General features: G+C 41.0%; 1 protein-coding gene across 1 annotated transcript; it reads right to left on the reverse strand.

The window, feature by feature from the left end:
• Positions 1–16132: 16132 nt before the first annotated feature.
• STAM2 (signal transducing adaptor molecule 2) lies at positions 16133–58452 on the reverse strand. Its single transcript, XM_080927009.1, has 14 exons — positions 58400–58452; positions 40881–40965; positions 39941–40016; positions 39734–39832; positions 38464–38610; positions 36858–36927; positions 35992–36178; positions 30774–30868; positions 28726–28808; positions 28503–28590; positions 27148–27202; positions 23671–23821; positions 21005–21171; positions 16133–18705 (listed from the first exon to the last, which is right to left on the reverse strand). The coding sequence occupies exons 1-14, from the start codon at positions 58437–58439 to the stop codon at positions 18477–18479; spliced, it is 1572 nt and encodes a 523-aa protein (XP_080783135.1). The 5' UTR covers positions 58440–58452; the 3' UTR covers positions 16133–18476.
• Between the last annotated feature and the right edge of the window lie 13637 nt (positions 58453–72089).

A 72089-nucleotide genomic window follows, 5' to 3' on the forward strand; every position in this document is an offset into this window, starting at 1 on the left:
ATACACAACCTAGCTTTCCCGCTGCAAACACATGATGTATTTAAGATCAATTCAAGGCTAGCGAGTCCTAGAAGGAAGAAATTTGAAGTAATAAAAAGAGGTGGGAAATATGTGAAAAAAAAGTCTAACTATAGTTACAGTTGCAGAGATGCATAGTTAAAATAGACATAAAAATCACTAAATCAGCCCCTTCGCCCTGCATTCTAGTATTTTACTTATAAAAACAGGTTTATTTTCCCAATGATTCTGCACTTTCTCTACAAACCCACCCCTTCACTTCTTCTAAACTTTGGGTCCTAAAACTAGTCTTGCTTCCAAGATCCCTCAGGCACACGCATATGGGCACACACACACACACACACACAAAAGCACACACACACAAGCACAGTCCATCTACACACAGGCAAAGTCACTTCTCTAAAACCACTCTCCCCAACTTGCTGTTTTCTGAGGTAAAGCCCAAGTTCTGTGATCCAAAAACCAGACTTCTTGCTTGCTTTAGACATACCCACACTGCAAAACTCCTCCCTGCAAATTGGTTTCTCTCTGCGAACCCGGAGAGCAGGCAGGTCCGTTTACTGCTTTTCCCTGGCCTGCGCTCTGCATCAGCATCCTGTCTCTGGAGTATGTCCTTGGCATCTGCCCTCCACGCCATTTAGCCACCACCTAGCACTCCGCAACCCTGCTCAGCGCACTCTTCCTCCACAGAGATCCTCCCTGGCCCTTTCTGTCTTGGATTGTCCTGTGCCTGAAAAACTGGAGCATTTATTCTCTAGATATTTGGCACAGGCTGTCTTGGTATATTAATTCTTGCTTTTGTGAAAATCTAATTTCCAAACTAGCTCCGTATCTGTGTAGCTTATGTGTAGTAGAAGCCCCTGCGGAGTTCATGGGGAAGGATCCGTCTACTAATGCAGACGCCCCTCACTACCAGCACCCACAGTGGTTGCTGTCGTCTCATTCTGGTCTTAGTTTGGAACCCTTTCCTTAGCTGACACTTTATCAATACACACAGACTAAATGGTTGTGTAGGCGCTGGCTTCTTGTTGTCCAGTTTTGCTGACTGAATAATCAAAACAGAATCCACACCAGAAAGACAGCACGAATGGCTCTGTTCACCTGCCTCTCAACAAGAGCAGTGAGAACTAGGAATGCACCTCTAGCAATGGGCCTACCAGGCACACCACGAGGCAAAAGATACCTACGGGAATCTACAGAGCCCCAGATAGAAAAGTGTGAGTCTGTGGCATTCCAGCCAAGCTTCCTGATTCCTCCTCCCTTTCTGATCAGAGAAGGAAACCCACACAGGTAAAGTCAGAAACACAAGACTCCCCCTCTTAAAATCCCACTTGAGTGGGGGAAACACTTTCCTGGGGACGATACTGCTATTCTTCCCCAACTACCTGTTGCTGAAATTAAGTTTTGGGTGAGCATGGGAGGGTAGCACAGGCTGCCTTCCGACAGCCCCATTCATGTCATGGAGACTTTATGTTGCTTACAGCCTGATGTGCAGGGGTCCTGATGGAACTTGTTGTTGACTCATGAAGAGGCAAGCTATCCCTTTCTAAAATGATGCTACGGTGGTGGCGTAGGTGAAACTGACCCCCTCCCCCGCCCCCATAGACCTATATATTTGAAATTTGGTTCCTACTTAGTGGAACCATTTGGAACGAATTCGGAGGCGTGGCTTTGCTGGAGGAGGAATGTCACTGGGGGTGGGCTTTGAAATCTCAGAAGTCCACAAAAGGCCAACACTTGCTCTCTTTCTGTCTGCAACTTTTGGGTGAGATGTGAGTTCTTGGCTACTAGTCGAGCACCCATTGGTACCACCATGGTCCTCACCATGCTGGTCATGGACTAACCCTCTGAAAATGTAAGCAAGCCTCTAAATGCTTTCTTTCATAAGTTGCCTTTTAAAAAAAGTTAACTATTTTATAAGTTTTCTAAGTATGCCTCCTTACAGCAATAGAATATCAACTAAGATAGTCGGAGAGAATATATCATTGCTCCCTAGCACCAGGGACAAATGAAGTTGGATTCTTATCAATCACAATATAAAAAAAAGATGGATCAAAAGTCTAAATGAAAAAGCTAAAAATGTAAACGCATTAAAACAGAACAGTAAATCTTTGTGATCTTGGACTCGGGAATGGGTTCTTAAACACGACATCAAAGGCCATGACAAAAGAAAAACAAACATATTGGACTTCATCAAAATAAAAGATGGTTCAGTGGTTCAAAGTCCTGGCTGCTCTTCCAGAAGACCCTGGCTCAATTTCCAGCACCCACATGACTGCTCACAACTGTCTACAACCCCAACACTCTCACACGGAGATACATGCGGGCAAAACACCAATGCACACAATGTAAAAATAAATTACATATCAGTGACCAAAAAGCATGTAGAAAGTGTGTCCTAACACATCGGGAAAGTGCAACCCAAAACTATGACAGCTTCAAAACATGGTTTTAAAGCATGTGCTGAAATTTAATTATGTCTTAACAGTAGTAACAGATTATAACTTTAAGAGACTAATTTTTGCCACAAGAGCTCTACTCTTGTGGAATTGGTGCCATTATAAACAGTTACTTTTGACTGTGGGATGGCAACCCCATCCCCCCACTTGATGCCCTGTCTTTCTGCTGGAGGTGGGCTCTACAAGTTCCTGTCTGAAAGAACTGCAGGGAGAAGAGCCTGAGGGAAAGGAGGCCCAGCAACAGGCCCAAAGTGGGATCCAGCTCAAGGGGAGGCCCCAAGGCCTGACACTGTTACTGATGCTATGGTGAGTTTATAGACAGGAGCTTAGCATGGCTGCCTTCCAAAAGGCCCAACAAGCAGGTGAAACAGTCAGGTGCAGATATTTACACTCAACCAATGGACAAAAGCTGCTGGCCCCTGTGGGTGAATTAGGGAAAAGCTGGAAGAAGGTGAGAAGGAGGGAGACCCCATGAGAAGGCCAGAAGTCTCAACTAATCTGGACCCCCAAGATCTCGCAAACACTGAGCCACCAACCAGGCAGCACACACCAACTGATATGAGGCCCTTGACACACATACAGCAGAGGACTGCTGGGTCTTCTCAGTCAGAGAAGAGATGTACCTAACCCTCGAGAGACTTGGGTACTCCAAAGAGTGAGGAGGTCTGGCAGGGTAGGGACATCTTCTTCGAGATGGGGGAGGGGAAGGTATGGGATGAAGAACAGTCAGAGGGTGGACCAGAACGGGGATAAAGATAAAAAAAAACTGTAAAAAATAAAATAAAAGAATTTTTTAAAAAGTTACTTTTGCTCCCATTTGCTGCATTTTCTGCCTTCAGCTATGCACAGGTCTTCACTAAGTGGTGACACTTTGACATTTCACCTCTAGAACAATGCAAACATTGATTATTGTCCATTATACCTTATCTAGTCTCATATATTCTGTAATAATAGCACAAGACAATGCAGTACTACCTTACCCTGACTAGAATGCCTACCACGATATTGGCCAAGGAGCTGAAGAGATGGCTCAGTGTTTAAGAGCACTTGCTGCTCTTATAGAGGACTTAAGTTCAGTCCTCAGCATCCACACGGTGGCTAATAACCACCTGTAACTCTAGTTTCAGGAGATCCAGTGTCTCTTCTGGTCTCCACCATACTGCATGCACAAATGCCAATACATATAGAATTTTAAATCCTTGAAAAAGTAATATGATGAGTGAAAGAAAATAGTCCTAAAAAATCCTAAGTGAAGTAACCCAACCACAAAAGAACACACATGGTATGCACTCACTAATAAGTGGATATTAGCCCAAAAACTCTGAATGCCCAAAATACAATTCACAGACCATAAGAAGCTCAAGAAGAAGAAAGACCAAAGTGTAGATCCTTCAGTCTTTCTTAGAATAGGGAACAAAATACAGAGAAAATATGGAGACAAAGGGTGGAGTACAGTCTATAGGGAAGGCTCTCAAGAGACTGTCTCACCTGGGGACCCATCCCATACAGTCATCAAACCCAGACAATATTGCAGATGTTAAGATGTGCTTGATGACAGGACCCTGACATAGCTGTCTCCTGAGAGGCTCTGCCAGAGCCAGACAAATACGGAGGCAGATGCTCACAGCCAAGCATTGGACTGAAAAATGGGTCCCCAATGGAGGAGTTAGAGAAAGGACTGAAGGAGATGAAGGGGTTTGCAACCCTATAGGAAAAACAACAATATCAACCAGCCAGATCCCCCAGAGCTCCCAGGGACTAAACTACCAACTAAAGTGTACACATGCAGGGACCCTTGGCTCCAGCTGCGTATGTAATAGAGGATGGCCTTATCTGGTATTAATGGAGGAGAGGTCCTTGGTCCAGTGAAGGCTTGATGCCCCAGCATAGGGGAATGCCAGGGCATGGAGGCAGGAGGGAGTGGGTAGGTGAGTGAGGGAGCACCCTCATAGAGGCAGGGGATGGGGGATGGGATAGGGGAATTCTGGAGGGGAAACCAGCAAAGGGGATAACATTTGAAATATAAGTAAAGAAAACATCCAATAAAACTATTATGCTGAGTGAAAGAAAATATTTCTAAATAGTCACAGATTAGTACGATTTCTTTTCTCTGCAATGTCCAGAATAGCAAATCTATAGACACAGAATATAGATTAGAGATTGATTAGGATAGGAGAGGCTCAAGAAATAATAGCTACAAAGTTATAAGGTGCCTCTTTTTTTTTTGGTTATTTTTCTGTGTAGGTATAGTGTGTGTGGTGTGTCTACATGTATGTGCATGTTCTCCTGTGTGGGTAAGTGCACGTGGAAGCCTGCCTTAGGTGTCTTCCTCAGATGTCCCCTCCACTTTACCTCCTGAGACAGAGCCTCTTGCTGCACCTATGGATCACAAAGCCAGCTAGTAAGCTGAAAGTCTGGCCCAGAAATCCTTCTCTTCCTCCTGAGCTCTGCTCTTATATGAGTGCTTGGGATCTCAATTCTGGTCCCCATGCATGTCCAGGAACTGTTTTAGTCACTAAGCCACACGCCTGGCACCCAAGGGCTTTGCGTTTTGGGTGAACTGAATGTGACAAAGATGAATGTGGTGATTATTGCACACATGTACATATACTGCAAACCACTGAATTATCTGAGCACCGGGGCACACTCAGGAAGCAAAAGCAAGACGATTACTTGAGTGTGTGAATTTGAGAGCCAGCCTGGGAAACATAGACTTTTTCTTGAACAAAAGTCCTGAACTGCATTCATTAAACAGCTAAGTTGCAAAGTATGTGAATTCTATGACAGTTAAGTCATTGTTTTTAATTATTTGGATCTTTTAAAAAATAACTCAGAATATATTATAGAGCTAAAAGCAAATAGAAGACAAGACACATCTAGGACAAAATATACCTGCTCTGGGTTTGATGGGGTTTTACGATACACCAGTATAAAACATGACTGATTCAAGAACATTCAAAAAACAAACAAAAAAACATTTAAAAAACACAAAAATTAAAAAACACAAAGGGGGGCTAAACCTTCTGCTTTGTGATGGCTTTGTTTAAAATTTAATTAATATTCTAAAAGAATTTGATCAATTCTTTGAGAATTCCACACAATGTGCTTTGATCATGTCCAACCCTCCTTGGCTCCTTCCAGATCGACTGCTTCCCTTTCCTGACTCACCCAACTTTTTATCTCCTTTCCTTTCTAAACCATAAGGGCCCAATATGTGTTCTTAGGTATGGGGTTTGAAACTAACTGACCTAGGAGCAACGCCCTTAAAGGAAACTAGCTCTCTCCCAACAGGTGTCCATTGCCAACAGCTCCTCGGCTAGGAGTGAGATTTCATGTCTATTTCCCTACTCAGGCTGGGACTTGGAGTAGCTTGAGTTTGCATAGATTTTGTGCACGCTTACCCAGCTCACAGCTGAGTAAGAGCGATTATCTTTCCTCTCTGGTTGTGTGCATAGCATATGCAGGCACTGTGAAGCTGGCCAGTAATGACAGGTCTATCAGAACCCATTGGCAAAAGACTCAGAAAAAAAAATAATAGTAACTCTTTCCTGGCACTGAGATTTTTAAGTGTTAGTCTATGGTGTCCAGCAAGTAACTTTGTTTAAACTTTTTATTTACATATGGATATTGTTATATTTTAGGGAGCTTCTATAGTGGTAGGTTTCTCCATGACTTTATTTATAAAGGTCTTTAGTGTTAGTTATCCCTCCTTATATTCTCTCTTCTTCCCTTCCCTCCCATCTCCCTCCCCATTTAACTCTTTGTAGTCTATAATTTCCTCCTCCCATTTTATACCACTGTGCGATATCTCCTCTCCCTTCAAAGTCTCCTGTTCCTGACTTTGGCAGACATTGCTAAGAGAATGAATATAATCTACATACTGAGAGAAAATATTTGCAAGACACAAGTCTCACTAAGAACATACAAACAATATTCTTAAATCCCAAGAATAAAGGAAACAAGCAACCCAACTAAAAACCCAGATGTGACTTTACATAGGTATTAGTGATTATATATACAAATATGTACAGTTGTGCATACATACTTATTACATACCTGTTTTTTTTTTTTAATTCCAGAAGAGGGTCTAGAGCCATGTGTTGGAATGCTTGGCTCATGGAGAGAGATACTATTAGGAGCTGTGGCCTTATTAGAGTAAATATGGCGTTACTGAGAAAGTGTCACTGGAGGCAGGCTTTGAGGTCTTATATGTGCACAAGCTCCTGCTTTAGCACCATGTCTGCCTGCACACTGCCATGCTTCCTTCTATGATGATAATGGACAAAACCTCTGAACTGTGAGTCAGCCCCAATGAAATGTTTTCCATTATAAGAGTTGCTTTGGTCATAGTGTCTCTTCCCAGCAATGAAACCCTTATAACTAAGAGACACATATAGTACAATACCTTAGTTTCTGATACTATGTACTAAGAAATGAAACCAGGGCACCTAGGAAAATTGCTGATTCCAGGACTGTGACAGGAAATACAAGTAATGAATGATCTTGGAGTATCTTGAGGTACCAGACAGTAAGGGAATGCTTTAAAAACAAAGACTCCAGAGCTACAATGATGGTAGCTTATCAAGAGGATGCAGGAGCAACCTAAGAGATCTCTCAGGAGCTAGTGGTGGTGCAATATGAGCATTAAAGTAAGATTGAATTAGACATGATGGCAGACACGTGTAATTCCATCACTCAGGAGGCTGAGGTAGGAGAATTGTCATGAATTCAATGACCAGCCCAGGGTATAGTGTGAGAACCTGTCTCAAAAAATTAAAAAAAAATATGTTAAAAATAATGTTGAAATATAATCCTGGGGCTGGAGACACGGCTCAGTGGTTAGAGCACTGACTGCTCTTCCAGAAGTCCTGAGTTCAAATCCCAGCAACCACATGGTGGCTCACAACCATCTGTAATGAGATCTGATACCCTTTTCTGGTGCATCTGAAGACAGCGACAGTGTACTCACATAAAATAAATAAATAAATAAATCTTTAAAAAGAAAAAAAATTTAAAAAAAGAAAGAAATATAATCCCAAGTGTAAAATAGTCCTTCAAGACGTGTGACAAATAAATGGTTAAATAAATGAATGCACATGTGAAGACAAGAAAAGTCTTCAGTGCTGAGCTGCAAACAGAGCAGGCTAAGGTCTGACCTAAGTACTAAGTACTGTGGGAACTAAGTACTGTGATCTTCCAAACTACCTTCACATTTCTATGACGCCTATTTAAAGACAAAACATTAAAAAGTTTAGAGTAGCAAGAGAACTTAGTAACTCATTTAGAACAAATTCCAGTTAGCAAGTTAGGAACCCGAGATAAAGAGAATGAGTTATTCAGAGTAAGGGCAGGCTAGTCCATCTGCTTTCTTGATCAGGACACCAAACCCTGCAAGAGCACACTGTCAGCTACAAGCAATTTCTTCATAAATTTCCTGTGTCCTTTCACTGATGTATTTTCCAAAGTGCTTCCTGGAGCCAAAGTAAATTCAAGGTACTTAGGGGCTAGAGATGGCTCAGCAGTTAAGAGCACTGGCTGCTTTTCCAGAGGACCAGGGTTTAATTCCCAGCACTTACATAGCAGATCACAACTGTATGTAATTCTAGTTTTCACAGGATCCAACATCCTCATACAGACATGCAAGCAGTCAAAACACCAATGCACATACAGCTTTAAAAAATAAATTTTTAAAAACAAAACAAAGGGCTGGAGAGATGGCTCAGCAGTTAAGAACTCTGACTGCTCTTCCAGAGATCCTGAGTTCAATGCCCAGCAACCACATGGTGGCTCACAACCATCTGTAATGGGATCCGATGCCCTCTTCTGGTGTGTCTGAAGACAGGGACAGTGTACTTATATATATTAAATAAACAACTCTTAAAAAAAAACTAAAACAAAGACAATGCTTGTGGGTTTATATTTAAAAGTCAATTTTCCCCGGGGCCATGCACTTAGAATATTTTTTTGCTGTGGTTTGTGTCTGAAATGACCCAGAAAGGCTCCTGGGTTCAACACTTGGACTCCAGCTGTCAGCCTTGATTGGAGATCAGGAGAACTTTTTGGATCTAGAACCCAAGTATCTAGGGCCCACCTCAGGGTAGGCACAAGTCACTAGGGGTGGATCCTTGAGGGTTATAGGGTACTCCTCAATTTTGGGCTGCCTCTCTGTTTCCTGATTCATCAGCTATAGCACGTTGTACTGCAAGCTCCTTACACCTCAGATGGAGTCCAGTTTGATGAAAATGTCCTAAATCCTGAGCACAAATAAAATTCTTTCTCCCATAAGTCGTCCTGCCCAGTAAGATTAGAGAGAAAATACACAGAGGTGGGTTTGCAGTCTTCGGCCATGTGGTCCCCAGGAAGAATGGGGAAGAATGTAGAGATAGGAAACTCAGAAATGTTGTGTGAGTCATTCGTGAGTGAGAAGCTGAGTGTGGACAGGGCTGCTGAGCTGACCCCGCTGCTAACCACGCTGCATATCATACTTTTGTGGATTTATCACCAAATGCTACAGAAACATTCTCAGCTTTTGCCTTTTTTTTTTCAAAGCAAGGCACAAAATAGGGTCTTATACCACATAGCCCAAGCTGGCCTCAAACTCAGTGCAATCCTCCTGCCTCAGCCCTCAAATTCCAAAATTATAAGGTGTGATGCACCATACCCAGCTGTCTCATTCTTTCTTGCTCAAGAATTTCTCTAGGATTATTCTGCTCCAATGCTTTGATCCACATATTGAGATTCTGTTTAGAAAGCTATGGATATTCACAGTATTAAAGATTACTGTCATGAAAAACGAGTGACATTTGCCTTTGAAGCTTTCTGTACATTTTATTAGCAAATATTCGTGTACAAAATACTTCTGACCTTTTCCAACAGGTGTTTTGATCATATTCAGCCACCTACCAAAACGCTCTATCGAACCCCCCTTCCCTTCTGTTGCTCCCTTCATCAGGCCTGAAAATCTCGCCCATGTGAAAACAATCTTCCCTGAGTAGAATCTCGAGGGGCACAAATGATTCAGAAGGCCATGGAAACACAGCTCAAAGTAAGTTGTAAGCACAGTCACTGTCAAGATAAGTAACATGTATCTCTTAAGTGGTAGCTTCTATTTAGGTACTACCTACTAGCTAATTTAATTGTTTTGTCCTGTATTTCTTTTAGCCAGCACATTCAGTGTTTTCTCAGGTAGCCACATCGTGTGTCCTAGCGTATAGTCAAGGCTTGGCTCTGATAGACCTGCCTTTACAGACTGGAACATACCGACTCTGAAGAGGACGGACACCAGAAAAGTATCATATGCAAGCAGACAAGAGGAAACAATTAATCATAATATTACTATTAACTAATAAAATACCTTTAATATACACAAGTCAGTGTATAAACATACATTTATAGTTTAAATAAAAATTCCCCATCTGTGCTGACAATATTTTTTCCAAGAGCCATTGACCATCAAACAAAATCCCAACACCAGGTACAAAGAGCCCTCTTTTGAGTTGTTGGTCAGGGCTGTCCAACAGACTCCCCAAACACTACAGGATACAGGTTGCCCCCTGACCCCTGCCCTAGTCCCTGTTGCTTAAGACACAGTGCAAACGCAGGACCCAGAGGCTCCTGAGCTGGAACTGACCTGAATGCCCTTCCCTGGACCAGCCTTTATGATACCAGAAGGCGCTGTGCAAGCTTCTAGGGGAGGAAAACAACTGTCCTACCCAGCTCTGATGCCTATAAAGCACAACAGAGACCAACACGTCACAATAACCACAGTGGCACTCAGACACTAACCAACACCTCTTTAAAGATACATTCAACAAGATAGAAATCATGCCTTGTATTGAAAACTTGGCCAAACTACTCAGGACTAGTGATGCCATGAATCTTGAAAAACCGTCATTTTACTAAACCAGCATAATCCATAACTACATTCTAAATACGTTTCCTTAGACTCACAGATAAATGCAGTCCTCACCACCCCTCAAGGAAGCTTCACCTTGTAAAAAGAAGAGCATTTCAGAAAACCAACACCAATCAAAATGTATATTATAGGAGTTGTAGAGGCCAATCCTAGTGGATACATCTACAACACAGCTCTTGTACCTCAGGGTCATTTCAGAGGAAAATGTAGAAAAATGTTAAGACCCAGAAGGACTGGGAGTTTGCTGTGAGACTGTCTTAGAAATGTCAGAAGCTATACCCATAAAGTCTTACCAGCAAGGCTGCCTAAATATGAACTGAGTAACAGTCATGCTAACATGGGTGGACATGAGCCTAGGCTTCAACCCTAGGCAAAGAACTACAAACAGCTAAGAGATGCTGAGACTGGGAGAAATAGTCCTCCCCAGGGACGATCACACCAACTAGTTCTACAACACCAAAAATCACCCTGAAAACATACATACAAGTAACATTATACAGACTTTGCAGTTTCTATTTATGTCTTTAGAAATACTAACACACACACATACACAACACACACTAATGAAAATACATGAATTAAAAGAGAGCAAGGAGGGGTATAACAAGACTTAGAGGGAGAAAAAACATTTTAACCTCAAAAAAAAAAATTCTCAAATGACTGAAAATAATACCTTTAGTAAAAGTGACTTACTTAATCTAGACAGTCCCACACATCTTCCTTCTGTCATTTTGGCTGGTTATCATAAACTATGCTGATTTCTACAATATTTATAGGAAATATACTTATTTAAAAAGTCCTAAGATACAGCAGAATGATGTAAATCTGGTTCTCTGGGGCTGGAGAGACGGCCCAGTGGTTTAGAGCACTGGCTGCTCTTCAGAGCGCCTAGATTGGATTCCCAGGATATATGTGGTAGCTCACAACTGTTATCAGTCCCAAGATATCTGATACCCTTTTCTAGCTTCTGTGGGCACCAGGCACACACATGGTGCCCATACATACATGCAGGTAACACACACACACACACACACACACACACACACACACACACACACACACACTCTAGCTCTCCTGCCACTGGTCAGAGTGTGCACTATGCTGCTTTCTGCCTTGGCTACCCACTAGAGGAGAGAAGGGCACTGTTGATGAGTACTGCAGCCAGTAAAGCGCTTTTAAAAACAGGACACTGGCTTTCTTGAGCCTTAAGTTGAAGCCTGGCCTCCTTTTGTCCTCTTAAGAAAGTATTTATTATTGTTGTGTATGCATGATGGGAGGGGTCATGTGTGCCACAGCATGGGTATGAGAGTCAGAAGTCTACACTGTAGAGTTGGTTTTCTTCTTCCACTTTAAGTGGGTTTCGGGAATTGAACTCAGGTCATTAGGCTTGTGCAGCAAGCACCTGCAGCTGCTGAGCCATCTCATTACCCCCATCCTTTTGTATCTTCATATTTAATGTCATATTTGATCAAAGCCAACCTGGATTTTTAAAAATATACTTTTTTGTGCATTGGTATTTTGCCTGCATGTATGCCTGCATGAAGGTTTCAGATCCCTTGAAACTGGAGCTATACAGTTCTGATCTTCCATGTGGATGCTGGGAATTGAACCTGACTGCTCTTAACCACCGGGCGATCTCTCCAGCCTGCCAAACTGAATTTTAAGATATATCATAGATCAAATAGCTTTAGGACAAGTAAAATTAAGTTCTACAATAAATTGTGAAATGTTAAAATGGGGGCTGGAGAGATAGCTCATAAGACCGAAGCCCTTGCTGCCAGGACTGAGGACCTGAATTCTATGTCCTGGACCCACACAGTGAAAGAATCAACTCCCCAAAGTTGTCATTTGACCTCTACATCTCCTTCCAAACACACACACAGACAAAATGCAACAAAAAGTTGTAATTAGATGCCAATAAGCAATCACATGGATAAGAAGAGACAGCCCCTGGAACATACTACACAGCTCTTGGCTAAGTTCAGCTCCAATTTTCATTTCAGATATATTATTTGTCTGTGCCAAGCCCTGGGAATCCAACTAAAATATGACCCTGAATTTTGAAGTCTTCCATAGATCTATGCAGGCTTAAACCTACCCAACAGCAAGCTGGCAGATAAATGGGTAGATAAGATCTTTAATTTTCACTCATGAAGTAATCTAGTCATTCAAAGATGTTATCTTTCTAAGCCATTGGGACTTTACCCTTCATGGTCACAAAATTATTGCTTGATATCCAGCATGGAATCTGCTAAGCCAAAGCTTCTCTTTTTAACCTTTTTCCTCTTTCCTCTTAGGAAGATCCAAGACCTCGGACCTAAATCTCACTGGGTCAAAAACAATGCACATGGTCACCTCTGGCTGCAAAGGAGTCTGGGAAAGCAAGTGCCATTATTTTGTTTACTGACTTCTATACAGAATAATGAAAACAAGGTAGCTGGTTGAAATGCATATTAAATAAAATTGTACTGTCAAGTACAGACACAAGAAGAAATCATGAGCAAATAGTAACTGCTTGAACATGATTATAAGATGCTTCAAACGCACAGCATTTTTGGGTCCAGTGACATTACGACTGACCATCTAACTCATTAAGTGAACAAAAGCATCCCAGTAAGGACAACTGAAGCACAAGGAATCTAGGGTGTGGGTCGGTCTAACATACGAAAGGGGAAAAGAGAAAGATGAATGTGTAAACTCTATGTTGGATACAGGGTTCTACGTGCTTATCTCTCATCCACAGTTCAACAAAGGCCTGAGCTGAAGTGAAGATTTCTGGTTTCTTTGGAGACTCAGTTGTGTCATGTGATGTTTATCTGGAAACAGTCTTATGAGAGGATGTTTTGCTGAGAGCAGGAAGGTAATGTTTTTCTGGAAGTTGCCTGGTGAAAGGGGATGTGCTATTTTGATGGAGCAGACATTTGAGAGGACACATGATACTTGAAGAGTAGAAGCATACATAACCCGACAGTGCTCTTGCATTGGTTCCCCTTGCAACTCTTTGCCAGTCATCATTGGTCTTCACTGAGAACACTCCTGCATTGGCTCACGTTTTCTTTGCTGATCTTCACTAGTTGTGACTTTGTAGGAAGAAATGCACAAAAAAAAAAAAAAAAAAAAAACAAAAAAACTTCTGGTGATATGCCGGCTGCCTCTTGGCTTCTTCTGAAGACACATGCCAATCAGCAGAGCCTCATGGTTTCCTCTGGATAGAGCCACTGCTATGATTCATGATAGGTGTTTGGTTAATGGACTGGACTGCAGACAACAAAGACTGGAATTGCCCTAAAGAACTATTTCTAAACAGGTCCACAGGACCTTTCTCTTCCCCTACCTCTGGTGGTTGGTGGGTGACAAGGGAGGTACAGGTTTTCAAAAATCTAAGCCTACAGGAGCTCATGCTGGATCCCCCTCCCCTCTGCTACCTTTTGTATGGGGAAACAAGATGTGAGTTCATCTGCTCCAATACCTCTTTACACAACCACGATGCTCTGACGACATCACTTCTTGGTAGAACAGTGCTGGGTACACTTTGTTGAGCTCACATTTTTAGTGTTGGATCTATTCTGTGTGGCAGAACCACACAATCTCAGAGAGCCCACCCACTGCCATCAAGCTCTGACCTCAGGACCAGGCTTAATCTCCACATTTAGAAGCTGAATAGGAATGATCTTGACTGTGAAGACAGCCTGGACTACTAAGAGAAAACCTGTTTTAGCTGTGGTGTGTTTTGAGTACTTCAGTGGACACACATGTGAGAGCATTATTTAGCTATAAAAGCGATGAAGTACTGGCATATGGTATAAGAGAAGTAAACAGCAAGAAGCATCAAGTTTAGCCCCAGTGGCAGAGCACTTGGCCTACAGGCTCAAGGCTCTGAGTGAGATCACAGTAATGCAAACAAGTAAACATCTTAAATAAAAGCTGCTACATGAAAGAGGCAAACACAAGAATGTCCCGCTCTCAAACTCAAGGTTATTTGTAAATGTGTATACTTAAACTCCATTATAAGTATTTGCTTTAAAATGGTTAGCTTTATTATGTGAAATTCACATCAATTAAAAATTTTTAAAAAATTAAAGATGTCCATGCTTCCTATACCAAATGTCAAGCATGTGGTCTCTTACTTTAAGTGTTGTTTAACTTTTTTTTTTTTTTTTTTTGAAAAACATAAATCTCCATTGTTGAATAGCCTTTGTCACTCAGTTCTGCCCGTTTGCCTTTAAATATTTATTCCACCACTAAGTTTCTACTCATGATGGGCAAAGGAGTGGACAGTAAATGAAAAACCAGGTGACCCTGTTACCTTTGAACATCCCTGGCATAAAGGAGTCAAATAGAGATGTGAGGAAACAAATCACTAAAGTGAGACTATGTGTTAGCAGGGAGGGGTTTTAGAGCCCGACACGTGCATTTTCACTGTGGTTTAGCCAGAATGAAAACAACTGCCCACTGGACTACATGCATTTTTCGAAATTCATAGGACGACATGATTTAAGCAACCTTTGAGAGTTCCAAAACTGTTGGGTATGTTTACCCGTCTGCTGATTTCCTAGGACTTTGAGAGTAATGTTGGAGGTTTAAACAGGAGAAATGAGTTTCCTCCCAGCTCTAGAGGCTGAAAGTTTCCAAGTGGGATGCTGGCAGCCATATTCCCTCAAAGGCTCAGGGAGAAGTCCTGACTGTGTCCCAGCTTCCGTGATCCCGGGCAGCCCTTCCTTTCCTCAAGGCAGTGCAGCCTGCCTCCTCCTCCACACAGCCTTGTTCTATGGGTCCCTGCCTTTCATCTTCTTATGAAGAAACCATCAGATTCAGAGTCCATCCTTCCTGGGATGGTTCTGCTCAAGACCCTGAGCTAACTTTACCTTCAGACCATTTCAAGTAAGGTCACATATGACACTCTAAACATGAGTTTGGGACACTTCATTACACTCAATCATGCAAGCTACATTAAAAACAACAACAACAAAAAACTCTCAAACTCAAATTTAGCTTCACAAATTTATAGTAATTTTTCCTCTGGGGAAAAATAAAAACCCCAAACTTCATTAAGAAAAAAAATGAAGTCAAACAAATCCACAAAATCAATCTGAGTCCTCCTTTTTATCTAAGAGCTAAAACTGAAGTAATTAAAAAAAAAATTGACCTTGTGGTGGAATCATTAAGTTGGTGCTGTTTTATGTATAATTTATCAGCCTTACAAACAACACTGGTGTTACACTAACACAATTCAACAAAGCCTGGCCTAGGAGTGGACAGGTCTAACACTTGGTCTTTCACTAAGAAAGGCTTTGAAAGAGAATCCAGAGGTGGGGAGGTGACTCAGCTGCCAGTACACAGGCGCTCACAGCCTTCTCTAATTCTATTCCCAGGGGATCAGATGCCCTCTTCTGGCCTCTGAGCGAACCAGGCAAGCATGTGGTGCATAGACACATGTGCAGAAAAAACATCTATATACCTGAAACACATAAAACTTCTTTAAAAGACTGAAAGATTTCTAAGACCATGTTCCCCCATTTTGCAATGTTTGGGGGTAAAGAACAAACTCTATCACTGAGTTATATCCCTAAACCAGCCACATTTACAATTATTTTTTCAAAATGTGGATGAAACTTTATTATCATCTTCAGTGTACAGTACAATCATTAGTCAAATATCAAGTACTTGAAATAGCATAATGGAAATACATACTTAAGTACTAGGCAAAAAGAGAATATGTAGGTAATTTCGTAAGCAAACTACCTAATAAAAAGACAACATTGACTGACGGTTGACTTTTCAAATATACTCCACTTAACACCCAAGAAAATGTTTTATACTATAAAATTCTGTATATTTTTAAGAATTTTCTAATATATCAAGATTTATATGAAAAATGAAATTAATTTAAAAATTTTTGTTAGAAAACATTAAATATGAACCCAATGTAGAAATCTGAAGGTAGACTATTCCTTTGGCAGAAAATAAATAGCTTCAAAAATCTTAAAATAAGTACAGTTCAATAAGATCATGGGAAAAAATATATCATTACATTTTGTATTAATACTGAAATCAGATCAATACAGATTTAGTATCATTTTTAGGCTATCAATAACTCTGCAACACAAATTTATGAATGGAAAAAATAAAATGTAGGAGGAAGAAATTTCTGCATATATTAAACTTCACAAACACCAATATACACTATATACAGGTCATGTGGCATGTTTTATTATTCCAGAACAGCTGAGCTTTACTGGCTGGTCCCCATTTAACGAGTACACAGTATTTACACGACTGAGTAAGGCCTTTATCATTTAGACAGTAACTAAACATGAAATGCACAAACACTAAATGAGCTTATTAAACACATTCTGGAAGGGAAGATGCATTCATCTATGCAAACGTCATCCAGAGCAGCTCTGGACTTTTACATTTATTTACTTAATTTTTAAAGAGTGGAGGGTTGTTCTCCAAACAGTAGGGTGCCAGGTTGTAACTCGTTCTTGTAAGTGCATCAGTGAGTTCAGGTGGAAGGAAAGGGCTGCAGGAAAAACAGAACATGAGGGCTAAAGACTGAAAATCTTCCAGTGTTCTGTATCTGAAAACCAGATACTCACAAAACACAGGCTTGCAGGGACGGCTTGCTCTCTCTTCAGTGCTGGCTACTTTATGCAGAAGTAGGTTCTAGAATAAGGTTTCTTTGAAAAAATAACTTACTTATAATCAAGTATCTATAAATAGGTACATGACAAAAATTTCCAAATTGTCTCCCAGTGGATTTTTAATAAAGGTTAAGGGCTTAAAAATATATATAGAAGTGCATTCATGCAAAAATTTTAAATTTAAAAAATTTTAAGTTTAGAACATTTTACCAGTGTAAATATCATGGATCTGAAGCATCTGCATCTATGTTTTCTAGTTTGTGTTGTGTAAAAAGTTGATACAATAAAGTATTGTGCAGCGTTTTAAGAGGAAATCCCTATGGGTTTCCCACCAATTCTCTTGGACTACCAACCAATAAAAGCATGAGCTTCAGAAAAGCTGCCGTCCGGTCAGCCTGTGTACACACCGCTGCCTGCTGTTTCTGCAGAGGCTCGGAATTACATCGAAGGGCATGCACAATTCCTTCTCAGTGACACGTGAGAGCTTGGCGTGATGACAGATTTCCAATGGAGTGTCAGTCACTTCTGTAACCAAGCAATGCCCTCCTTACACTTAACACCCGTGATGGTTTCTATCACACCAGATTATGGGGAGTGTCTCCTGGTGCAAATTCACTGAGAATCCCTAAGAAGGAAGTGCAGTGTCTGCGTATGTGGCAGGCAGGAAATCCAAAGGACAACACCTTCATTAGACACACGCCAAAGTCAGCAGAAAACAACACTAAACAGCAGGGACACTGGCACAAGAGCACGCCTTCCTAGGGAAGCCTCACATCTCTAACATCTGGGGCATTCCCTGGCCCTCAGCTGTCAGAGGACTGGCTAACTGCTTTGCAATATTTGCATTTACATGGTCCTCACTGATAATAACAGAAAACATTTTTTGTACCTTCCAAACTGCTCTTGCTTCTGTAGACAAGTATATGCTAATTACTACTCAGCATTACACTTAGAGCAAACCTGACAGTACTGCAAACACAACTGTAATTTAAGGAGCCAACAGGAAATATGCTGGCAAGCTACAGGCTTGCACCAAAAGATGTTCGCCTTTTAAAATAACAGGGTGTGGGAAATTTGGGGGGCGGGGTGGGGGAGAGTGCAGACAAAAATGTTTAAAGGTCTTCAGTGTTCCTCAAAATCACATCTTAGAGGAAATAACCGTTTCTTTAAAGAGAAAATTCCACACTCCTGCCTCATACCACGTAGTGTTGTAACCAGACTAATTCAGAACATCCAAGCTGCCTTTGACCAAAAGATCAGTTTGAAGCAAACTGGACTGGAAAAAATAAACCCTCTTATGGCCTTCAGGGTAAGGTGGGGTTTTGTGCTTTATTTATTCATGGTTCTGGTTGACTGAGAGGGGAAACTTAATATTTCAGATTAGAATCCCCTGGGTTGAGTGGCACACCCACGAAGACGTTCAGCAGTCCCGGTGAGTCTCTAAAGGAGTGGCTGCTGCTGGTAATTTGCTTGCGGCTGTGCAGCTGGAGGTGCAGGAACGGCCACTGGAAAGCCAGCCAGCTGAGGCAAACCGGATGCTGTGCTCTGGAAAGAAGACACATCTGCAGACATCGCCATGGGCTGTGTGTAAGCAGCTGTACCAGCAGCTGCCTGAAGATGTGCGCTCTGGTTCATGTAAGAAGGATTGGAAACAGGGTCCTGGCCAGTGCTGCAAATAAAGTTCCACAAAGAAAATCACATTTACTTTTGCTCAAGTTGCAGCAACAGATCATCATGACAAACACACCTTTTCCATTTTCTTTTCAAAAGAAAATGTGGACATCATACTAGTAACTTAATTTTTTTTGTTTGTTGGTTGCTTGGTTGGCGTTTCTCTATGCAGTCCCAATTGTCCTAGAACTTACTCACTCTGTAGACCAGGCTGGACTTGAACTCACAAAGATCTGCCTGCCTCTGCCTCCTGAGTTTTGAGATGAAAGGCATACTTTTTTAATGTCTACTCAGGACTTGAGATCTGACTCAGGGTGTGAATGAAGACACTGTTCACTGTGAAAGTATAAAGAGTAAACCTGGATCTCTAGCTAGCCCCAGGACAGGGAGACAGACACAGGCTTTGTCTGAGCAGTCTAGCCAAGCAGTGTTTCAGGTAAGTGAGAGACTACTGAAAACTAGGTGGATGACACTAGGGTGATGGCTCAGCTGCTCTTCCAGAAGAGTAAGCTTGATGCCCAGCACCCACATGGCAGTTTGCAACCATCTGTGACTATTTCCAGGGCATCTCATATCACATTTGGCCTAGAAGGCATCAGGTACATAATCAGTATACAGACTGAGACCGAAGAAGACATCCTGACCTCTGGCTGCCAAACATGCCCATATGGGCAGCAGCAAACCAGCAAGGTAAAGGTACCCACAGAAACATTCCCACACAGCACACAAAACTGAGGGAAAAGAAAGGAGAGGAGGCAAGCAGAGGCAGGCACGAGGTTAGGTCACAGAAGTGGCCAGAGAAGCACCCGAGGAGATTGGTGAGGGGGTGAGGCTTCCATAGAAGCGCAGCGAGGAAGCTCAAAGAGCTAACAATGGAGAAAGAAATCTGACAAATTCTATCCATCAATCAACCATCTATCTTTAAGGGCAGGGTCTCATTTTACAGTACTATGTAGACCAAACAGGCTTTGCATTTACAAGGATCTGCATGCCTCTGAATGCAAAGTACTAAGATTTTACATTTTTTTTAAAATTTAAACCTCAAGGTTCCATGCAGTAGTTACAATGAGATGGTATCCTGTAGTCTCTTGTACCTTAGAATAGACTTCAATAATAAGCTAAGGGAAAAGGAATGTTCACAAAGCAACAGCATGTACGATTAGACTTATTTAGCTTGCTTTCTCCAAAACCTCTCATGCAAAGAACTAAAGGGACTAAGAATGCAGACTGCATCTGCCTGCATCTCCTGTGGCCAGCTACCAAGAAAGCAGATGTGTCCCACACCACATCACTGCACCCCCAAGCTCCCCTCTGACAAGAGCTTAGCACTTTCAAAAACAGAACAGTCCCCTGCAGAGTGCTTTGGGATTGACCACATCTCTTCTTCAGACCCCTGCACAGAAAGCTTTGGGGTTGACAGACTGACTCACACTCAAGAGGGAAACCAGCCACACCACACAGAAGGACTTAACTCTCTTCCTATTTCTGCTATGTCATAAAGATATTTAAATCACACCCAATATGTTGCTTACAGTAGAGGATTAATGTTGACGATGTACCAGGTTTTCCTCCATAATACTACTGGTACCCAGAGTAACGAAACTGTAGTGTAACCCACAGATAACAGGTTGCTTACTTTTTAGGTAGTCCTTACACCTGCTTATGGACTTTAAAACTAAAAGAGGCCTTCGAGAGTAACTACATATAACACTGAATACATATTCTGTGATAAAGTAAATAGGAAGATTTAAAATATAATATTTCAGAGAATGCTTATACAGAAATATTAAACCAAAGTCCACTGTCCAATCTTACTTTTTTTTTTATGAGTGAAAGCAGTAACTTTTTTCTTTTAATACTTATGAATACATACAGTTAAGTGTGGCTAGCTATGCACAGTACTAAGCACACCATGGCGTCAATCCCTATGAGATAAAGATAAAAATTTTTGTCTAGGGTCTTAACTGTGGGTTTAAATCTTAGCAACTATCAAGGTTAAGTAAAGCAGCACCACTCTACCCAAGAGCAGCAACGGCCACTTCAGCAACCCACTGACGAGTAAGAGTGGGGGAGCCTGCTCAGCATCACCCACCTGATTCCCGTACTCTACAAGTTCAAGGCCAGACTGGTCTACACAGTGAATTCTAGAACAGATAGGGCTATGAAGAGATTCCCCATCTCAAACAAACAAGCAAGCAACTACAAAAGTAAAAATTTGAAATGTTACTGTAAGGAGAAGAGTTTGTAGGTTCTTGTCCTAAAATTAAGGAAAATTAACACAGCTCTCTAAAACTTACCTTAAATATGGAGGTTGGACAGTGTGTGCTGTTACGGAGTTGATATTTGGAGGCAGCGATCTCAGTGAGCCCATAGGATCCGGTCCTAGGTTATAGCTCTGAGCAGCAGACACTTGGTGAATGCCGACACCCACGTAGCTTCCACCATGCGGCTGGACGGAATATGTCTATTAAGTAAAGAGAAAAACCGCTTGCTCTCAATGATTTAATGAAGCGTATGGACAGCTTTAAGACATAAAAGAAATACAATGTTTAAATATTTGAGGAACAATCTGATCCTACTGGTCTTTCCACACTGGAACAAAAAGGAGAGTCTCCAACTTATGGCATCTAATCGATGAACATTTGCATTGTGTTTGACTGTCTTCTCCAGGAGTTTTGAAGACAAACATTAAAGTTGTGCTTTTAAGTAGTGACTAAGACACCTGCCTTCGGAAGATGAGAGGAGGAGCTATGAAATAAGACAAAGCGCATCCTTAGGAAACTGCAAAAAGTCACTAGATTCTTATGTAAACCTATGTAATTTTCACAGTAACAGCCCTGTAAGGACAGAGTCTATTGGCCTACTCGTAACAGCATTCAAAAGCAATCTATATGTTCAATAAATACTATACAGTAGTGATAGTTGCTTAAGTTTTATTGAAAGCAAAGATTACATTAAAATCTAGGATAATACATTAAATGCAATGATACTCTCTTTAGCAACGCCGGCCAACCACTGACAAAAGGCTGCGACATAGGCACAGTCTTCTGAAGTTCACTATCTGAAAGCGCACTCCTCATATATAACCATCCACTCTTAGTTCACATGTTCTTCAAAAACAGAACAGGAAGTTTTTGGAATTTCACACAAACTCACACGTGGGTTAATGTATTAAGAAGCTGTGTGAAAAAGTAAACATTAAAAGCCCGAAGGAGAAAAGAGCAGCTGTACAAACTGCAACCCAGAAACCTGGTACAGGAACGACCTCCTCACAGACACGAGGCAGACATTTCTAGTTTATTCCACTTTAACAGCAGCAACAACCATTTAAAGAAAAAAGAAAAAAAAAAAAAAAACGAAAAAACAAAAAAACAGAAGCAATAGTGAATAAACTTCAGGAATCTTTTTTTAACCCAGAAATCCTTTCTAAGCTCATATGTAATTTTCAAAAAGTTCAGAGCATGGCATATTTGATAAATGCTTCTTCTCTGGTGTGACAGTTACCACAGTAACCATTTAAAAAAATACTTAGCAATTACATTGTGTTACATCATCTAATTTATGCACCCACATTCTAGTTGCTCTCCTTGGTGTCCCCTTCACACACTCCACTGCACACCACTTCTCATAAATTAACATGAATTTTGCTCATCCACACTTAATTTAAATTTAATTGGCCCAAAACTTGAAAAATGCTTCAGAGTGGGGCTACTGAGAAGATGAAGTATCCTCATGTGAGCGGGAGGCACAGGAACATGGTGGGCACTGGGAAAGCGATGCTGCCAATGGGCAGCTCCTGGCAACTGCATCTCAGACTTTCAAATCATGAATCTAAGAAAGTGTAAAGCATGCTCTGAGGATAAAAGAAGCTCATTAAATACTCTTTAAATCGTTACCTAAGATGTATTTGAAAGGTTTTTAAAGGAATATTTGATCTCCTTGTTAAATAGTATCTAGAGGATTTTCACAGCAGGCCCTTCATAAAAGGATCCATACTTGGGGCTGAACAGATGGCTCAAGGTTAAGAACACTGGCTGCTCTTTCAGAGGGCCCAAGTTCAACTCCAGGCACCCACACAGCAGCTCACAACTGTATGTAACTCCTTTCCAGGGGATCCGATACCCTCATATACACATATATCCAGGCAACACATAAATGTAAATAAAAAATTATATATATATATATATGATCCATGATTGATAAAACAGCACTTACATCTATAAAAAAGATTTACACCCCATACTTACTTGCTTACAGAGGCATAAAAAGAACCAGAAACAGTCTTTTCAATGTGTTAAAAATAAACTGGAATGAACTTGTGAAATATCATATTTAATCTTTATGGCTAACACTGTTTAGACAACACTTCCTGAAACCATTACAGTGTTTCAGTCTGTACATGAAGACCCACTCCCATCCCCATACACCAGAGACAGTGTGCTGGGAAGACTGGATCTTAAGAACTTGGTGTCCAAGAGCTAACTTTACAATGACTCAACCCGTTAGTGAGTCCACAGCTAAGCGTGCTGTAGGGCTCTGAGGACTTGCTGGAGAAAACAGGTCACTGGGGTCTTCTGAAGGCTAATCTCATCCCCAGACCTACACTACTCTGCTTCCCAGCTGCCGTGAGGATAGAGTGCCTGTGTTCTAACACACTGCTGTTTCAGGCTGAGGACAATGGAGCCAGCTCGCTGTGAACTGAGACATCTGAGATCACTAGGCCAAATAAACGTCTTCCTTGACTTTTCTCAGGAACTCTGTCACAGTGAAGGGAAGAACACATAGTTCCCAGTTTTGTGCAATTTTTTTTTATTGTGAGCCTAATCTTTAACGGCTAAGCCATCTCTTCACATCTTTATAGCCCTAGTTTGATAATTATATTCGTGGGAACAGATCTTTAATATTATGCTCTTACACATTTAACTTTTTTTAACGTGAAAACTTTCTCAAGAGCAATGCTCACCTGCACTGGAGCCGCCGCTGCTGTGGCTGAGTAATGTGCTGGATGGAGCTTTGAATAGACCGAGTACACAGGTGCTTCATTCACCAGCTTGTTGTACAGTTCCACAGCCTCCAGCACCTTTACGTTCAACTCAGATAGTTCTGAATGCCTCCTGATGTACAAGACAAATATTTCCACAGTAACGCGACTGATGACCACTTAAGTTTAGCACATTTTTAGCCATACTTCAGAAGGCCCTTTTCATATGCAATGAAAGTGAGAGGAGAAACTGTTGAGTTCCATCAACAGATTGGTACATCTTCCTAATAATATGGAAAACTTAGATCTATACCTCATAAATTGCAATCAATTCATAATTTGGGTGCTAGAATTTAGCTTAATGCATTATAGATTTATGTCAAAATTTTAATTACAAAGAAAAATAGTCTGTTTCAGTAAAAGTCTATGCCTTAATTATAAATCTCACTAACAGTACAGAGATGAAGACCCAGAGCCCCTGTGAAGCATAGTGTGACTTGAATAAGAGCCCAATGGGAAAAAGACATACACATATCTCTCAGATCCATGAAAGAACCAACTAAATTTTTAAAAAATACTATCAAGAAAAACCAATATACACACAAGCTAGTCTCCACTGATCTTCACTTAGTGGTTTGGGGAAGTAAAACTAGTCACCTTACTGTATAACAACAAATCCAGGGAAACATTTCTATGTTCACCTAGGAACGCATGGTAAAAATCCTTCTGATTGGTAAAATTCTGCCTACTCCCCTGAGAATAATGTATGACAGCGTATAGCCGACGATTTGTATAAGTTAGATGGCTACTTTTGTGTGGCACAAAACATTTGTAAGTGTATACTGGATGTGACTCAATGTGTACAAGGAGAGGTGAGAAGCCAAAGAAACAGCCCAATGCACAAATGCCCGTCTCTCCTTTATTAAAATGTTATTTGAGCAAACTAACAGGTGCTATTTCTTTTCTTGCAATGATCACAAGCAGGAAAAGAAGTACTGATCTGCTGCAAAGTACCCAAATCTACAGACGTTAGGTGTGCATATTAACAAATGTGTGACTAAGCATTAACCATAAGAATCTGGTCTATATAACAGAGCTTACTGATGACACACTGAGTGCCATGCTGAAAATCATCTTTCAAGATCCCATAACCCAAAGCAAAGGCAAGCCTTTACGGAATTACACTCAGGACTGTACTAGAACAAGTAAGGACAGCTGAGTCTCTTCCTTGGAAGACAAGGTAAAGAGCACAAAAGAAAAGCCATCAAGGGCTGGAGAGATGGCTCAGCAATTAAGATCATTGGCTGTTCTTCTAGAAGTCCTGAGTTCAAATCCCAGCAACTACATGGTGGCTCACAATTATCTGTAATGAGATCTGATGCCCTCTTCTGGGGTGTCTGAAGACAGCAAAGGTGATAAATAAATAAATAAATAGATAGATAGATGGATGGATGGATGGATGGATGAATAGATAGATAGATACATAGATAAATCTTAAAACGTAAAGAAAAGAAAATCCATCAAACACACAACCAAGTACAAGCTTCTATGAAGTGGGGAGGTTAATGGGAGCTGGAGACTGCAAAGACAGGACTAGGACTTAAGCTGGTCCTGAGGAAAGATGTATAGGCAAGGTGGAAACGATGAATAGAGCAGGTCGACCAGATGTACAAAGAGAAGCAGGCAAACGGACAACCAGAATTCAACCAGAGGAGGAACCTGATGGGGAAGCCAGTAGAAAACCGGATTCCAACCGTCTGGAACAGTCAGAACGGGACAGCGGTATGAGATCTCATTGTGATGACAAAGTGAAATGCTCAGTGTAACTTTCTAACAAGACAGTTTTACTCAAGGAAAATGATTTGAGAGGAGCAAACAATCTATGAGATGATAAGCACTGTCCAGTAGGAACTGTATGTCCCCTCTGCTCTGAAACACTGACAGCAGCTAGCAGACTCACTGCTGGACAGCCAGCTTCCACTCAAAGTTAACTGACATCAGAAACAAGTACTCTGAGTTTTTATTCCTTTAGATATTCTTCTCTAGTAAAATTCTTATTTAATAAAAATGCTGTCATATCTTCCACTATATATATGACGTCATTCCGTATCAGCAAGTATTGTTCAATGGCAATGATTCCTACAATAAGATGCAGAATGTTTAGTTCTGAAAACTGGTTTCACACTGAAAGGCATTTTAGCTAGCTGCATTTTTATGGTCATAAATAGCATTGTGTTGAATACCACAACATCTGGTCATTGTATAGCTCCCCAGATTTAGTACGCACTTCAAATGGTTTGGGTAAAGAATATTTTTAGGACCAGGAAAATGCGTACTAATACTGCTAGCCACACACATTGCAAACTAGTCATTTTTTTTTCTCAACTTTTCCTCTCTGATGACTCACTAATCATTAGTAGCAGATGTATGAGTAGGTGTGTGATACTTTCTCCAAAACTATGATCAATCTACCACTGATTATTCTAGTGTTGTAAAAACACAAAGGATTTCTTTTTTTTTTTTTTTTTTTTTTTTTTTTTTTATGTTATGAAGGAGTTGGAGAGATGGCTCAGTGGTTGAGAGCACTGGCTGCTCTTCCAGAGGTCCTGAGTTCAATACCCAGCAACCACATGGTGGCTCACAACCATCTATAATGGGATCCAATGCCTTCTTCTGGTGTGTCTGAAGACAATGACACTGTACTCACATAAAACAAATAAATATTTTTTAAAAAGACATTTAAAAATGCTAAAATACATTATGGAAGAAACCATTTTTTTCTGAATGAATCATTGTTTGCTTAAAAAAATAATTTCTACTTAAAAAAAGCTATTAGAAAATTAACCTAATTCCTTTCTTCTTGTATGATTTATACAGCTGTTCAGCTATCAGGGGCTGGAAAGGGAGAAGAATGGCGAGTAATTCCCCTTGGACTTCATTTCTCAAGCTTCTCTTTCCAAGTTCAGAGACTTTGGTTGGAACAAGCCTGTCTACCAGCAGCGTTGATGCCCATTCTCAGAGCAGCAAACCCAGGGAGACAAGAGAACAGAAAGGGCAACAGAAAAGAGACATGAGAGAAGACAAGGAAAGTTGCTGCACTGCATTAGATTCCCAAACTCGTGAAGTCTCACTTATAGTCACAGATGTCAGTCCTGGGTCTGTCACAAGTCAACGCTCACTGAAAATGCCCATTTTCATGTTGTCCTTGATACACTTCATTCCTTCTTACTCAATTCCAGCCCCCAAAGCAAAGGGACTGGCGTGATTAAATGCAAGGGTCCATGGCTCTATGCACATCACATTACTGGCACTGATGAAAATAATGTTCCCAAAATAAATAGCATTACCAGAAAGCCAGCTTCAAGAGTCTGGCAAACTGAACAGTAATTGCAGTACATACGCAATCCCACAAGCAATTCCACCAGCTGTAAACCTGCTCAAAACAAAGCAAGACCTTACCTATCAATTTCTTCAAGTTTTTCATCTATCATTGGACCCATCTGTTGGCAAATATCTGTAATACAGAAATAATTACAAATACAGAAACTTATTGCAGCTTAAGTCAGTTTCAACAATCTTTAAACAAGAGAATATGCATCATCATACAAAATATAGGGGGATAAGCGAGTGCCAGGAAAGGGATGACAAGAGCAAATCTGACCCATATGCATAAAGTACGTATATGTACAAACATTAAACACTAACACCTTTCACTTATGTAAGAAGTTTTACAATGTGGGGCTGATAAGATGGCTAAGCAGATAAAGGAGTCCTATGCCCAGAAGCCCAGAGTACTGGGATTTTGTTTGTTTCTCTAATCGATTGCTGGTTGTTATTTGTTTAGAAACCCAAGAAGGATTTTTTTTAATTGCATATTTTCTTTACTTACATATCAAATGTTATCCCCTTTCCCGGTTTCCCCTCTGGAATCTCCCTATTCCATTAACCCTCCCGCTGCCTCTATGAGAGTGCTCCCCCACCCACCTACTCCCTCCCATCTCTTGGCCCTGACATTCCCCACACTGGTATTGAGCCTTCACAGGGCCAACAACCTCTCCTCTCATTGATGCCTGACAAGGCCATACTCTACTGCATAGTTGCTGGAACCATGGGTCCCTCCATGCGTACTCTTTGGTTGGTGGTTTAGTCTCTGGGAGATCTGGAAAATCTAGCTGATTAATACTGTAGTACTTCCTGTGGGGTTGTAAACCCCTTCAGCTCCTTCAGTCCTTTTTCTAACTCCGAGCCTGAGAAATACAGAGTCGGATACTCTCAACCAACCATCGGCCTGAGAACAGGGTCCCCAAAGAGGATTCTTAAACACAAAAGAGTATCTGTTTTTGCTTTAAACACTTAGAAAATAAATGACAAACAGTCAGAAGACAGTTAAACAAAAAATAAACTTTTACACTTTGATTTGATTTAATATGATGTGATTTTTTTTTTTTTTTCCCCCCAAGACGGAGTGTCTCTGTGTCGCCCTGACCGTCTTGGAACATGTTTTAAGATCTGCCTGTCTCTGCCTCGAGGGTTGGGATTAAAGGTGTGGGCCACCACCGCCTGTCCATGCTGTTATTTCTAATTCTGTCTTTTCTTTGGCCAATTTCATCATTTTTCCTTTCATGAAATGGATATAGGCTGCAACAATATCTCTTAAGTAACACTTCTATTTTTTTATTACACAGGTCTGTTCCTCACAAAAATTTCAAATCTCAAAAAAGCAAACAGGAGGCAGAAAGAAAACTTCAAGACACTATAAACTAATAATAAATATGTTAAGCAACACTAAGGTGAGTTCAATATAATCTAAATACCTTCCAAGTCCAAGAGGTCTTGGGAGTCGGGTGTTGAATCTTTTGGATCTATGCTCTGGAGAATTTGCAGGGCTCTATCCATTTTACCCTAGAAAAATAACAGCAGACACTGAGAAGTTGAAAGAGTTAACTGCAGTGAATGGAAAAGCACTGTTCCCACCTGTTCCCAAAATATAGTCTATTTTTTTAAATTGTGGTAGTTTATTAAACAGAAGGTCGATACCTCATCTATGTAAACAGGCTCAGGTTCCGATTTCTTAATTTCCTCCACATCATCATCAATAACATTCAATTTGTCCACTGTTGCTACAGAAACATAACAAGTTTTTCAACATTTATATCAACATTACAATTTAGTCACTAAATTTCTAAGTGGTCTATTATTATCCATAAGAGATAATTTATAGTCAATATATTACATATGGTTATTCATTTATGCCACAGTATTTACTCAGCACTCAGTGTGCTAAACCTTCCCAGTGCTTAGATTCACGGCAGGGAGTGAACAGACCATCGGGCGGGCGTTCACGGAGCTGACGTTCACTGGGACAGAGCAGCATTCATAGGCACTGCCACTGAGAACTGACAGTCACTGCTGGGATGAGTAAATATACATGGGGACAAACATCACTAAGCCAGCTTCACTTATAACCGAAGTTCCATCCATGTCTGACCTTCTGCATTTGTAAACAAACAAACAAACACGCCCTTAACTTGTATTTCCTATTTGAACAAAATACAGACCAGACTTAACCTAACTCTTAGAGTTAAAATAGTATAAAGCTACAACAACAAAAAGTATTTCATAAGGAGGGTATTTCAAAATAATGTATAAATATGTGTATCCTGAAAACTACCTAATACACAAGCTCCTTGGAGCACTTCTAGAATATACTCAATTTTAATTAAACTTTGATGGAAATGAAATTACTATAAAAATCAGTGTAACTAGAGGATGAGGTCCAGTAGACTCCTGCCTTAAGTATTTGGATAACTTTGAATTATTTACAAGTAAAGAGAGCTCAACAAGACACAGAGGTACAGTGAGGATCAAGATGACCTTTCATGTCAGGCATGGTGGCACATGCCTTTAATTCCAGCACTTAATTCCAGCACTGGGAGGCATAGGCAGGTGGATCTCTGTGAGTTCAAGGCCAGCCTGGTCTACAAAGAGAGTCCAGGACAGTTAGGACTCTTGCATACAGAAACTCTGTCTTAAAAAACAAAACAAAAAGAGTACCTTTTACTACTCAATAATGTTAATGACGAGAAGCTGTAACCAACCCTAGGACTTTGCACATGCTGGGAAACCATTTTACTCCCAGCTAGATATCTTACTGTTAAAACAGCAGGCCAGCCTCTTCCAACTATACCAAGAAGAAAATCACTGATCAGGATGTCTTCTATGCTTTACAGTTACCTGAATCGTTCCCAAGGCTCCTATCAACTAAGAAGGCTGGAGAGAAAGCACTGAAGTCTGCATCTGCATGAATACGTTTCCCCTTCCCCAACTTCATTTCTTCTCGTGCTCCACTCTGCACTGTGAACACTGCACATGACATTTTCACCACACGCTCTTTCTGCAGAACGGGGAGGGTCAGCTCTGCCTCAGCAATAGTCTGAGTGCACTCTGAAGCCAGACTGCAGACCTTTAGATTCTGGCTCTATCCCTTACTAGATAAGTTTCTCCACCTCCGCCTCCTTTCTCAGGGCAGCAAGCATACTGGTTCCACAGGCAGGAGAGCAAGGGAGAGCACTGACAGTTAACCGGCTGGCTGTCACTGTCATCACTACTCTTAGCTGCTTCTGTATACTTAAGACCCCCACAGCATGTCCGGACAACCAATGCCTGTGTCCTCAGTGTGGCTCACTACACGTCTATAGTTACCAGTGAGGGTCCATGATCTACAGTCATATCAAGGTGGAATAAAATATAAAATTTAAGGACTCAGCACTGTCACCTCACTCAGCATTTGCTGACTAGGGCTGATTATGTGGTCTCCACCTTCACTGTGGTTCCAAAGACATTTTGTATAGATAGATACAAACTGCTTCTCAAGTTTTCATTTAAATACTTATTTTACATAATCATCAACACCCAAAGAATCTGAAATACAGAAATCTGCCTGCCTTTGTCCACAAGTGCTGGGATTAAAAGTATGTGCTACCACGCCCAGTCCCACCTACTCTGAAACGTCAATAATAATAGATTCAAGGGAAGATAATCTCAGACTGAGTTTCTCTGAGAAACCAATACCTTTGTTGCCTTACCCGCCTCAACCTCCGTGCCTAAGTCAGTCGTTACGAAGTTGGAAGGGAAGAGTCCTGTTCCTCTGTGATTTTCTCCTTCCCACCAGTTGGCATCACTAAAAACAGCACGGAAAAGGTCATTTGCTATTCTCCATCCTGTCAAGAGAAAACTAAACACAGCTATTGGACTTTCACACTTCGCTTCCATCAAGCTCTACGCAGGTAGAACTTGTTTCTCTTAGCCAGACAGTGGGACAAACATGCAATCCTAATAAATCAAAGAAAATCTATATCCAAATACCTACATTATGAAGTGATTATCAGTGACTAAACTGCAAGCCCAAATCCATCCTTCCACACCACTGCATCTAAACCAGAGGCTCCCTTCCCCATGTACTTCCCATCCTTTCACACACAGACAACTCATCTGACACTTGTGTGGAGCCATGTGTCACTCCAGGGAGAGCGTGTTAGTTTAAAGTGTACTGGTGCCACTCATCTCCTTTAGAGTTCATCACAAGAGCACATGCACTTAGTTTAGTCATTTCTGTGAAGATCAACTTCTACAGCTCATTCCTGGTCATTCCCAGTCTCTCAATATTATAGAGTGCAGGGAGGTGGTGGGAGACACCTTGGGGAGGTAGATGGATCTCTGAGTTTGAGGCCAGCCTAGTCCACCAAGTGAGCTCCAGGACAACCAGGGCTACATAGAGATACCCTGTCTCCAGAAAATAATGATGATGATGATGATGATGATGATAATAATAATAATAATAATAGTAATAATGATGATGATGATGATGATGATAAGGCTGACTAGTAACCACTCTGGATTAAAAAGCCCATAAACAACAACTGTTCTACATTTGTTCAAAACAGTGACCTGCAAGCTAGGTATATTCATATGCCTACAGTTATTAGTACTTCCAAAGACTGCATGAGCCCCGGAGTTCAAGACCAGTCTGGATAAAAAGGCCAAAACAATGAAACTGTCTCTGAAAAATTGAGGGATGGGGGCAGGGAGAAGGATGGACACAGACAAAACCACTTGCTGGCTCATGCATGCTTAGCTTTACAGACACTGTCAAATGTTCTGTAGACTGGCAGCTCACATTCCTTCTTCCCCAGAAGCATGCGAGGCAGTCATTCATCCACACTGGATAACTATAACTGTCCATGCCAACAGGATTCCAGAAGAAAGGCCCGCTGAGCTTCATCATGCTCCCTGGCATTCTCCAGTGTCCACAAACTTCCTCTCCTCTTACTTTTTTAATTTTTCTTTTTCTTTGACAGGGTTTCTCTGTGTAGCCTTAACTACACTGGAACTCATGCTGTAAATTGCTTATTCTGGTTTTTAAAAAAAGATTTATTAATTTATTTTTTGAGTACACTATCTTCAGACACCCCAGAAGAGGGCATCAGATTCCATTATAGATGGTTGTGAGCCACCATGTGGTTGCTGGGAATCGAACTCAGGACCTCTGGAAGAGCAGCCAGTGCTCTTAACCACTGAGCCGTCCCTCCAGCCCAACTGCTTATTCTTATCTTTGCCCATTTACTTTCTCCTACTGGATCACAGATATTTTATTTTTCATGAATTTTAGTTCTTCATATACTTAGAATGGCAACTGCTTATTTAAGATCACTACTACTTTCAGGTCAATTCAGTAACCCCTTTTCTATGTCATACATGCTTATCTACCCTTTTCTACCCTAAATTACTGTCTATTCCCCCAGAGACTTGTCTAATAATTCAGATTTCCTTTTTTGTCCATCTCCCATGCTGAGGTCACTAAATTATGTGGAATCAAACTGTATGTGCTGTGTAAAACAAACTTCACTTTATTATATGAAGAGCCAACTGATGCAGGAAAAATTACTAGAAATTCACTAAAGGATGCTCCTAGCCTCACAGACTTGATTTAACAAGATGGGCGATACTTGGGGGCCCTACCTGCTCAAAGAAGAAGAGAAGGAGGGAATAGGGGTAAAGACTGTGGGAAGGAGTGACCAGGAGGTAGCCAATGAGTAAAGTGATTAAGTAAAAAATAAATTAAAAAAAAAAACAAAACAAAACAAAAACTAATATCTGCTACCCTGTCATACACAAGCTGTCTCTGTTCTTGAGCCCATCTCTGTGGCTCAGTGTGTCACTCTCTCCCAGCAGTGTAGAGGAACTGTCAGCTGCAGTCAATCTTGCTCCAAAGAGAAAAAGACTGCAGAAGTCAGCAATTCCTAGATTTCAGACTGTGTGTCATATGTCTAGAAAGTGGATCCTGGTGCAAGACGTCCCTGAAGAATGTGCACCCCTCCCCTCCCCCGTGCTGGCGGCTGAATTACTCTGCACATCATCACTTCTCCAATGTTTTCTTCAGATTCTTTGGAAAAAAAATTTCAAAAGAAGTTTAACTGGAAATGTAGTTAATATATGTGATATGAGAAAACCTAAATCTTTACAGTATTAAGGTTTACCACTATTTGTATGTTTATAAATATAAAGTATACTTTTATCTCTTAACTTTCCAAGAATTTTATAAATCCTCCATAAAGGCCTTGCATACCTTTGTAGGTTATTTATTACTAGATACTTATTTTATTTTTCATGCAAGTATGTGTGCTTGAGTGTACATATGTATACCACATGCATGCAGGTGCCTGAGTAGGTCCGAGGAGGTATTGTACCCCCTGAAACTGGAGTTACAGATGGTTGTAAGCTGCCATATTGATCCAGTGAGCCAAATCCAGATTCTTTAAGTCCTCATAACTGCTGAGGAAAATGACATCTTTTATATTACATTTTCAAAACATACCACTGACTTTTGTGCATGAAGTTTATATCTAATAACCCTAAGTTAAACTTAGCTCTTTACCAATACCACTGATTCTCTTGGGTTTTCAAAAAGGACAGTCACAGTTATCTGGGAAGAACTCCCTTTATCTGCTTCCTAGAATCTCACGTGACAACTGATTCTTAAGGATGCTTTTGGTTTTCTTTTTTTTTTGTTCTTCTTGGTAGGACTAGGAACTATATCCAAAGCTTCTTCATACTAGGTTCAAACTTGTAACACTAAGGAAGAATCCTAGGATTAATGATGAAGCTATCTCTGTGACTCTGAAGCCTTTCATTTACTGAGTTCCACAAAGCTATAAAAGAGCTATCTATCCGTCACCTAAATACTTCAGATCAGAGACATTCCGTATGTTCATTTCTACACAAGCCAGGACTCTCCCTGAAAACACGGCCTCCTCAGCTGTGCCCATCACATGGATGCTTGGCTACCGCAGAGAGAACCTCAGCTGAGACAGTAACTCCTGAAGAGTAAAGCTGATTTGTTAAGATGGAAACAAATTAGGCTGTTAAAAGTGGCATTTTCCTGCATGTATCATGGAAAACTGAGAAGGTTCTTCTATCTAGTTTTAGGTCTTAGGCCGGCAACACAACTCAGTTAAAATCGCTTCCCAAGCCCAATGACCTGAGTTTAATCCCTAGGACCCAATGGTGGAAGGAAAGAATTTTAAGTTGTCCTCCAACCATCACACATATGACACAGCACACATGTGCGCCCTCCCCATAAATAAATAAGTTTAGATCTCAGAACCAAGAAAAGCTTGAGCCTCTGTCTTCAGCTATGAGCTCTAACCAGAGCAACTCCTTCACAGCTCTTGTAACAACAGTGGCAAAGGGAAAGCAAAGCCCCTGATGAGTAAGATCATTCCATAAGAAAGCTATGGCCACCACAGGCAAAGAAGCAATAAACTCAGAAACTGTGTTGATGCTGAACCAATCACTTCCTTAAAGCTTCTTTTAAATCAGCCCTTCTGTCAGTGCTTAGACTCCTGTCAGTTTCTTACATTTTTTTTTCACAGTCAACCAAGGGGTTAGGGACATAACTCAGAGCCAAAGCACGGCCCTGAATGCACAAGGCCTGGGTTCAGTCGTTAGTAGTGAAAAACACGGAACAAAAATCACTCCACCAATATTCATCTGAAATGAAGCAACCTCTGGGCAGGCCTCCTATACCAATGTCTATTCAAAACGTAAACTGGTTCTCTGTGGCCTGAGACAGCCTTTCACAGCATCACCACGCTCTGTCTTGCATGTCACTGTCTACACGGTCATTTTAACTCCCTTACTAAGTTTCACAAAAACAGAACTGTGTCCTCATTCATTTTTTTATATAAATAATCTATTACATAACATTTTCTCTATAAATACAGCAGCAAAGCAAAACCATATGTATGTAGCCACTTAAAAATAGGCTAGACTGGGGCCAGCAAGATGGCTCAACAGGTTAAGGTGAAGCCTAATGGTTTGAGTCTGACCCCCAGAACCAACATGGTAGCTAGTGACTCTTGCAAGCTGTCCTCTGACTTCCACATCACATGGTGGTGGTAGGGACATACATATGATCATACATGCATGTGTGTACACAAATAAATAAATGTACTTAAAAATTAAAAGTACTTACCTTTATTTCCCTAGTATAGGAAAGCAGGTACATATGTCATCCTTGTTCATAGCAACAAGCTGTCTGGTCTCACTATTGCAAAGTTTCATCAACTTAAAAAAGTAGTACATTCATTTATCTATGTGTGTCTGTGTGCATGAAGAACAAAGAACAACTTTCAAGAGACAGTGCTCTCCTGCCAACATGTGGGTCCCAAGGACCGAACTCAGGTCCTCACACTTAAAGACAAGCGTTCTGATCCTCTGAGCAAACTCGACAGACCATATCCACTTCTTTTGAAAGTATAAGGGCTGGAGAGATGACTCAGTGGTTAAGAGTACCAACTGCTCTTCCAGAGGTCCTGGGTTCAATTCCCAGAAACCATATGATAGCTCACAACCATCTGTAGGGATCTAATGCCCTCTTCTGGTGTGTCTGAAGACAGCTACAGTGTACTCACATATATAAAATAAATAGATCTTTTAAAAAAAGTATAAAGTTCATGCAGAAATCTCAATTCTCTATAGCTTCAACATTTGGGAAACTGAGACAGAAGGCCTTAAAGGCCTTGTCTCCAAAAGTAAACAAACCAAAATAAAGAATAAAAAGGAGAATTAGGCTCAAACCAGACCAACCTATTTTGTTTCTTAGAATTGTAAATGATAGAGGAATTGTGTGGGATTATGTAGGCGTCTTTGTGGAGGATCAAAGTATGGCTCTTGATTGCTTTGATCAAGGGTCTCACTGTCTGGTCTTTTATACACAAACACACGAAAAAGTATAAAACATACCTGTCATCCAAAACAGTAATAATTTCACCATGTTTAAAAGTGAGTTCATTGTCCTCAACAGCTTCAAAGTCATACAGAGCTCTGACTCTGCGCGCAGTCTTGTTATTTAACTGACTCTCTGCAGGTGGGTAGAGCGCTTTAGTCTCCGCACGCTGCTGCTTCTGCTCTTGCAACGATAACTCAATAGCTAGTTGAAAAAATTAAAATGTAAAAATATCAGAATTAATTTTAACATCTAAAAGCTTTTAAAAAATATTAGATAACAATATTTTATTCAAGTATAAGTCAAGTGTGTGTTTCCTTTTTTACCAAGACAGGATCTCATGTAGCCTTGAGTAGTTGAGATAACCTTTAACTCCTGACCTCATTTCTCCTCTCACATGGTTGGGACTTGGGGCATATGCCAGTAAGCCTTTCCAAACAAATACTAAATGGTTAAATTCATAAGGGGACAGGGACACATGACATTTTTTAAAATAACATTTTTGCTCATCCCTTATTATCATCACAGTCTGTAATATACAGCAATTATTTTTATAGCAAACAGATTGTGACATTATAATATGGGTATCTTTCCATATAGGACACCATGCACACATTTCTGTGTTTGAGTCATAGCTTTGGCATTATGAAAAGGTGAAATGTAATCTCCCCAAAGGTAGAACATTAAATACATATTACTGAAGAATTAAATGAATTGGGTTCACCTTATATCATGTCTTTGCTTTTCCTGACTTTTAAGACCCCACAGCTTTTAGATCGGAGGTAAAATTAAAAGCCTACTCATCTTTCTTCTAATTTTTCTTTCAATACAACCTCCCAGTGAGGCTATTTTCAGCGGCAGCACATTATGCTAGATCACTTACCTTTAGCTATGTCCTCATCTTCTTTGTTTTTGTTCAGTGATGTACCGTTTCTGGCAGCAGCCGAGACCGTCTGTAAGCATACGAACAAATGAGCACAGCTATTCTTTCAAAGGAAGCACAGGCTGCATCCGTGCACGTCGATGCTAATTTACAAATGCTGGCAACCCAACTCCAGTTAAAAAGTAAGGTCCTTCATGATCATTTAAGCAGCTGTTCTGAAACACTAACACTAAACATCAGTTTTCAAGAAAGCTAAACACACGAAAGACACACACCAATACTTTAATAAGCCTAAGAATCTGACATAGAACTTGGCATAAAGAAAGTACTGAATATTTACAGAATAAACAGAACCTGGGTCTGGGCTGTTGAAGGTCTTTATGCAGGAGAAGCACTCAGAAGCTACTGGCTCAGACCTTGAAAAGAAGGCACATCCCCTGGTGCACACCTCAGTCCCACACAGCTAGAGGAGCAGCCTTTCTGACTCACATAAGATCCTCTTCAGTCTGATGGACCTAGGACAGGACTCTGAGCCATCAACAGCTCTTTAACACCCATTCCTGAGAATGGGGAGCAGAAAGGACAGATGGGCTCTCTTTATGACTTATTAGACTATTGGACCCTTCTTCCCCACCTACTAGCCTCATGCCTCCTGAGTCTCTTGGGTCTGACACTTAACAGCACAATGGCTTCCGACCTCTGGCATACTCACTTTTATCGGGTAAGTCTCAACCCCACGGCTGCTTACATCAGTCCTTTCCCAGAACCTCTTCAATCGACTCTACCTAACGTAACAGTCAAGTCTCAATGTGCTTCCTCTCTATGTCCTCACCATTACAATCTGCGGTCCTTTGTGTTTCTTGGTACTAAGGCAGACAACATCTTCACCCATTAGCCCTTATCACTGGTAATGTAATAAGTAATGTGTTTCATTGGTATGACCATCTTCCAAATTTATTATAATTTAAAAAATTTTTAAACTTATTTCAGAGGGAGTAGGGGACACCTAACAATGTGTATAAGATCAGAGGACAACTTTCTGAGCTGGTTCTCCTTTCGTTTTTATATGGGTTCCTGGAACTGAACTCAGGTCATATCAGCCTTGTGTGGCAAGTACTTTTACCCACTGAACTGTCTTCCCAGCCCCTTATCACTAATTGCTTAAACATAAGGCTGACTTGAGCATCCTACACTTTTCACAAGATTCCAGACTTTAGAGCATTTGATACATTATTTATATCTGGTGCGATTTTTAAGTTTCTTGTATTTAGAAGAAAAATACTGAACAATTAGATGTCTCTACTAAAAGGAATCTAAGTACCAAGCTAGACTCTCAGGGGATGCAGATGGGAAATGGTAAGACATTCCTTGCTAAGAGCAAGATGGCTGCTCAGCACGTGCTTACCTGATGCCAAGCCTGATGACTTGAGTTACATCCTCAGGACCAACACAGTCTGAGGGAACCAAGTTCCACAAGTAGTCCTCTGACCAGAAGTGCATGCACACACACACAGGCACATGTAAATAAAACCCACCTCCCTTGCTAGCTTTTCTATAAGTACCTTCAGACACAGAAGGACAGCCATGGCCTAAATATATCTCTCACCTGGGAAGCTGCTGATGGAAAAGTAACTCCTTCTTCTTTCATAGACTTAATAGTTGCAGATATCAGACTAAACTGGGGGTCCTTCTGGAATTCTTCTGACCATTCCACCATTAGAGACTTTAGTTTTTCACATACTTTAGGATGAGCCTTTTAAGAAGTGGTATAGAAAAAGGAAGAAAAACAAACAAAAAATTCCTATGAGTTAAAAGTAATTAAAAGTACATGGTGCCAAGTCTGACATCCTGAGTTTGTCCCCCAGAAGCATGCAGTCAAGAGAGAGAAGTGATATCCCACAAGCTGTCCTCTAACCTACACACACACACACACACACACACACACACACACACACTGTGACACATGCATGTATACATGTGCACATACATACTCTCACAAATGAAAACTATTTAAATTTATTAACAAAGATCCTCTGTAAGATAAACAGAGACACAAGGCAGGCATTTCCAGACTAGCCCAGTAACTGACAGATGCTTAGCTTATTCACACTGTCAGGTACAACTGCTTCATGGGGGGAAAAAACCTTCCAGAATGAAAAAATATATATATTGCTTGTTGTTCAAATGACTAGAAGTATTTTATAGCAATGGCTATTTGCTCCGTTTTCTTAATATTCTCATCTTGAGATTAGGATTTCTGCATCACCCTGAATAGCAGTATGAGAATGTTGCTTCAGTTTGTGTTTCTATTCTGCTCTAATGGAACGACCTCCACACACCCACTCTAGTGGGAGTCAACGTAGACGATGGTAGTGTCTGCAGTCAAGACTCACAGACACCTAGACCTGAACCTCAGTCTCAGATATCAGACACCTGTATCGGCTATGCCACTTTCTAGCTGTGTGACCGTGATAGAGCCACGCTTCAAGAGTGGTTGTTAAACATACACAAGGCATAAAATGGTCTTCATAAAATGGTCAAAGCAGTGACCAGACCTCAACCAAGATACCAAGATGAGGTCTTACCAATAATATATAAATATACATACATACACACACACACACACACACACACACACACACACACACACACATATATACACACATACACAATTACACACACACACACACACACACACACACACACACACACCAGGAAGAAAACAACCAGGGTGCTATAACTATTCAAAAATCAAGGACAAGAAGTTTTAAGTTTAAAAGTGGTTTCACTGGTAATACAACTTTACTACACATAATTAAATTAAGGCACGGTACATTTGTTGTGCAATGACTTAAACTTTTCACCTTAGAATTTACCTTATTTTTTATCACAGCACGTACTTCTGTTGCAAAATCACGGGAACATACTTCTAAATGAAATATCTTTCCACAGTTTGCCACACAAGCTCCAAGAAGCTAGCAATTAAGATAAAAAACAAATATATAAGCATCAAAATGGTCTGTGGCTTAAGTCGCTGAGTGAATGCATTTTTACCAGGGTAAAATGACAGGACATGTACTCACAGTTAAGGCCTGGAGAGCGACATGAGGGACCTTATGGTTTACCCTTTTCATTATGGCTTTTAGGCAATCTTTCGCTCTAAAAAAAAAAAAATGAGAGAAAATTAAATTTTTTAAAGAGTTTCAGTTCAAAATGTTAAAAATATTATGTATTTCCCAACTAAAAGCTTTAAAAATAAAATTCTGTGGACATCTTTGTTAAGTAAATCTGTGTGGTTTTGCATACCATCACTCACAGATGTTATAAAACTGTGTATTCTAATATTAAGAGAAAAATCACTTTACCAGAAAGCTAGACAACATAAAGAACTATACTGTACAACTGTTTTTTCTCCAGACAGACTGACCTTTCCATCAGCAAAGTCTCATCCTGAAAAGTGCTGTCACAACACACAGTTGTAAAAGGCTCACCAGCACACGTGACGTGCCATGAAAGGCAGGATGCAGCACACGGCACACATCCCTCACATCCCCTCCACTAGAGCCACCTGATAGCCGGGTCCTACCAAAAGCATTCATTTTTTACTTTCCTCCAATAGCCAATGTATTATTCTTGGTTAGCGTGCATTCCTGCTATAAAAGCCTTTAGCTATCTGTCAAAACACATATTAGATTTTCTTTTGTGGGGAGGAGGTGGGGACTCAAGACATGGTCTCTTTGTACAGCTCTGGCTGTCCTGAACTCAGTCTGTAGTTCAAGACTGGTCTTGAACTCAGAGATTCACCTGCTCCTGATTGCTTGTATTAAAGGTGTGCACCACCTGCACCAGGCACAGATCAGTATAAAACCTAGTCTACCGGATCTCTTTACTTCCATCTCCTAAACCAAACAGTTAAGTACGTAGTTACATAGCAAATTTAAAGGCAGGCTTCAATGCTTTCATAAAAAACCTGCATGTCAACGCCCTTTCCCATTTACACCGGAGACTAAGCAGGCTCCTTACCCATTGGGAGTGCTCCCAACCCTGTCACAGATGTCCATGATCAGACTCCAGTCTTCTGTGGTGTTGTACTCATTTGTGGCTTTTTCTGTAAGATGTATTAACATACATAAAAATTACAACATATTTTTTAAAAAGCATTAAGATACCAATGAAGGCCAACAATTAATCTACCTTTTCTCTAGATGACAGAGAACTATGTATGAATCTCAGAAAAGAGTACACTTCTACTAACTTCAATTTTATATTTTATGTATTTTCAAGGTTTGGCTTTTTTGTTTGTTTGGCTTGGTTTTTAAGGCAATGTCTCTCACTCTGTAATACAGGCTGGCTTGGAACTCACATAAGGCCTCACCCTGCTGTTCTGGAGAGATGGATTGGTGATTAAGAACACTCACTGCTCTTGCACAGGACCTGGGTTCAATTCCCGGCATCCACATGGTGGTTCACAACTGCCTATAACTCCAGTCCTAGCATGCACATGATATACTCCAAGCAAAAAAAAAAAAAATGCTCATGCAAAAAAAATTATATAATTTTTTAAAAGTCTTACCCTGCCAAGAGCTGGGATTGCAAACATGAGCTGCCAGGGCCAACTTAAATTCAGTTTTAAACTGCATCCTATAATAACACAAACTAAAACTAAATGTTCTCAGATATACCAGTAAAATATCTTCTAAGATTAATCATCACAACTGCAACCAATCCTAATTTGTAGCAAAGTTTTAAAAATGTATCATCATAAAGAGATATGTATTATCTTTCTTTTTATTTTACATTTATCAAGTGTATGCATGTGTGTGTGCACACGCACGTGCATGCAGGCATGTGTGCCGCTGCTTGTGTGTGGGGGAGGGAGTTATTATCTCCTACCATGCGAGTCCCCAAGGACTGAACTCAGGCTGCCAGGCTTTACTCACTGACCATCTTGATGGATTAAACTGTTCAATGGAATGTTGTTTTCAATAGCAAAGCAGGAAACTGATGAGCATATAGATAACCCACACAGTGGAGAATATGAAAACCATACACACAAATTAAGGTACAAAGCATGAGGCTCCTGATATGTTGTTTCATTAGGGCCTAGGACGTTGAGTTTAAAGAAAAAGAAAAAAAAAAAAAGGACTTGCCATATTTGCATAAAGGCTTTAAAGTATCTTTATAGAAATGTAACTCACATTCTAATATAATTCATGCATTTGACAATAAATCGTAGTATAGCTAGAACAGTTATAGGCTTACATAACTATCACCACTAATTTTAAAGCATTTCATTTTCTCCAAGGAAACCTGGGGGCTAGAGAGATAGATGGTCAGCAGTTCAGAATCCGGCTTTCTCTTCCACAAGGTCAGGTTCAACTCCCGGCACACACATGGCAGCTCCCAGCTGTCCAGGGATCCACTGTCCTTCTCTGACCTCTATGGGTACCAAACACGCAAGCAGTGCGCAGACACAGCAGGAAATGTTCATCACACACACACAATTTTTTAAGTTATGTCTGTCTCTTTCCACGTCAAGCACCTGTCCACATAGCTACCTAGTCTGTCTTTTCACACAAGTACAATAAGTTTCTGTGGTTTGCATGTTTAGTAAGACGTGTTCCAGTTTATCCATGTGTCAGCTGAGTCGACATTCTACTGTACAGATGCCCACTTCATTCATCTCACTGGTTTATTGAATTTGCTTTTTGGGGGTAACAGAAATAACGAATTTTTGCTATCAACTTGATGTATGAGTTTTAGGTTGATGTATCTTTTTATTCCCCTCTGACATATGGCTAATAAAACCCCTGGGTCATATGGCAATGCTAACTTTTAAAGTTAGTATAATAGTGTACATTTCCATGGCTATTAATACATAAGGACTTTTTTTTTGTTTTGTTTCTTGAGACATTTTTGAGACAGTTCTCTTTACACAGTCCAAGTTGATCTCAAGCTCATTATGATGCCCTGGCTGGTCTCGAAATTACAATGCATAATTTTGTGTATGTCCTCTTTCAGTCTTCCCCCCACCCCCACCCTCCCAGATTACCCCCCCCCACACACACACACAAGGGCAAAAACAGAAACAAAAACTAAAAGACCACTAGGGATATAATACAGACAGCATTTCCCCATTCTGGGGCCCTATCTTCCACCAGTATTTATGTGTGTACATGTTTAGAAGAGAGTGGAGAGGCAAAGCAGGAAATACAACAGATACCATGCATGGAGTCCCTGTGAGAAAAGGCCAGAAATCAGGCATGCTGACTTTCGCCTGGAATCCCAGCACTTAGAGGCTAAAGTGGAAAGGTGAAAGCCCAGATCACCTCAGGCTACAGAGTAAGCTCCATAACAGCTGGAGGCACCTTCACACACACACACACACACACACACACACACACAACCAGCAAGCTACAGCTTAAAATTCACCATAGTCTCTCTTCACTATGTAATGAATATTGCTCATTTTCATGTCCCACATAAACCAAGGATTACAACTAAAGACACTAAGATTTTTCTAGGATGGTAACACGTGTAACTCCAATACTCTGGATGCTGAGGCAAGAGGATAAAGTCTAGGTCAGCCTGGACCACACAGCGGAAAAAGATGAGTAGGACTTCACACACTGGCTTCTGCAGCTGTCTCAGAGAATGCGTACTTACTGTCCCTTTTCCCACCTCTTGCCTCACCTCCCACTGTTACGGCAGGATCTTCGCTATTGCTGTGTGTAGCACAGACAGTACTGAGGCCCTTGGTAAACATCGGTAACATTCCATGAATGAACAAATGGTGTGCTGGATGTACTTCTATATCCAATGATGCTTGTGCAATGGCTACACCGTGCTGCAATGTGGCTTTGGTGAAATCTTAAGATGAGCCTGGGTTTTACTGCTTGAGCACTTAAGATGGAGCTTAAACTGCAATGCCATGTGGCAACAAAAGGCAGCAGGCAGAGGGCTGGGGCATCTGTGGCTGCAGAGCACTTCTCCTATATGTAGCTTTATCCTCTGAGTCGGAAAAACAAAGCACAGCCATTATGTTGACTTCGTGCTTATCATGGCTCAGCCTGTGACAGCTTCATTTGTCTCTGCTGCAACAGAACCTACTGCTCTTCATTTTTATAATTTAGCATGCCATAAAGCATGAACTACTTGAAAATTAAATATGCACCTATATTTAGTTCTAACATATAAGCCTAACGATCTTTATGTACATTCATATGAATATCTGGCTCTTGATTGGTATATAGTATAAGCCAGGAACAGAAAAATATTTTCACAAAACTTATTAAGCAGCACCCACATTTAAAAATCTGCCCTGATGCTGGAGAGATGGCTAGGTGATTAAGAGCACTTACTGTTCCTGCAAAAAGCCTGGGTTTGATTCCTAGCACCCACATACTGGTTCATAACCATCTATAACCTGTTTCAGGGGATCCAACAGGCATACACAGTGCACATACGTGCACATGAACAAAATATTCATACATACAAGGTAAACAAATAAAAACTTTGGGGGAAAAAAATCTGTCCTTTCTCGGGACTAGGCATGGTGGCCCACACTTTTAATTCCAGGACTCTGGAGGCAGAGGCAGGAGGATATCTGAGCCCAAGGCCAACCTGTTCTAAGCCAGCACAATACAGAGAAACCCTGTCTCGAAAAGTAAGCAACAACAAAAAGATCTGTCCTTTGCCACTAATCTGAAAGGTTAGCACCATCATTACCAACCTTGCTGACCACCCCATGACCAATACACACAAACACTGCTCCATCATCCAGTCTGTCTGCCAGGTCTAATCTACTTCTGCTAGAGCATAATTTTTCACGCTCATTTTTTCAGTTTTGGCTGTGTAATACAAACAGGTACAGAGCCTATTCTAATAACCCCAAAAGCCTACTAATAATATGAAAATACAGAAAGAAAATGTTCTTTACTTGTATTGAGTCCTACAGAAAATAGAAGCATTACGATTTAAATATTCCATCAACCCTAGTTTACTCTGTATAAATATAGGGCTCACAATTATTCTCTTAAAAATGTATAAAACGTGAAGACTTTATAATGACCTGCCAAAATGGACTTCATTTTTCAAGTGAACTAAGTAACAGTTAAATTGTGTACTTAGGAATATTTTAAATTCCTGGAAAAGTTTAAACATTATAATTAAGAACCTTTCTTTTACAGCATGTCACTCTGCCTAGTACTGAGACTGCATCTTACCCCAGTGTCAAATGCATAGAGGGGAGAGAGCTCAAAGAGCCCGCCTGGGGTCTAACTGCGAAACTTGCAGAGTTCGGTGGGTGTAAGTCATAACACTTCATCACCAGGCTTTGATTACTGTATATAGAGAACCTCAAATACACCATGAAACAGTTCAGAAAGTCTCTAACAATATCCTAAGAGTCAGTCACTCCTTCAATACCTACAAGGAACAAAAAGTCTCCTCTACATAGTCCATTATGTTCACAGCATGGCTTTGAAAAGCATCCAAGTCTACCCATAAAACTTTTAATACCACAGGCTGTATCAGTAAGTAATAGAGCTCCAACTGTATAAAACCAGATCTTGCCAAGAAATCATTAAAGCTCCTCCTGTTTGCAAATAGGAACTTGTAACTGGTCTTTGGCTTCCATGCCGGCAACAATTTGCTATTCTTCCAAAACCAGCTGTAAGTAAGACAATGTATGATGGAGAGACAGCTCCTGTGGGAAGTGAGGAATGGGCTGGGCAGTTCTGGGGTCTCTGAAGGCAGAGAAAAGTGGAGGAAGCCTCATGATGGCCCCCAACTTTCTACATAGAAAAATGCTAGGACAAGACTAACCCAAGTAGAGAAGCCAAGAGACAAGGCACCGAAAGAAAAGTCTTCTGAGCACAGGTCATCAGGGAGGACTCAGCTGGACACAGGTAAGTTGATGGTCCATGAAATGCAGTAGAGATCTAGCCAAGGTTTTACTGTACCGGGAGCTGTCCTGCCTTTAAAACTGAAAGTTCTGTCACTCCCAAAATTGGTATGTTGAAGCCCTAAACCTAGGATGGCAGGATCTGGAGATGTGGTCACTAATAAAGTTAACTGAAGTCCTAAGGATGGAGGCCTGATGCTACAAAATTAGTGTGCTTTTATGGGGAGTCACTACAGAGCTAGAAAGTAGCTGTCTGCAACCCAAAGATAGAGCTCTCACCAGACGCCAACCCTACTGGCACTTTGACCTTGGACTTCTAGTCCCCAGAACTGAGAAAATAATTTCTGCTATATAAGCCACACAGACTACAGTGCTTTGTTAAAGCTGCCTACCCAGGTTAACAAAAAACAAAGAGAACATTTCACACATTCAGCTGGAAGACTCAAAGGCCACATCTTAAAGCAGGCCTTTAGAATATAAATTTCAAAATCAAAATTATGATCAAGCTAACAGGACTTTCAAGACTATACTATTACTATATTACTATAACTGCCGACAGAACAAAGAGTAAACACAGTGTCTACCATAATATAAAAAGTACCACATCCATGATGATTACTCCACAGATGCAGCTAAAGTCGTCGGTACAAGGTGATGCCAGAACAATGCAAAGAGGTGGTTACTATACACATTTCTAAGAACTGAAACCACAGGTGACCAGAATAAAGGTGACCAGAAGCCAAGAACTAAAGTGGAATTTCCTAACTAAAAGGGTATCAACTGGAAAACTCATAAGGGCTTGGGAATACAGCTCGGTGGTAGAGCATTAATCCAGCACACGTGAGGCCCTATCAACTGCGAGCAGCATAAAACAAACAACAAAGGTCTCAGACTTCAAAAGCAGATTCAATAATGCACATATAGGGTTGGGAAATATGAATGGGAGTTATAATACTTTTTAAACAAGCAAATAATCAGACCCTCAACTGTATTAGGCTTTAAATCTAACAGACAGAAAATGGATTTTAAAAACACTACAGGCAGAGACAGGCAGATGCATGTGAGTTCAAGGACAGCCTAGTCTACACAGTAACTTCAGGCCATCCAGGGCTACACAATTAGTATCTGCCTCAAAAGCAAAAAAATAGACAGGGTCGGGACCGTCTGCAGCTTAAAATCCCAGCAAATTCTTCCAAATTTTATGCCCAGGGTAGCACGTAGCACAAGGCTTATTATTACGGTACTGGTGTTGCTAGATTAAATCATTGTAATTAAACACAAATTTATTAGAACAAATGATAAGGACTGCTTACAAATTAATTCATAGTTTAAATCTTTCATTAAGTGAGTATGAACTATTAAAATTGGAAACCATCTACACTACATAGTTAGCTCCCTTAATGCATTTAAGAGAGAGAGAGAAGGAGGAAGGTAGGGAGGGTGGATGTGTCATAGCCTCAATGAGTCTCAAACCTGCTACACAGCCAAAAATGATCCTGTCATTTTTCCTGCCTCCACTTCCCAGATGGTAGGATTACAGATGTGCACTGCCACACCCAGTTTGTGCACTGCTGGGGATGGAACCCAGAGCTTTACACATACTACTTAAGAAGCTGCAAGGGTTTGCAACCCCACAGGGAGAACAATTCAACCAACCAGACCCCCTCCAGAGCTCCCAGGGACTAAAGCGTCAACAATAAGTGCACATGAGAGGCCCACGGCTCCAGCTGCATATGTACAGAGAATGGCATTGTCTAGCATTAGTAAAAGGCGAAGCCCTTGGTCCTGTGAAGGCTGGTTTCCAGGGCAATGAGGTGGAGGTGGGTGGGAGGGAGTGGGAGGATCTTCATAGAAGCAGGGGAAGGGGGAAATGAGGGGGGAAAGGAGATAACATTTGAAATGTAAATACATAAATGATCCAATAAAAATTTTTTTTTAATTTTAAATATTTTACAAATATTTAAAAAAAATAAACCCACAGCCAAAACATAACATACCTTACAATTCCCAATCATATGGTAAATAATAATTAAATCATATGGTTAAAAAAAAGACAGTTATAAAAAGCAACAAAACTTTATCCTAATTAAAATAGTATATATCAGAGCCAGGCATGGTGGTACACACCTTTAATCCCAGCACTCTTGAAGGGGCAAACACTGATTGGATTGCTGAACCCCAGGCCAGCCAGGACTGCACAGTGTGTTCCAGGCCAGTTACACTGGTCACTGACAAGTGCTCCTGCTTGTGGGGTGACTGGATCTTGGACCCCTCTTTCAATTACATCAGAGTCAGCTTTCTGCTAGTAGGAGACTTAGCTGGGTGGGATCTTACCCTGAAGTTACCACTCCCTTTATTTCATTTAGCATCAGCCTTCTCCCTGAGCACAGGACTGAGCTCCCTCACACGTCCTGGTCCTCCTCCAACTGTATAGTTTGCTTGTCCAGCTGACTCTCTTTCATTATAGATCTGCATTAGAGCAATTACTGGTAACAACATGACTAAGTCAATACTAGGCTGTCTTTAAAATCTCTGCTAACACAATTAATCCAAAACTCTTCAATATAGCCTCTGGCAAATCTTTCAGACAAGAGCAAAGAGCAGCCACATTCTTTGCCAAACCATTATAATGATGGCACAAAGGCCACTCCTATCCTTCCCCTCCGGAAATAGGCTGGGATGTCGTACACTGCCCTCAGCACTACTGTCTCCCACACTCCTATTATTGTGATCCATTAAACCCACTTATAGCATTCAATCGCTTTTCTACTCCACAGTCCCCAAGTTCACAACAAGCAACACGGTCAAGTCTATCACAGTAATACCCTACTCACTGGTACCAACTTGGTCTGGGTCACTTTTCTACTGCTGCAAAGAGACTCCATGACCAAGGCAATGCTTATGAAAGAAAGCATTTAACTGGCGTCTTGCTTAGTTTCAGAGGGATAGTCCATTGTCATCATGGTGGGAAGCATGGTACCATGCAGGCAGGTACTGGAGAAGAACCAAGATCATGATCGATAGGTAGAGTTCAGGCTTCTGACATGGGCTTTATTTATTTATTTGTTGGTTGTTTAGTTGGTTGGTTGGTTGGTTTTTTGAGACAGGACTTCACTGTGAAACCTTGGTTGTTCAGGAACTCAGTCTATAGACCAGGCTGGCCCCTGGCCTTGAACTCACAGAGACCTGCCCACCTCTGCCTCTCATGTGCTGGGATTAAAGGTGTGTGCCACCACTACCTGGCTACTAAGTTTTGAAACCACACCCAGTGACTTCTTCGAACAAGGCCACACCTCCAAATCCTTCTAATCTTTCTCAAGTAGAGCTACTCCCTGATAACTAAGCACAGCCTATGGGGCCACTCTGATTCAAGCCACCATACATGGTGACACTCAGTTTCAATACATCAAACTGAACAAAAAAAGAAATATTTATCAATATCCTTGGACCTGATCAGAGTAATGCTAGTACATTTTGTGCTACTATGCATAATACCTCAGGTTAACTAATAAAAAACAGACTCTTGTACCTCACTTTCTCAGAGGCTAGAAATTCCAAGGCCAAGGCCTGCATGTGAAAAGCACCCTCTTGTTGCTCCTTTGTATGGTAGAAGGTGGAAGCCTAAGAGAGCAAATCCATCCTGATACACCTTCTAATGTCTCTAAAAATATGTATTTATCTGTGTGCATGTGACGTAGACAGACAGACAGACAGGACAGGACAGGGAGAAAGAGGGGGTAGCATCGATGTGACAACTTTGAGTCAATTCTGGAATCCCACTTTGCTGAGCAGGTCTCTCTTGTATTTGCTGCTGTGCCACATACTCCAGACTGTAGGCCTGTAAGCCACTGACCCTTTAGGGTAAGTGTAACCACATGCATGTATGGTATCCATAGAGGGCAGAAGGCAGCAATAGATCCTCTGGAACTGGACTAGAACAGCTGTGAACTGCCAAGTTGATGCTGAACCTGGATCCTCAGGAAAAGTAGTAAATTCTCTTGATAGCTGAACCATCTCTCTTTTTCTTATGAGGTAGTTGCGGACAATCAGCTTCCCTGCTTCCACCTCCAATGTGCTGAGCTGACAGGCATGTGTCACCATGATTTATGCAGTGTTGGGGATCAAACCCAGGGCTCTGTGCATGCCAGAGAAAAACAAAACAAAACAACACTCTCCAACTTGAGTTACTCCCCAGCCCCCAGCCCTAAACCACACAATTCTTAAATGGTTAAATTTAGGGGCTGGAGAGATAGGATAGTGGCTAAGAGTGCTTGCTGCTCTTCCAGAGGATCCAAGTTTGTTTCCCAGAACCCATGCCAGTTGACTCACTGTGGCACACAACTACAGTTGCTAGGGAAAGGGGGAGCTAACAGCTCTTCTGGCCTCTGAAAGCACAGACCCACCTGGAATATACATGCACGCACGCACTCACACACACATAAAATTAAAACATCTTTTTAAAAAGCTACATTAAAAACAAAACTCTGTGCATTGTGCATACACTCCAAGGTGAAGCGGTACTTACAGCAGAGTACCGACCAGATGGTAAGAACTGAATAACAGCTTCCCAGCATTTTGTAGATGCTAAATCATCCACTCAGCCAAAAAGCATCTCCACTTTGTGGACGGAGAAACTGAGACACAGAAAAGCAACCAGCATGGGTTATACAGCAAAATACCTCTGTACAGCTGTGTCCTCCAAGTACAAGACTCCAGTGTTTGAGACAAAGTCGCATTTAACCCTGTCAGGAACTTGCTTTGTAGAAGGCCTGCCTGCTTCTGCCTCCAAAGTGCTAGGACTAAAGATGCACATCACCATGCCTGGCTCTGAAGCACTGCTATTAAGCTGACTTCTGCATACAATTTTTGTTCAAAACTATCAAATGGGTTTTTCTCAAGTTATTTTTCAGATTTTCTACATATAAACATCCTAAAAATGCAGGATAGGACAAATCCTACAATACAGAATCAAGCGAAATACCATGATTAACTCTACTTGCTCATCACACTGAATACAGTATTCTTGACTCTGGGCAGATGGCTCAGTGGGTAGTCACTCACGTGTATCTACATGCACACACAAGACCTAAATTCAGATATGTAGCACCCACATATACTGGTAGATGCTGGGGAAGTAGTCAGAAAGATCCCTGGGGCAGCTCCCATACTCGTGTGCAGGTACAGACAGACAGCTGCACACGTATGACACACGTTCCTCAGGTCTTGTTCTGCTGCTCTTCCTTTTACCTGGCACACCATCACCTTTTTTTTTTTTTTAATAGACAAGTTCTCATTGTTGGGAGCAGGCAAAAGGAACTTGTCTTAAGTACTGCCATTTTGACCTCAGACTCCATTTTACCTAAGCTACCAAGCCCCTCTCTAAGCAACAATAGTTACCCAAAACATAATGCCTGTTCCTAACAAAAGGAAGAACAAATGAATTTGATTGGCTGGGCAAAGCAGTTACATTCAATGTCAGCTGACAATGATGGAACACTTGGGAAAGTCCCTAATCCCTGAGTTCTGATAGGTAAAAATTGTAACTGTAACTTGGCCCAGGTGCTTGAAGTTTGTGTACTTATAAACCCTACTTCAGCCCCTATTTAAGGTTGCCAGAGGAATTAAGGCTCCAGAGTCCTTGTCTGGTGGCCCTGATCAATCAACAACTGCTATGTGCTGGGAATAGTAACAGATTTTGCTATCTTATGAGCCCACTGATGTTTTCTCTCCTCTTCCTCATGGTGCACAACAGACAAGATGTAACATCCGTTACACAACCCTGACGAACCTGGAACTCACTTTATAGAAAAGACCAACCTTAAATTCAAGAGATTCACTGCCTCCACTACCTGAGCCCAGGCATTAACGGCATCCATCCTCCTCCACATCCAGTGACCACCAACATTTTTATCCCAGAGACTAAGGAGTTTGGCAAATAAAAGTCGGCAAAAAAATCAAAATCACTTGCTTGCCTTCTATTACTTTTAATCACTTACCAAAAGGGCAAAGACAAAAGAGAATCCAGAGGCAGATCTCACATTCCTAAAAATTCAGTCAGCTGGCCAATTCTGCCAGAATGCCCTCTGTAATCCTCTTAGGTGAGGACCCTAGAAAACAAACATGCTCATTTCTACAGCCAGCACCTAGGAGGCAGGAACATCAAGAGTTTAAGGCTAGCCTCAACCACACAGTGGGTTTGAGAACAGCCTTGAGGCACTATCTCAAGAAACCAGATAACCGAGAAAGGGGAGACGTTCAGTTGGTACACTGCTTGCAATGCAAGAGTAAGTAAATGAGTTCTCAGCATCCACACCGAAGCCAAACACACCGCTGGCGAGGCAGGATGAGAGAACAGCCAGGCCTTGCTAGCCAGCATAGCCCAATCAGTGCATTCTATATACAGTCCGAGATTCCATTTCAAAAAATAAGGTGGCTCTAGCTTCCAAACACATGTTCAGACATGTGTGAGCACACATGCACACAAAATAAGCAAAAATTATAATTCACGTCAAGGATAAATAAAACAATAAGATGCTACTTGATCAGCTAACATAACAAAAAGCACACCACTGGGCCATAACAAATTTCTGACATGAAACTGATATTAATGAGCTTAAATTAAGTAAATGGACACTTTAGAATATCAATAAATTACAGGGGCAAAGGACTTGCCCTGTGTTCTGTCACAATGACCCTCAATTCCTATAGTAAATATGAACATTTATTAATTATTAGGCAATATTTCTTAGCTAATCAAATAGTAATTTTTGGGAAAAAGTCAGGGCTGAAGAAAGATGAAGCCCTGTATACAGATGCCGCCCACATGTGCATAATGCTGGGGATAGAGGGACAGGAAGAAGACTGGAATTTGTTGACCACCAGCCAGTTCCAGTGGAGACCACCCAAGGAAACAAGTAATAGAGTGGGACACCTGATGTGTCTACTTTAGCACCAGCATGTACACTTGGGCACATACACTCACACACTGCATATTCATGTACTCACTTCTACCCCACCCCACTTCATGTCCTCAAATGTCACTAGTATTTCTAACACTCCAGATTTATAAGTTGCACCAACATATCTCAGGACATATGAAGGCTTTCAAAAGAAGCTTCTCCACATAAATTTTCATTTACTCACACTCATTGGGGGAGAAACTTGCACCATAGTAGGTCTGTGCTTGTCAGAGGACAGTTTGAGGAAGTTGGCTCTTTCCTTTCACCGTGTAGGTTCTGGGAATGTAACTTAGGTTATCAGGCTTGCTGGCAAACACCTTTACCAGTGGACCCACCTCGGTGGTTCTGTAGTCTCCTTATTCAATGTAATGTTTGGAGGGGACATATCATCTTGCTATATTTTGGTCCGGGGCTAACCCTGAACTCATGGGTTAAATAGTCATCATGTGTCACCAACTCATTTAAACATTACACTGAAAGCTCAAGTGGCACCCATCCATAATCCCAGAAGCCAGGAGGGTTAGCCAGGAGAATCCTGAGTCTGAAGCCAGCCTAGGCTACATTGCAAACCCTATCTCAAAATAAACAAAAATCATATTAAACACGCATGACACAGTAGAACATGCTAATCATCTCAGCTCCCTGGGAGGCTTGGACAAAAAGATACTTTGAGGTCAGCAACAAGGTAAGCCCCTGCCTCAAAACACACCCTGCTGCTGCTGCCCACCTTGCCTATAATGCTGGGCAATGACCTGTAGTCCCCGCACTCAGGAAGTTAGGAAAGGAAGATCATTTGACCCTGGAATTCAAAGCCAGCCTAGGCTGAAACATAGTGAGGTGGTGTGTCAGGCATGACAGTGAACAGAGTGTTAGAAACCTGCACCAGCACTGCTTTCTTTAAGCCTCTTCATTTTGTTGTACTGCAGTGCATTAAATAGGACGTGCCTGTGCTGAACAAGCACTATCTGTGGGTAACAAGCCCAGGCCCACGCCTTCCTAAGTGTCACACGGCTGAGTAAGCAACCTGAGTTGCATCAGTCAGTCCCAACTAGAACTACGTGACAGGATACTCCATTTTCATACTGCCTCAACTACAGATCAAAGGAAGGCCCCTGACTAAGAGTGCCAGATGAAAGGTCTCTACACTAAAGGACTATTTCCATGGTGTACAGGGGCACAGGTGCTTGTCCTTTAAGCACCTGTAGTTACAAATCCATTAAGAAAACGTTAAGAATGGGCCCAAAGGTTCAGAGCACTGACTACTCTTCTAGAAGTCCTGAGTTCAAATCCCAGCAACCACATTGTGGCTCACAACCATCTGTAATGGGATCTGATGCCCTTTTCTGGTGTGTCTGAAGACAGCTACAGTGTACTTGTATATCATAAATAAATAAATGTTGGAAAAAACTAAAGAAAACGTTAAGGGTGCTTTACAAGATGGAAGCAATACTTGCAATGCCTGGGAGTGCGGAAGACAGCAGCAGGCAATGAGAAACTCAGTCATAACACAGAAATGCTGAATAGGGTGTTATACACACTTGTGATCCCAGCCCTTGGGAAGGAGCAAAAGACAGAAAGAATGCAAGTTCTAGGCCACTCTCAGGTTCCAGGATAACCTGGGTTATACAACATCCTATCTCCAAACAACAAAATATGGGAGCTAGAGAGATGGCTCCGTGTTTAGGAGTATGTGTTATTCTTGCAGAGGACCCAAGTTCAGTTCCCAGCACCACACGGTGGTTCACGACTATCCATAACTCCAGTTTCAGGAGAATCTAATGCTTTCTTCTGACCTTCAGAGTCACCAGACATGCAATGGTATACATACATGCATGCAGGCAAAACGTTAGATAAATCTAAAGAAACTTTAAACTAACAAAAATAAATTAAGTAAAGGCTGAAGGGAAAGAATGTATAAGCAGTTCGAACTGTCTCTGGTTTCTAGAACAGTACTTGTTTTAGTAAGAGGATTGGCAATGCTGACTAATACTATGATTATTTTAGGAAAGAAATTGTTGGCTAAATTACTTTCACAATCTTTGTTACTCAGGGCTGGAGAGCTCCTCAGAGGTTAACAGTATATAATACTAGGCTGGGCACAGTAGTAGTACATGCCTTTAACCCAGCACTCAAGAGGCAGAGGCAGGCGGGTTGTCCATTAGCCAGGGTACCACACTCTACATCACATATCTGCCAGGTCTATCCACGGTGATAAAAGAATACCTCTAAAAGTCTTGTTTGTTTTCAGGACAGAGCTCACTGTGTATCTTCAGTTGGTGTCATACTTCCTATACAGACCACGCTGCCCTCACATTTGAACTGATCTTCCAGCCTCTGCCTCTCATAGACAGCTGTCATGGACATGCACCGAATGCCTGTCTTGAGGTCCTTATTTCAACAACAACAACAACAAAAAGATGTGTGATAAATCAAACACTACTTCCATAACTTGTAGAAAACCTTCATTTCACTCTCCTGTCTTATGTTCAAACTATAAGCATGCCTGTATGTAGGAGATTACATAAACATGTAATATAATCATACAGTAGAATACCACACAGCCAATGCACCTCAATATGAATAGCATGTATAAAATGCTTATGACAAAAGTTTCAGACAAAAAAGAAAAAACCTCTTATGAGGTCTAAAAATACACAAAAATATATATAGTGTACTTCTATGTTATATAATATACACATTTATCAAATAAAACTTTCTTTTGGGAGTGTTTAACTCTGTGGGGAAAGAAGAATGAAAGAGACAACTTGGCATGTGTACATCCAAACATCCAATAATATGTAAAAATTTTAAACCAGCACAAAAATTTAGCAATGAATGATAAACAACTCAGAGAAAAGACTATTAGACCAAAAAAGTGCCAGACTTGAGCAAAGAGAAAAAAGTATAGCAACAAGCAGGGGGTCAGGGCATAAAGCAGCCCAGCAATGTCTCTGCCAAATCACAAGCCTGGGACTGAATCTCAGCAAACTGCACACACCTACCCTTCCTTATTTAAGCTGTCTTGAAAGTAAGCTGTAGATGAACTCTGCTCCTGCATCTTTTCAGTGTTTTCTTCCCTGTATTTGCCCATTTCTTTCCTATTTGGCTAGACTGGGCTTTCTGTTGCAGGTCTGCTGACTTGTTCCAGCCTGAGCCTGGTGAGAACAGCCTTGCTGGGCGGGTGCTCACACGGACAGTTGTGCCACTGGCCTTTTCTGCCCTTCAATGGTGCAGAGTCTTGCTTCTTCCTGCACACCTGGACAGCTCTGCCAATCTGCTGGCCTTTGCACTGTCCTTGTATAACCTGAACTTCATTAGTCCTTCTGTCTCGGGAAACACGAGCTTCCTCCGAATATGAGAAGGTGTGCTGAAGTGCCTTCCACGTGCCTGCTGCGGTCGGAAGTCACAAAGGGACAGAACTTCATTTTGGCAGCTGCCTCTCTGGGGATTGCTTCTGCCTTACCACCAAGTCCTCCACGTTTACTTTCTCTCCCTGGAAACCTCCAGTGCTCTATTGTACATAATGTAAGATGTGGGTCAGGAAAGAACAATGGTGACCTTTACTTTGGGAACTGCCTGACAGTACTGCTTGCCTTGCCTTCAGAGACGGTAACTTTTAGCCAAGGTGGGTGGGGTAGATACCATCTTCCGAATTCCCCATATCTATCAAGATGCATTAATCACATTACAGAACAAGTATCTACTGGAGCATGTGTCCTTCCTTAGACTTGAGCGTCTTGTGAGCGAGAACACAGTATATGTCCTAATTTTTGCCTCTACTGAACATGATACAACGCCTGGTCCACAGTAATCACCCTGTGCATTCTGGCTGAATGAAGAGTGAACACAGGTAACACAGAGAGACTATAGTAATAAAGATCATGCTACAAAAAAGGGATGTGGAGTATTGCTGTAAAATGCTCAGTCATCTAATGACTTGCTTTGTATAACTTAACTCTTAAGTCCTTATGGTCTGAAAAATATATTATACAACCTAAGGAAACTACGCTAAGCTGTGCTGCAAATTTTCAGAAACTGCTGAGGAGACAACGTAGAAAAATACTGGCAGAGCAATTCATTACACTGCTACCAAAACAAAGTTTCCAATTAAAGACAGCAGGTTTCTAGGAAATTTCTCCTTGAAGAATGAGTTTACAGCCTTTAAGCTGGGCTTGGTGGCACCCACCTTTAACGCCAACATTTGGGAGGCAAAGGTGGTCAGGTCTCTGAATTCGAGGCCAGCCTCATCTACTGAGAGTTCAAGGACAGCCAGGACTACACAGAGAAACCCCAATCTCTAAAAAATAAAAGTCACAGGTTTTATATTTTAAATAATCTGTCTTGGGCTAGAGCAATGGCTCGGTTAAGAGCATTCCCTCCCTGCCCCTCCCTGCCCCTCCCAGCACCCACTTGGTGGCTCACAACTGTCTGTAACTCCAGTGACAGGTGATCTGACACTGGCTTCTCAGGCACTGTATACAGTGACATAACATGTAGGTAAAACACCCACACAAGTAAATGACAAACTAATAAATAAAAAATAAAATAACCTCTTCTATCTGGTTTTTACACATTCACTTCACTTAAAGCAAAATGAAAGTGTTTACAGGAACAGTAAGAAGTACAGGTCTCGATCAGGGAGGAGACCCATCCAGACCTGGCATCCCAAAATTCTCAATACTAAGACTCAGGTTTTAGGAATCTGGAGCTAGCCTAGGCTATATAGTGACTCCACTCTGACTCAAAACTCAATTAATCCAACAACAATTAAAAAGTCCAATGTCATACCTAGGCATCGTTACCAAAGAACAATTAATTATTCCTTAAACAGTGACTAAGCCTCAACATGCTTCCTATATAATTAGACACTCACTTGATTTGAACATGATTTTGAGACTTATAACAAGACAAAGAAGCACTTTCTAGTCTTTTCTTAACCGAACAGAAATTTTGACTGAACAAACTCGTGGCTCACCAGTTTGTTAAAATATGCAGCATTTTGTTTGAGTGGAAATTCCTAAATCCAAAAACCTCGATTGGAGGTTGATATTATCAACAGTAAAAGCACTGGCTAGCATCACTTTTGTAGTTAATAGGCTCCAATCTGGTGGTTGCAGTTTCGGTATTTATTGGCTGTTTTGAAGACGCTGCGAAAGCCAAGCTCAGAGAATGGAAAGGAAAACATCCAGAATCTTTAAATAGCCCTGAACAGCCGATCTTAGATGGAGTCAAAGTTTACTCTGGTAGTGCTTGACTTTCAGAATGAGAAAAAAGATGGACAGGTTACCAGAGTTTAGACGTGCACTTACGGACGCGATGCGAGTTAAATCTAGTAAGTCTAGGTCTCTAGTTCGAGACTACCCTGGGCAACAAGCCGGGCGTCTACTTCTTCCAAAGGGGAGGGTGTTAACTAACTCGGGAGAAAGCAGGAAGTTTGTATCAACAACTTAAGCCTACAACGAACCTGGCTTTTCCCCACTCCTGCTCTGGGTGACAGAGACAACCCTGCTTGGTACCCCAATCCCGGGCAGACAGGAGTTGGCCCAGCCAGAGACGCACCGAGGCTGCCCCACCGCCGTCGAGAGCGGCGCCGCCCCTTCGCTCTCCGCCCGGGTTTCTAGGCACCCGGGCCGCCGCCCACTTTCCCCTGCACACAGCGCGCCGGGCACCGCACTCACCCACATCCTGCTCGAACGGGTTGGCAGCGAACAGAGGCATCGCGCCGGCAACCGGAGCCGAACCCCGACGGTCTGGCGGGGATCCGACTGCCCCCGCTGGCCGACCCGCCGCGGCTTCCTAGACGGCTTGGCCGAGCCGAGCCTTCACTTCCGCCGCCGTGCCTGCCCCGCGCGCGCCTGCGTGCTCCGAGCCTGGCCACCGCGGCTCCAGCCCCGCCGGCAGGGCCGCTCGTCGCCTGGCTGAGCGCTAGCACCCTGCAGCGGCCTCACTGCTGTCCCAAGGATGTGGCAGCTCCTAGACCGACGCCTGATCAGGCACGGCAGCCGCCACAGACACCTTTCCGCAGTGAGGACCCGGGAGAGCCACGGAGCCGGGGGGAGGGGCTTCGGGGCCGGAAGTTGTGGCAGCTGGAGAAGCGGGAGAAGCTGGAGGCCGGAGAGTCTGCAGATGCTGAGAGGCGAGGCGAGGTGCGCGGCTCTGGGATGTCGCTTCCTCCGTCTCAGGCTGTGAGAGACGCCCCTCTCTTAAACGAGTACTTCCTGGGTGCCAGGTCTGGTCTTGCTACTCGGACCCCGCGCCCGCTCCGCGTCTTGGTTGCTATGAGAACAGAGCCGCTGCCCTATAGGAAGTGCTGAGAATTGCCGCCTGGGTTGCAGATGCTCATAGGATCCTTCGGTTAAGTTAAGCCTAGTCACCCTGGAAAGCGGTTGCGGAGAGACTCTTCTTCTCATTTCTCCTACATGGAAACACAGTTTGGACCATGGAATATAAAGATGAGTGAAGGGGCTGGAGAGGTGGCTCGGCAATTAAGAGCGCTTGCTGCTTAGGTTTTCGTATAGTGGGGTGGCAGGGTTTAGAGTAGCCTGTTATGCCTAGTTCCCGGGAACCTGACACCCTCTTCCGGCTTCCGGAGGCATTTACATTTATTATCCCATACCCACAAGCAGACACATAAAATTAAAAATCGAATGCCTGGCGTAGTAGCCCACGCCATTAATCCCAGCACGTGGTAGGCAGAGGCTGGCGGATCTCTGAGTAAACTTCAAAGATGAGTGAAGTACGTTTAAGCTTTATAATGCAAAAACACTTATAATGACTTAATTATTTATAAGAGTCATAAACCTGGGATCCCACCGGATCCAGCCAGGCATTTAAATACGTATAAGTGAGCAAACACTCTTCCAACAGTACATTGCCCTGTGTTTGACCCTGCTTCATATCTACATGTCATTTATCACTCTCTAAGGTACAGATAATTGTAGTATCTTTATTCATTAGATTATAAATTCCATGAATTTTGTTCGCTATGTGAACCCAGAATCTTAAAAAACAGTATCTGGCAAGAAGTTGATCAATAGTTACTTTTAGAACGAAGCCCTGACTTTTAAATTTAAAAACACACATCTAAAGCTGGAACCGTGAGCCAACGAAATGGCTTGGCTAGCCGAGTAATGTTCAATTCCCAGAAGCCAGTGTGGAAGGAGCAAACTCCGGAAAGGTGTCCTCTGCCCCCACACTTAGGCAGTAACCTGAGCACCTGCCCTCCAACTCACATCACAAACACATATTTTTTGTTTTTAATTTAAAAGACTTTTTACAGCCAGACATGGTACAGACAGGTGGGTCTATATAGTTATCCACAATACAGATTACAGTCCAGACAGGGCTGCATAGTGAAACCCGGTCTCAAGTAATTCACTAAATATTTTAAAATTAAGTTGGCAGCTACTAGTCAATTTCATCCACTTATTGAAGTATGAGCCCTTCTAGGACTTGACGTTTTTCAATGATTTTTAAAATTTTGAGAATTATTTATATATGGATTATATATGAATTCTTCAACATTTAATTATTTATATATGGATTCTTGTTTCCGTTTTGAGATAGGATCTTCTGTAGCTCAGGCTGATCTCAAATTCACTGTGTAGTGGAGGATTACCCTACATATCTACATATCTACACTTTAAACAAGCAGAAATTATTTTCCTACCTCTAGTATAAGGAGGTGATAGTCAATTCTTTCTGCATAGAATCATCTGCATTTAACACAATGTCTACTATAAAGTTAGGTTCACAAATAAGATGGAAATATTTAAAGATTAATGGACTAGTTTTTTAAAAGCATCTTAACCTAGGGTGTTCGTGATATGTTTAGACATTTTCTAGGATTAATCCCCAGTGTTAGAATGGAAAACCTAGAAATGCAGAACTTGTTCATTTTTAATTCTGGCGTATAAACCACATGGCATTCATTTAGGGATATTTGGGTAATGGGGATATTTTGAAATATAATCTGGTATCAATCCACATATGAGTAAGGAGTGCCGAACACTTAGGATGCTATCAAAGCACACTGGGCTGGAGAGATGGCTCAGCGGTTAACACACTGACTGCTCTTTCAGAGGTCCTAAGTTCAATTCCCAGCAACAACATGGTGGCTCACAACCATCTGTAATGAGATCTGATGCCCTCTTCTGGTGTGTCTGAAGACAGCGACAGTATACTCATAAATAAATAAATAAATAAATAAATAAATAAATAAATAAATAAATAAATAAATCTTTAAAATAAATAAATCTTTAAAAAAAAAAGCACTCAAAGACCACACAAAATAACTAAATCTTGTATTAAAAGCAGAGGATTGAGGGGTTTGGAAATATCATTTTAGAGGCTCCTTGATCCTACTGTTTTATGGTGAGTATACTCAAGTATCTGTATACACCTACAAGCATACACACCTGTCAGTTAGTGAGTTCCTCTAATTAAGAGCAGTTTCAGTAGTGACCAGGAGCAAACCCTGTGTCAGCCACAAGAGGATACTCAAGTTTTGTTACTTCACCTATGGAAGGAATTGAACATTTAAAAAATATACTTGAGATAACCTGCAAATTCAAGTGTGCAAAGTAATTTGACTTGTTCATGTTTCTTAATACAGTCTTTTGCATACTTAATCTCCCTGGTGACAGGAAATATCAATTTCAGATGAATCCAGTTTCTGTGTTTTTCTGTTACTTAGGTTTACAATCAACATAGGCCACTTCCTCATGTATGCACTAAGATCCATCTTCAGGTATGTTCTGATGCTGCCAGCACATGCTTTTAGAGTTACCCTTACTATTCCACAATAGGGACATTGTTTTCCAGACACTCCATGACAAAGTTGAGCCGACTTGTTAGTGAGGAAATACCAAAGGCAGTGTGCTAACTCTTGGTAGAAGAAACACATTAGAAGACAGCTTTCTCAGGTGCGATTTCTGCATGGCAGAGGAGGCCATTGTCTTCTAGCTGGGTGCAGTAGGTCACTTGTGTTCACAATATCAAGGGAAATCTGTCAGCTCAAAGTCCTAAATAAATCTTATCCATCCAGAGAGCTCCTTCCAGATCCTACATCAGGAACTGAGCTAAATAGGCTTCATCTTATGAAATATAAATGACCAAATAGAAGTAGTGACTGGGGCTGGAGAGATAGCTCAGTGGTTAAGAGTGCTGACTGCTCTTCCAGAGGTCCTGAGTTCAAATCCTGGCAACCACATGGTGGCTCACAACCATCTGTAATGAGATCTGATGCCCTCTTCTGGTGTACAATGCTTATATATAATAAATAAATAAATATTAAGAAAAAAAAGGACGTAGTGACTGTGTCTTAGGGTTTCTATTCCTGCAGAAAACATCACGACCAAGAAGCAAGTTGGGGAGGAAAGGGTTTATTCAGCTTACACTTCCATATCAGCTGTTCATCACCAGAGAAAGTCAGGACTGGAACTCAAGCAAGTTAGGAAGCAGATGCAGAGGCAATGGAGGGATGTTACTTACTGGCTTGCTCCCCCTAGCTCGCTCAACTTGCTTCCTTATAGAACCCATGGTACCACCCAGGATGGGGTAGGCCCTCCCCTCTTGATCACTAGTTGAGAAAAATGCATTTCCTGAACTGAGGCTCCTTTCTCTGTAATAACTCCAGCTTGTGTCAAGTTGACACAAAACCAGCCAGTACAGACTGTTAAAGTGAATTGGCAGACACACACAGGAGGAGCTGTGGTGGACAACTGAGCTTCCTAGAGACTGCACACCATTTTTGTATGGATGCAATGGGTAAATCCTGGAAAGGGAGCTTGGTCCCAGGGTTGCTGTTGATGTGCCTTCTCATGTTTGCCTTTCTGATATGCTATGATGGGACAAAGAACGTTCCTTTCTGCCTACAATCTGTTATAATTGATTCCCGGGCATTAGCCCATCCTGTTGGACAAATTTCCTGCAGCTTAACATGAAGATGAACTTCAGTGAAATAAGACTGCTTAGATGAATTAAGGGTTTTATAGAATTCCTAATTTGATTGAAATAATTTTAAGAAGGTAATAGAAAGTTTAAATTTAGAATCAAAAAAAGTTGAATGTGCCTCTCCCTTGTAGAAGAGTAAGGGCTGCATGAAAAGGAGTATAGTGAGCTTCCATACATTAAAAGTATATACATTACACTAGGAAGAAAATAGGCTTGAAACAAATTACTGGTTAAAGACAACATTCATTCTAGGTCAGGTCCAAAGATAAGGCCACAGTATGCACCATGATAAAGTGGGTAAATACATAAAAAGTATTGCTTTGAATGTATGCTTAGATTTTTCAAACCCTACTTTTAATGAGGGTTCTTAAATGCTTTAACCTCCCTTCTAACCCACCACCCAACAGAGGTAGTGGAACAGAAAGGTTAATAGGGCAAAGGAGGATGTGGACCTGTTTAGAAATAGTTCCCTGGAGCACACACAATCTGCACTGTCAAGATATCAGCAGTTCAGTTCACATGAATCATCAGGGGCAGCTCGATCCACTTACAAACACCATGAATCAACATCAGCAGGTCAAACCTCAAGAAATTAGTAGGCTCTTCCAATTGGCCAGAGTCCACTGAAACAGCAAGAAACTGCAAGAAGCCACCAGAACACAACCAGAAGTTTATTTTTAATGCATTTCTCACTATGAAGTTACAAAAAGGATGTCTAGCAAAGAAGGGTAAGGCATACCAATACTGCACAGGGTTATCCACTGCTGGGTTATGGTTATAGCCTTTCCAAACATGACATGTTCTCTCAAGCATTTGCTCTAGCAAAACATGTACTTTTTCCAGGTTGCTTCCAGAAAAGTACCATGTGTCTGTTCTCAACAAAACATTCTCCCACATGTCTGCGTCTATAAAAAACAGCCTCTCATAAGACAGTTTCCAGAAAAACATCACATGGCACAACTGAGTCTCCAAAGAAACCAGAAATTTGCACTTCTTACCCTGCCAGGGGCCAACCTCAGCGGTTGTTCTTTCTTATTTGCTTCTTCACAGTGGAAGGGGAAGAGCATAGGAGGGGGTAAGACTTGGTCTTATGAGACATTTAGGGTGGCTGTATAATAATAAAATGTCTACCTAAGTCTAAGTTACTTTGCTGCTGTAGCTGACCTGCCTAAATCCCTTTGCGGCCAGAAACTACAGTCTGTGGCATTTAGCACCTCATCATAAAACAACAGGTTATCAAGTAAAGGAGTAATTGCTAGAGCCTTTCCCCTTTTGTCTAGCTGCCTCTTGCTTGCCAGGCTAGGGGAAGTTTGGAGCAGTAAACGTCTATTGAATCAGGAGAAGAGAATCACTCATGCAGAAGGAAAAACTTTGACACAAGCAAATATGTATTAAACTCACAAATTCATAATACAGATTCACACATACGCATTTCTTAAATCTCCATTTGAGCCAGTTGTGCCTAGCTTTCATGCTGTCTCTTAATTACATACTTACACATGCACATCCATACTAAACATGTATATGGAGCATGTGATCAAGCACCAATGCAGAAAATCCTACTCATTCTGGATGAAAATGAGCTCTAATCTTTATTGCATAGAGAAAGAAAAGGCTTGTATTGCTAAACGAATAAAACCCAAGTCTGTAAGAAGAAAGCTCAACTTCAGACTAAACCTGCCTTGCTATTAAAAATGACCTGTCCTGTCCCAAAAGCCTACCTGCTCCTTCTGCTCTCTCTGCAGCCTCCTTTTTCCTCTTCCCCTCAGCATCCCGCGTATTGTTCTCTTAGTATTTTAAGTTGCTTTATAGTTTCTAAATTATTCCACTCTGCACTCTCTTTCTACTCTTGCTCTCTCCTGCTCTGATGTCACAATGCCTTTACTCTCAATACCATTACTCCCAATGTTATGCCTTTACTTCAAAGTTGTTCTTGAGTCCATGTCTGTCTAAAAAGGGTGTCCTCAGCTCAGTTCTGGTTTGTATAAAAAAGTTCTGTCTAAAAAAGTGTCCTCAGCTCAGTTACGGTTCCTCTCTTTGTCCTTAGCATTTATACATCTTTCAGAATACATGATCACATGGTAAAATGATCATCACAAGTTTACACATAAATCCAAATCATAAATAAGAAGTTTACAAGCGAGAATGTTTACATGTGTATCCATGAGGGGTAATTAGCTGACTAAACATTGAACACCTGTCACCAGCTTTGCAGGTTAATGGAGAGTTAAAACCATAACTTATGTGACCGAGGTATTAGTGAAATTTTACATAGATAAACCCAGTCAATACTTTTTTTTCTGTCCTAACACATTGTGAGTTACCTTTTTGTGACCTTTGGTTACTGGATTTAGAACCTCTTGGAATATGCTCTGAGTGGTAGATCCTGCTTGCTAACTCAGAAGCAATTAACTCATGGCACTAAAGACTGGCAAGGTTCTCATTGTATTTTTGATTATCAGAAAGGATTTAATAGCAGTATTATTAAGATAGATTAATAATTACTATAAATTTAGGAATTTTTATAAAATCATTATTAAGAATTAAGAAATTATATAGCATCAATACAAGACAGTACATCTTTGTTGTTAGGTAGAGATCTGTTTAAAAGGATGGGATTATACATAGTGATTGTTATATATATTTGATAACAATAGAAAAGGCATATTAATAGCAGGAATATTTCTTAAAATGGATTTCTCCTCAGCTTTGCCTACTGGAGCAAAATCTGTTATAGGTAGACCCATCTCAGGAAGATGATATGCTAGTTATTAGCTTGTTGGCTACTCACAATACCCCTCTTTCTGTTTAAAACCAAAAAAAAAAAAAAAGTTTCTTTCTAACTATCAATTTATATACACTAGAAATAATTATAAGAACCATAAAACTAGAACCTTACATCACACCTTAAACAGCTTATGTACAATATAGTCAAATAGTAGTCTAACAAAACAACCTAAAGTATCTATCACTATACAATAATTAAGCAACACACTTTAAGTTTCTATCAATATTCAATAATTAAGTAAAACAACCTTAAATTTCTATCATTATACACTAATTAAACCAAACAACCTACCACCCTAGATAACAGCTACAACACATCAATGACCAAAACCATGCATGCTAATTTAAGGAACTGGGATCACAGTCTTCTTATATAACTTCTTCCTGCTGATTTGGGGCAAAAAAATCCTGTTTGGGGACCAAGAGTAAAAAGTGGTTAGTTTTTAAAAACCTAGCTGTGGCATTTATTGTCCAGATTCTGCATTATCTGGTCTCAGTGTTGTCTGTCCAGTCTCTGTGTTCTCTCTCCAGTCCCTGTGTTGGTTGTCCTGGCTCTGGGTAGACTCTCTAGTCCATGGATTATCTGTCAAGTCTCTGTGATAAATCATTTGAGCTAGCCCTTCTGAAGTTGATTTGCATGCACATTTTGGAGAAAACAGTAACTGAGACAGTCTGTGAGGGTGAATCACTGGGGCTATTTGCTTTGTGAAGACATTCATGACTCCAATGACAAAAGGTTTTTCCCCGGTCAAATCTAATTTTTATAAGCTTTGTTGGTAACCATATTTTTTCCTTCCCTGTAGATACATTAGCATGACATGTCACCATCTTAAAACCATTGGAGGTTTCTATTCTAATGCCAACACATTCTTATAGTGTATTGTGCATTGGTTGACCTAGGTCCTCAGTTTTTTGGTTTTTTGGGGTTTTTTTGTTGTTGTTGTTTTGTTTATTTGATACAGTGTCTCTTGGCTGTTGTTTTTCACCAACATTAAGGAAATTTAGAGTTAACGAAGCATTATTTAGCCTGTCCCCGAGAGGGAGCGTTGTTACTCTCCATTTTTGTTTAATAAGTTTCTCTCTTTTAAGGTATAATTGGCTCCTTCTATAACTGCTTGTTCTGAAAAAAAAAAAAAAAAAAAATTGCATCATCTTGTTGAATACATATGTGGGAATATTGTCAGTTTTAATTTGTGCAGGTAACCCCATAATTACCATTATTTCAAATAAATGTGTAATTATACAATCAGCCTTTTTGGAACTTAAAGCACTTTTTGGAACTTAAAGCACTTTTTGGAACTTAAATTGCCCACTGAAACCTTGAATATGTGTCAAAGGTATTGTGTATATACATTTTCCCCAAATTCTGCAAAATGAAAACTATCCATCTGCCAGAAGTCATTTCTTTTGGTACTGCTAGGGTCACTGCCAACAGGTGATGAAGTTTGGTTGTATAGATAATACACAGGGCATATTTAAAATTATTTCTTCGGCTTGTCAAGTGATAGAAAAATGTTTCTTTAAACCTTTTCCATTAATATGATGTTGCCCATGCAATTTGGAGGCTTCTAACACATTTTCTATTAGTCATCGGTCAATTTCCTCATTTCCTTCAGCTAGTGGACTGAGAAAACCTGTACTAAATATGAGTAATATACAATGAGTAGTTTCTACTTCTGGTGGCTTGTTGCAATTGTTTAAGTAACCAAGTTGATACTGGGTTATCAGGGACAAATTCAGCAGTTTCTATATGAAAACATCTCTTTCTGCAAATAAAGGATCAGTAATTATGTTAAGAGATCCAATAATCTAATAATACCATTAGGATTGCATACAATTCTGACTTTTGAACCAATGTATATGAACTTCTGATCACCTTTAGGATTTCTAGTCATTTTACCTTGAACTCATTCTCCTACTGGACTAATTGGGTAAAGAGAAGATAGTATTATGGAATAGATTTTTAGCTCATAGACTAAGTAAGAAATTGAAGACATATATAGAAAAGATTTCTGAATTAATTATAAAAGGTGGAATAAGATTATATCAATTGTCAGAAACAGATCTGGAGATAAGATTATGTTATTATAGGTCCTGTATGAAGACTGGCAAAGAACTTGTAGTAACTACTTGGGTGAAATTAATAACAAACATCCAAAAAGCAAAATACAGTTCATAAAATAACTAATTCTTCCACATATAGTAAAGAGAAATACCAATTCCAGAGACACCAACATTTTATACTGTTCCAAACAAGACAGGGATGGCAGGTTATAAGTCAGATAAAATAAGAAAGGTGATCAGAAGTTCATATACATTGGTTCAAAAGTCAGTATTGTATGACTTATTACCTAATTGTATGACTTATTATTACCTTACACATATTCTCTAAAACATCTTTGTCAGAATCAGCAAACAGAATATTATCCATACAGTGATAAATGATAGATAACAAGAGTCACTTACAAATTATTTCTATTGGTTGTTACACAACATACTGACATAAAGTTGGACCATTTACCTTCCAGTTGCATCTCTTTAGTGCATGACTATTATTCGAAGTGGGTATTGAGAAAGCAAACCTTTCCCATTCTGCTCATGCAAGGGTACCGTGAAGAAGCAGTCTTTTAAGTAAATCACTATTATAGTAACAATCTTGGTAACAAAGATGATAAAGGAAGCCCGGGCTGTAAAGGACTCATTGGTTGAATTACCGTATTAAATCAATTTTTCATCTTAAATCCATTTATCATCCTCCATTTTCCTGATTTCATTTTTATAACAAACACAGAAGAATTCCATGGGCTGGTAGACTCTTCTATATGTTGAGCCTCCAACTGTTCTTGTACCAGTTGTTCAAGTGCCTGCAAATTTCTTTGTTATGCAACACAGCTCTTGCCATTACAGGTTGGTTTGATAACCGTTTTAAGAGTAAGGCTGTTGGTATGTCAGCTGTGGTCCCTTTTATAGATTTGGAAACTCAGTCCCTGTCATGACCTGTGTTTGAACAACAGGCACAGCTTGTGGTTGTTCCTGATTACCCATATCAATACCGTCCCCAGGAACAAGTACCAAATCACCCCTAATGTCCTCATTTTCTGTCCCTGGAATTGCAAAAATATTACCTTAAGTATCCCATTGTTATTAAAGATCTCTTCCCCATAAGTTTATTGGTATGTCAGTCACATAAGGTTGCAACTTTCCTGTTTTCCCTTCTAGTCCCACACAGGTAATTCATCAGACACTTTGTTTTATTTGTGATAACTTACCAATTCTCATAAATGGTGTGGAGTGGCCAATATGAATTCCAAGATTTTTGGGAAAGTATACTAACATCAGCTCCTGTATTCACCAAACCTTATATGTCACCACCATTTGTACCATTAATTTGAGTCTCTGATCATTAGACACTATTTGCAAGAACACACATTTTCCAGTACTTCCAAAAGCTCCTGTCCTTTCTACGGGAGCGGTCTTGCCCTTGATGTAGAGAAACAACAGTTGAGCAATGCTATCCCCTGCATCAGTTTGCATCTCATTTTTCACATATTTTTTCCATGCTATCCTTTGAGAACTTAATCCATTTCGTCTCAAGATTATCCTCACTGTCCCTGAGGGTAAAGGACCATAAACACTAGTGGTTAACTGTAACATTCAACTTTTGGTGATCATGAAGAGGTGTATCTATGACCAGACCCAAGGATGCACTTTCTTCTGTAGCCTGTATAAGATTAGAAATACTCTGTTTTTATTTTCTTGCCTGTTTGGTACCACCCAGTTGACCAAAGGAAGATGGCTTATATTGTTTGCTGTTGGGTCTTGAGCTGAGAGGGCCCTCAGTTAGTTTCCTGATGGCAAGAGGTTACTGTATGTCTTTCTTGAATCCTTAAGCCAGTGTTTGCCCAGTGGCTACAATACCTTGGGAGCTTTTGTGCTCCTAGCAACCAGAACCTGCTTGTCCTCGGCTATGAATACCATATTCTCTAGAGTCAGTGTACCTGCTATTTTGAGCTCTGAATCTTCTAACCTTATCATTTCTTTGGAAATGACAAAATTCACCACAGTTAAAATATTAGGAATTTTGATTCCTGGAATTTCTAGCTAGGATTTGCCCTATGATATTGACATTGTGCTCATGAAATCTAATAACAGTTGTCTCCCTTATCAATTCATCTATAGGGGCTCATCATGTTTTCAATGGTCTGATTGCTCTCTTACATTTGCATTTTCAAATGCTAATGTTTCTATTAATGATTGTCTGGTTTTAGGACAAATATGGCTCTATTCACAGCTGAACCCAGTCTCTGTAAGAATTAGGTAATGACTTCTCCAGAACCCTGTGTTATCTTAGTAAGTGAGGTGGATTTCCTCCCCTCACCCCAGGCTCCTCAGTTATATCCCAAGCTCTTAAAGCTGCAAGGCAAGATTGTTCAATTACACCATCATCAGATCTGATTTGTTCCTTTAAGTCAGCATAATGCCCTTCACCAAGCAGCTGCTCTTTAGTAACATTTATCTTGCTACGTTTTGTTGTTTTATCTTTGTAGCTTTCTGCCTCCATCAAGACAACCATTATTATTACTGTCCAGCTCCTAGGACATCTGACGCCAATCCCTTTCAATCTTGGTGGATAAACAACACTAGGTTGCATAGCCCAATTATTTACCATTTCTTTAACAAATGCAAGCCATACAGTACAATAGCCTTTTAAAAAATGAGTTAGACCTATCATTTCTATCGGATGTCAGGTCATTTCATTATAAGCAGGACCACCATCATTAGCAGGTATATGCTGCACAAAGATGGGGAAGGCTGAAGGTGCTTGTGTACTCCCGAGAAAATCCTCTGGTGGTGCACTTCACTGAACACTATCCCGCAATCTCACAGCCAGTGCTCTGGGCCCCTGGCAATGAACGTGCGTGGAGCAGGGTGGGGAGACTGTTTGCCTTCCAGCCTAGTTTGCTTCCCACTTTCATCAAGTGGTAAATTCCCAGTCTCAGACACCAAGCCTGACCTTGTTCTCCAACTGACCCCTTTTGTTTCCAGGCACTTCTACCTCTATCTGCAAGCTCTAAGTGCATATCCAACTCTGCAAACTTCTCTAACCAAAGAGAACTGTCAGATTTCCCTAAGCCTTTTTAACGTAGTATATGTGAAACTATGAAGCAAAACCAAAAACCAAACCAAAACTCTTCTGGGAGCAAGGCGTAAGACCACCCAGGGAGAGCAGCTGCTATTTGTCAACTTTCTTAAACAACATTGCTAACCCATCAAAACCTGCCCTATTCTCCATTTCAATAGAAGCAAAGATTCTCATAATGCCTATCCCACATTGAGCTCCACTTTGTAGGCTTAGGGGCATGTTTTTTTTTTCCCCAAAACTTACTTTAAATAATGATTCTTAAACTCGTTAACCTCCCTTCTAACCTTCTACCGCCCACCAGGGGTAGTAGAAAGGAAAGGCTAGAGTTTGATCAGGACTGGCAGATTGCTGGGTTCCCAGAAGAGCCGCAGGGGGGCTCTTACTGCTGAGCCACTGATGAGTCGGACACTTCCTCTCCACTGACTCTCCCTAGAGAGGCTGCCCAGAACTCTCAGGGCACAGGTAGCAGTGCTGCCTGGGAAGAAACACTTCTGGTCCAAGGCCAGAGCCAGACCAGTTGCACCAGGACTGGGCACTGCCATCAGAACTCATAGCCTACCCAGAGAACCAACACCCAGGAGCAATCTCCCTCTGGAGACCTCGGGCCCACAGGCCCACGGGAGAGACAAGCTCCAGTCAGAGACCACAAGATCACCTAGCAGCACTGATACCAAGATGGCAAGAGGCAAGTACAAAAATCTAAGAAACAGAAACCAAGACAACCTGACAACATAAGAACCCAGTTCTCCCACCACAGCAAATAGTGGATCTCCTGACTCACCAGGAAAAACAAAATTTAGACTTAAAATAATACTTCATGATGATGATGGAGGTCCTCAAGAACCACATAAACAACACACTTAAAGAAGTACAGGAAAGTCAGGAGAAAACGTGCAAGCAAGTAGAAGCCCTTAAAGAGGAAACACAAAAAACATTTAAAGAGCTATAGGAAAGCACAACCAAACAGGTGAAGGAATTGAAAACAGAAATAGTAACAATGAAGAAATCACAAAAGAAGACAACCCTTAAGTTGGAAAACCTAAGAAAGACATCAGGAGTTATAGATGCAAGGATTACCAACAGAATACAAGAGATGGAAGAGAGAATCTCAGGGGCAGAAGATACCATAGACAACATTGACACAACAGTCAGAGAAAATGCAAAAATCAGAAAGCTTCTAACCCAAAACATCCAGGAAATCCAGAACAAAATGAGAAGACCAAACCTAAGGATAATAGGTATAGAAGAGAGTGAAGACTCCCAACTAAAAGGCCCAGTAAATATCTTCAACAAAATTATTATAGAAGAAAACTTTCCTAACCTAAAGAAAGAGATGACCACAAACATACAAGAATCTTACAGAAACCCAAATAGATTGGACCAGAAAAGAAATTCTTCCTGACACATAATAGTCAAAACAACAAGTGTTCCAAACAAAGAAAAAAATACTAAAAGTAGTAAGGGAAAAAGGACAGGTAACATAT

Source organism: Micromys minutus (assembly GCF_963924665.1).
Source record: "Micromys minutus genome assembly, chromosome: 13".
Taxonomy (NCBI): domain Eukaryota; kingdom Metazoa; phylum Chordata; class Mammalia; order Rodentia; family Muridae; genus Micromys; species Micromys minutus.

Coding starts and splice junctions, on each gene's coding strand:
- STAM2 (XM_080927009.1), bottom strand. CDS start 58,439: ATGCCTCTGTTCGCTGCCAACCCGTTCGAGCAGGATGTGG. Junction 27,203..28,502: donor AGACCTCTTGGACTTGGAAG/GTATTTAGATTA, acceptor TCTGTATTACAG/ATATTTGCCAACAGATGGGT. Junction 18,706..21,004: donor GTCCAACCTCCATATTTAAG/GTAAGTTTTAGA, acceptor CTTTATTTGCAG/CACTGGCCAGGACCCTGTTT.